The sequence below is a fragment of the Sinohyriopsis cumingii genome, chromosome 15 (genome assembly GCF_028554795.1).
Source record: "Sinohyriopsis cumingii isolate HCF-2022 chromosome 15, ASM2855479v2, whole genome shotgun sequence".
NCBI classification, from domain to species: Eukaryota; Metazoa; Mollusca; class Bivalvia; order Unionida; family Unionidae; genus Sinohyriopsis; species Sinohyriopsis cumingii.
The window spans coordinates 61,908,413-61,980,501 of record NC_142975.1 but is presented as its reverse complement, the minus strand read 5'-3'; the positions used below and the strand labels follow the sequence as shown (position 1 = coordinate 61,980,501).

The 72,089-nt window shown below is 35.5% G+C and overlaps 4 protein-coding genes across 5 annotated transcripts; 2 read left to right on the top strand and 2 right to left on the bottom strand.

The window, feature by feature from the left end:
* The first annotated feature begins 19,103 nt into the window (after nt 1-19,103).
* LOC149781926 (uncharacterized) lies at nt 19,104-36,292 on the top strand. Its single transcript, XM_089936127.1, has 6 exons — nt 19,104-19,272; nt 30,848-31,036; nt 33,336-33,461; nt 34,217-34,324; nt 34,955-35,072; nt 35,262-36,292. The coding sequence occupies exons 2-6, from the start codon at nt 30,848-30,850 to the stop codon at nt 35,387-35,389; spliced, it is 669 nt and encodes a 222-aa protein (XP_089792253.1). The 5' UTR covers nt 19,104-19,272; the 3' UTR covers nt 35,390-36,292.
* Nucleotides 24,040-27,272, top strand: LOC149781928 (uncharacterized). Its single transcript, XM_089935031.1, has 2 exons — nt 24,040-24,093; nt 25,566-27,272. Exons 1-2 carry the CDS (start codon nt 24,040-24,042, stop codon nt 27,270-27,272), a joined length of 1,761 nt encoding a protein of 586 aa, XP_089791157.1.
* LOC149781927 (uncharacterized) lies at nt 27,279-30,211 on the bottom strand. The gene is made up of 3 exons (XM_089935030.1): nt 29,554-30,211; nt 28,019-28,195; nt 27,279-27,316 (listed from the first exon to the last, which is right to left on the bottom strand). The coding sequence occupies exons 1-3, from the start codon at nt 30,209-30,211 to the stop codon at nt 27,279-27,281; spliced, it is 873 nt and encodes a 290-aa protein (XP_089791156.1).
* LOC149781925 (uncharacterized) lies at nt 31,411-52,219 on the bottom strand. Of its 2 annotated transcripts, none has more exons than XM_089936128.1 (5): nt 52,075-52,219; nt 51,305-51,484; nt 49,137-49,271; nt 48,242-48,357; nt 31,411-31,729 (listed from the first exon to the last, which is right to left on the bottom strand). In XM_089936128.1, exons 2-5 carry the CDS (start codon nt 51,482-51,484, stop codon nt 31,654-31,656), a joined length of 507 nt encoding a protein of 168 aa, XP_089792254.1. In that variant the 5' UTR covers nt 52,075-52,219; the 3' UTR covers nt 31,411-31,653. The 2 variants fall into 2 exon arrangements, with proteins under 2 accessions (XP_089792254.1, XP_089792255.1); XM_089936129.1 differs by having other exon boundaries at nt 52,091-52,196.
* Between the last annotated feature and the right edge of the window lie 19,870 nt (nt 52,220-72,089).

The window sequence follows — 72,089 nt, the reverse complement described above, 5'->3', positions numbered from 1 at the left end:
AGGAATACAAACAAACACTCAGTTTTAAACATTAATGTATTGACTAGGTTGAAATCGTTGTGGAGTCAAACTTGACTTCCAATGATCAAAGATACTGTCATTTCGCCATCGATGCCGACTTCGTTTCTGAGCTGAAGACAAGAGAAACCTTGGTTCAAAATACCACCTTTCTATTGTATCATCATGTCTAGAGTACACACGAACAAACAAGGTCACAGCTCATCAGATTATGTTAAAGAAGTTGAACGTCAATTAAATGATGAAAAATGCTACAAACATAATAACGAAGACCCTCTAAAAGAAATAAAATAAAAAATTTCATTATGCATTAATGAGATCGCTAAAAATAATAATTCCCTATATGAGGAATTTTACATTTTCCCTCTTAACATACGTACACCTTAATTCTACACAATACCCAAAACTCATAAAAATCCTCACCATAATTTACCTTTAAATTAACCAGGACGACCCATTATATCAGGTTGTAATTCAAATAATGAAAACCTATCCAAATTTATTGATAGTGTTTTACAACCTTTAATGAAATCACTTCCTTCATACATTAAAGATACTACTGATTTCATTAAAAAGTTGAAGTGTATTCCACAACTATCTGATAACTCAATCATTGTATCATTAGATGTAACATCACTATATACCAACATTCCGCATGCAGATGGAATTGAAGCGCGTAAACATTTTCTTGATAACAATCATAATAATAGCACACTATCTAGTGAAGATATTTGTAAAATAATAAAACTTATCTTGGAAAATAATTATTTTCAATTTAAAAATACGAATTACATCTCAATAATGTGTACGACAATGGGTAGTCCTGCGGCTCCTTCATACGCTTCCCTTTTCATGGGTAAATTAGAAAATGATTTTCTTCAAAACGAAAAGTTTAATTCATCTGTTTGGTTCAGATTTTTAGATGACATATTTATGATCTGGAACCATTCAACTGTAAAACTGAAGAAAAAAAAGTATTGATCGCCTAAATCATTTTTACCCGACGATTAAATTTACTTATACTGCATCAAGTACGCATGTTTCATTTTTAAATGTAAATGCAATAATAAAAATTGATAACACTATCTCTAAAAATATTCATATCAAGGAAACTAATATCCACCGATAATTGGAATATTCTTCATGTTATCCCATGTCATGTAAAAACGGTATACCATATAGCCAGGCCAAAAGATACCAAAGCATTATTTCAGATGATTGTCAATTACAAAATTAGTTGACTAAATTACAAACATATTTCCAAAAAAGAAATTATCCTATACATGTAATTGATTCTGCGCTGAACAAAGCTCTTAATCTTACTCAACATGAGGCTTTAAACACAGCAGAATGTAAAATAGAGAAAAATATAATTCCTTTCACAATACAATATAATCCTTCATTACCTAATATGGGCCGCATAATTAATAAATATCGGAGTCTCCTAAATTTATCAAATAAAACCAGCGTAAAATCACTTTACAAAAATAAACCAATTCTCACTTATAGAAAACCCAATAATTTGCAAGATTTTATAACTAGAACTAAACAGACAAAAAATAAGAAAAATATAATTTTTGTCATCTAAATGTAACAGACACCGGTGCTCTCAATGTGCAAACATAAGAGAAAGTACTTCTTTCAGTGGCGCTAATGCAAAATAAGTATTTTCTCTACGTTAGAACACTAACTGCATATCAGCTGATGAGATTTTCTGATAACCTGTAAAAAACGCAGCATGCAATATGTTGTGCAAACACTTCAACAAGTTTCTAAGAGAATGAATAATAATCGCTTTCATATAAAACAGTATAGAGATACTCAGTTTTCCTCTAATATTTCAACACACTTTAACACCAATAATCACTCTCTAATTGATTTTTCTTTCATGCCAATATATTTTGTGCATGGTGACATGAATAGACTCATAAAAGAAACTTATTAGATTCATAAGTTAGATACTTTTTATCCTAACGGCCTTAACACCAATGCACTATATAAAATTGTATATTTTTTTTAAATTGATGTATTGTATATCCTTTATAACAATATAATTATATGTATGACCGTTTGTCTTTATTTTCTTAATTATTTTTCCCTTTTAGTGAATATATTTCCAAATTCTTCTTCATTATAATATTTTTGGTTGAATCATCTCTCTCTCTCTCTCTCTCTCTCTCTCTCTCTCTATATATATATATATATATATAGAGAGAGAGAGAGAGAGAGAGAGAGAGAGAGAGAACTTTTAAATTTGACTACCATTTTTATCACATATGAATGCCGATAATGACACGAATGCAGATGAAATGATATCGTATCCAAATCCACTAAAAGAGTTTTCCCAAATTTGAAACAGCACATTCCGGCACCAAACCATTTCAAATATAAGAATGACAGTGTTCGCCTATCGAGAATCGCCACAGCTAGAAAAGAAAATAAAAAACATTAAATATATAAACGACGTTTGAAACATCTTTGCTCAAAACTAGGTGAAAAAATTGTAACAAAATTAACATAAATAATGTTAGTAAAGGTTACATCATTATGCAAATATAATGCCGCTAAGCCATTGCAAGAAAGTTGTTATACAACTTTTCAACACTAGTACAACATAATTTGGCATTTGTTCCATACATTATTTAAGAATCATGAAGTATGTAGGCACATGGTCGTAATTGCTATTCTCCGCATTTCGAAATAAATTTTCAAGTGGCTGCAATCTCTCTCTCTCTCTCTCTCTCTCTCTGCACTTGTGTGTATTCATTGGTGCTACGTTTTACGATCTGATTTTCAGCACAGGCCAAAGTTTGTGTAGTTTCTACATTTCACCATTTTAGAGCCTCTATATACCTCTGTCTGTTAAATTCATACGGCAGAATTCTACTTAGGTGACGCATTATTACCCGAAAAATTTGTGATTCTACCTTTTGCCCAGCCTAGACTTTGCAAGATATCTCATGCCTATTTTAAGCGCGATAATCTCCCCTTTCCATATAAATAGTAACCATCTTATGCTTATCCTCTACAACTTATTCACAAATGAAATAACAGGTTGGACTTGGACGCAAATTTATATTTTCAGTGTTCACATATTGCTAAGAACGATATAAGACATGAATTTGTGATCAACTGGTAGATAATTCCTTATTTTTTGAAAATATTTCCCACATTTAGCATTCAAAATTTATCCGCCTTCGAGATTGTTAATTCCCAAAGATTTACAAAACAATAAATATCATGAACATATATTAGCTGGGCATAGTTCAATCACGATATCAATGCAAATATATTCGTGTGAAGATTTTCTTAATACCAATGTGTGTGTCATATAAAAATATTAAAGACAGTTATCGTAAAACATAAATCATCAGAAAAACAGAATAAATGTATGCCCCTCCCCATATATTCAAACACTCAGGGGTTGATGGTAGAATCCTGTAGAAAGCCGGTAAAAGTCTATAACAATGATCTTGAAAGTGACAAGAGATGTAATGAGATGCGACACAGCTTTTAAGCGTTAAGTTACAGGCCAATAATTCACACGAAGTTGATAAAGTTCCTCGACAATGGCGGCAAAGACATACATACTCAAAACAGAACTATTGTAACTTTAATATCTTATGCGTTGATGTTTAAAGCCTGTATAAAGCCCCTTGTTATGTATATCTATAATTGCTGTAATTTTTTTCATGACTGTAAATCTTTAGTTGAAATTTCATACGTGCATATGTTCTATTTTGAGATATTAAGAACGTCTAATTGCCTTGAATCTATAACAAGATGCTTACGTACGTGTTTACACTTACCAATAATAAAATTATTAGTAAATATGATGACATGTTTGGGGTTGTTTCCAATCGGACAGGTCATTGAAGCTGGTTCTTAGAAGAATTAAGTTATTTCCTATTGGATGGGTTAGATCATGTGAGTTGTTTGCAATGTTGGAGATTTGCAATTTGTCACGTAGAAGTAGTGACTGTATGAGATTTTTGACTTCATGCCTGTGTATAAGCAGCAAGGACTGGGCAGTTTTCTCATTCTTATTTCTTGCTTTCTTGTTGCAACATCAAGCCTACACACGTAGTTTATGTTGTATTTACATATTATTTGAAAGGAAAACACTTGTTTGAATTATTCATTTTAATTGGCAAGTGCTCATTGGACTATAATCTTATTCCTGGATTATTATGAATTATTCAAAAGAGTTTTGAACAATGCCACTTTGCCACGTCAGGACTGTTGGCGGACCAGTATATTCGTGAATCTGAAATGTATAAGGAACTTTCCATTCTTTTGTACTTTAATAGAACCCTCTTAAATTTTCATTTTATAATACTCATAATCAAATCATTTGTTAATGTTTATAACACTTGCTGCGTTTCCTTTTTTATGTTACTTAATTAATGACCATATGGTCGTAACACTCTACATGTCGATAACATTGACGTTGAAGGCATCACAAAATGCAGTGAGATGTGGCACAGCCTTGAAGCTTTACATAACACGAGTAAACACATTATATGCTCGTCTCGTGACCTTTTCTAACAAATGAAATTGACATTCGAGCTATAAGCCTGACAGCTACACGATACGCTGTGGAGATGGCTACAATAATACCAAAATCTCTTAAGTGGTTAAATAGTGACATCCGAAACGGAAAACAAGCTACTACCTGTCTCTTTTTTATTCAACCTAGGCAACGGAGCGTATGACCATGAATACGTAAGATACTGTCAAGTCCAGATATATAACCCGTTGCATAAAGTAAATTTCAATGGTTCAAATGTTGTACCTGTACATTGACAGAGGTGGCTAATTTGTATTTTCCCGGGATGTGATCTTAGCCTTGAGACTGGCGTCATAACTATTTTACGTGACTGGGTCATGGCTATGGTATATGACACACCCATTGGTAATGCAAAATCGCTGGTTAAAATTTTATTAAAATATATCCAGTAGTTCAAGAGTTATCCTGAAGACAGTTCATAGTCACATAAGTATATTTTCTTCTGTCTTGTTGTGAACGTAGCCATGAGGCATATTGCTGGGCTGTTATACGCGACACACCGTCTGGTTACATTATATATGTGCAGAGCTTCATGAAAGTTTGGTAAGCTGCTACAAAAGTATAGCCTATACAAGCAACTGTTAAATGAAACATGGAATGATAGATGGATAGATAAGAAGTTAGCACGTAATGGCTGGTTCAAGACGAACGTATAAAAATCCATCAACATGCATATTATAATTTGACATGACATCAGAGATAATGTCGCTAGATGTGTTTATGACGTGATCTTGGCCTTGCAAAATGGTATGCAACACATTTTTCAGTCATTATATATCAGTATACAAGTACTCTTCCCAATATCTTAAGAAATGTCCGATCTACAACCTGGATACAAACATTAAGTACCTTGACCATAGAAGCAATGTCATGTAATCACGGATATAAATACATTGAGTTTAATCTATATGCATATAAGTTCTGAGCTCAAGAAGTGGCAAGACAAAATAAGTATACTAGGCTAAGATTATGAAAGTCACTAAAACGTTAACATGCGAAATTGCACAATTTTAATATAACTACTGTCATGTTGTGTGAGAAAATTTGCTAACAATTCCTGCTTCATGTTTACAATGTCTTCTGGTAGAATTCGCAATCCAAAGTACTTTGGGTAATGTCAATACGTGTTATATAATATTAAGACTTTAGACCGAGTCTGAAACAAAGGAACTACCTGTCCATGAATTAGCTATTGCGTTACGGTCAAATTCATGGTTACTTCCTTTGAAGACCTAGCCGCGGGGCGAGAAAGAATGTTTCTTTTCATTTGGCAATGTGAATAGGCAGATGTGCGAAGGCGCAAGACCGGGAGAATAGGCACCTGTGCGAAGCGCAGGGCCGGAGAACGGAAACAAGGATACCAGAAGTACTGAATCGGGACACAAACGGAAGTTGCAGATGAGTAACGTAGAAAGTACACGGGAAGTAAACGCTCTCACCTTTAATTTCGCCTGATGACATAACTGGTAATTTGAAGAGGTTTTTGTATTGAATGAAAGAAACTGTGTTGAGAATTTGTCCTGTAATTGTTGAATACTGTGATATAGTTATTAAATTGTTATACCTTTCACCTTAGTATTTTCTATATTTTATACACCTAGACCGTCGACCTTGCTAATCAGAGGTTATTTAATCTTTTCACTGTCCGTCCTTCTCCGGTGTTAGTAATAATTCCGTATGGCGCACGTGACAACTACTTTTAACACTTTAAAGTTACAGCCAGAACATTACAAGCAAGTCACCCTGAGACGATTGTGACATTAACTTTGTTGAGTTTGTGGATAGAATCTTGATAGTGGTGCAATACACAACAGCCAAACTATTTCATTTTCTTACTGAAACATATTCTGAGCTGTAAACCGCCATGAAAGATGACTATGACTTTGAACGTGTGTGGTATGTTACATCACCTTAGGTCATGATGCATAAATATAGTTTCACCAGACTATTTTTATGATTCAAAATTATTAAGATAAAGCCCTGATACAAAAATAAATCATATTGATGAAAATACGTAAAAAGTTAATGATACATTAAAAGGTCATGATTTAAATATTAGGTTAATTACACTACCTTCAATGACTTTTGAATTTCAAAATGAGTAGGCCTTACTTTAATCATACTGATGGGACAACGTTATAAAAACAAAACATGAAATGTACAAAATACACCATCCAGTCTATGATTTTAGGGTGAAATCTTGTATTCTATTATCTGTTACAACTTAGCAGCTACTAGTTAACGGTACGTACACATAACAATGATATTGACCGGACATCTGACCTTACAGATAGGTCCTTGACAGTGCTAAGTGACAACGTCAAAGGATGATGTATAGCTATAACAGGTATTTTGTCTACAACTTTCTCTGAAAAATGTAAATGTTACAGCTCCAAACAAAGATAGTAGTGTATACCTTTGTCCATGAAGTGTAAACCATGAAATTGGTAATTTTGACACCTTCCCTAACATGTAAGGAAAGGTTTATAAACGTTTATGCCACTGATCGTATCAGTTTCAGAGTTAAAACTAATAAACAAACGGTAAATGTAACCTTGATCATTGACCTTGACCTTCAGGAAGGGACTGCAGCACTCCCATTACCATTTGTCTTTAGATTTTCAGGTTATCATAAAAAAAAACAGGCTGGTTACAATAAAACATGCAAGCAGAATAATTTTGTACAAAATTACACACACACACACACACACACACACACATATATATATATATATATATATATATATATATATATATATATATATATATAGATAGATACATAGATAGATACATAGATAGATAGATAGATAGATAATCATTGCAATATCAGAACAATTACAACTAACCAAGATATATTAACAGCACTGAAATTTAAATTTCGCCTACAGATACGCCAAATCAGCGACATCGGACCCCATTATTTTTCTGATTCTTTCTACCTGATTCTCCTAGCACTCATTTTATCTTGACAGATACATATCGATCGTGATATTCTGTTTTACTCAAATACTAGATTTGTCGCCATCACTATGTTTCTTGCAGCGTAAATTGAATGCTAATCTAACTGAAGCACCAGCACAGCGACTCTTCAAATTTATAGTCGGAAAGTGAATTATTCTTTGTTTGGTTTAATGTATCTATATTATCTATGTTATAACACATAAAACGAAACAAATCTGAACGAGCTTCCAAATTAAACGCCTCTTTTTACAGGTGCTCTGCACTGCGTTCAATGCATGATCTATGAATTAATTTTTGGTTTTAAGTCACTTTGCAAACTATTAATATCGCTACAACCGGCAATCATGTGTTCAAGTGGGAAAACAAAAACTAATTTTTCTTTTATTACACCTGCTTGGTCAAATGTTACGCTTGTTGAAAGATTAGAATATGCACATTCATCGACTGGAGATAAATCACGTGTCTTTGACGAGATAATTTTCTTCAGATGGAGTTGATATTGTTAAGAATAATATCAACCTACACGGTGCATTGTAAGAGCGGTCCTTTTCAATGTTTTGCGGTAGCATAACAAACCGACAGATCTAAAAATAGTAACATCTTTTTTTAATGTTTTTATTCTTTGTTTGTTTTGGCTAAACAAATGTATCGTGTTGTGTAAAACTAGAGGTAGGTAAAGATTAGAGTTGTCTAGTAACGATAACATTCTGTAAGAATGCACAGATGTAACCAAACGTAATCTTAGTAATGTTGATATCCAAACAGCATTCCTGAATAATAAACTATGTACTCATATGGTTTAAATTGCTATTTTTCGCAGTTTATATATGATTCTAACTGAAACAACCTCTATCTATCTATCTGATTGACTATCGAACTATATATATATATATATATATATATATATATATATATATATATATATATATATATATATATATATTTGTGTGTCTTTTCCAAGTGTGTGTGTGTGTGTGTGTGAAATTCTGCCACAGCAATATTTTTAGCTCTGGTCAAAGTTGGCACTAAATGTCATCATTAAATTAGCCCATATAGCCATTAGATGTTTGAATCTTAGTAGACTTTTGTTTGGGTCATACATAATTACGCGATCTAACTAAATATGACTGCAGCAATACTTGTTAAAGCTGATGTTATACAAGAACGTCTAGAAATCATGCAAATTAGCCGTATCATGAATATATGTTCTTATGGATGTAAATCATAAATTTTGATTTATGTTAAACTATCTCGGTCTTACTAAAGTGGTTTTGGCATATATTATGTTTCCGTCATCTGGAAATAAGGTAATGTGACCATATCACATAGTGCTGTGCCTGGTGGGCATCACGTTTCGTCCGCAAGTAATTGCTTTTTTAAAACCTATCCAAAAACGCTGTAACAGTTTCAACCAAAGATGAGAACATGTATTTACGCTAGAAAAACTAGAATGCCGGCAACACGGTTGAACAGATGTCTTCTCCGAATCCGCTGAAAGGAGTTTGCTCAAATGTGAAACAGCACATTCTGGCATAAAACCATTTCAAATGTTTACGAATTATAGATTTCCACTATCAAATATGACCGCCGTTACAAAAAAGCAAACTAAATAATTCAAATATTTAAACGATCGTTTAAACATCTCAAAAATAGTCGCCAACAAATTTGGGAAAAGTTAGCATGAATGTTAGTAAATGGTACATAAATGCGATAAACCGTTACAAAAGAATCTTTATGATTCTTCTCAACAACATTTGACCTTTGTTACTGATATTATTAAACCGCCTTCCTATAATCCACTGAAGACACTGCTTTCAAATTTGACAATGAGTATTCAGACATTAAGACTTTTGCACGTTTATACAAATGATACAAATGTATCAGCAAATATGGCTGAATGAACCACAATAGATCAACGTTTAATTCATTTTTCGTAAAGATTTGAACCAAATCAAACCATGTCACGAATACATTACAACTTTATGTAAATAATGCCAATCTGTCATCAAAATATTCCCGCCGTTACGATGACAGAATTTGTTATCCCTGCTTCTCAAAAACCGCTGACGAAATTTAAGAAAACGCATCCTCGCATTAGGGCCCTTTGTGTGTTTAATAATTATGTATATTTGTTATTCTTGTAAAATTAATGCAAATAACTGATCAGAGTTTGCTGTAAACAATTTTACCTAATTTGCCAGAATAATGAGAAATGTCATTGTTACTAAATATTAAAAATAATAAAAGGATTCGTCTCTGCAGCGGGTACAAAATTCACAAAATACATCCTGAGATAGTACTGTAAAATTTGCATTTTCATCCTGCTTTATCTTTACATGATATTTTCTGATCTCTCTCTCTTTCTCTCTCTCTCTCTCTCTCTCTCTCTCTCTCTCTCTCTCTCTCTCTCTATATATATATATATATATATATATATATATATATATATATATATATATATACAGAGAGAGAGAAAGAGAGAGAGAGAGATATGCTTCAACCAAAAATATTATAATGAAGAAGAATTTGGAAATATATTCACTAAAAGGGAAAAATAATTAAAAAAAATAAGACAAACGGTCATACATATAATTATATTGTTATAAAGGATATACAATATATCAATTTAAAAAAAATATACAATTTTATATAGTGCATTGGTATTAAGGCAATTAGGATACAAAGTATCTAACTTATGAATCTAATAAGTTTCTTTTATGAGTCTATTCATGTCACCATGCACAAAATATATTGGCATGAAAGAAAAATCAATTAGAGAGTGATTATTGGTGTTAAAGTGTGTTGAAATATTAGAGGAAAGCTGAGTATCTCTATACTGTTTTATATGAAAGCGATTATTATTCATTCTCTTAGAAACTTGTTGAAGTGTTTGCACAACATATTGCATGCTGCGTTTTTTACAGGTTATCAGAAAATCTCATCAGCTGATATGCAGTTAGTGTTCTAACGTAGAGAAAATACTTATTTTGTATTAGCGCCACTGAAAGAAGTACTTTCTCTTATGTTTGTACATTGAGAGCACCGGTGTCTGTTACATTTAGATGACAAAAATTATATTTTTCTTATTTTTTGTCTGTTTAGTTCTAGTTATAAAATCTTGCAAATTATTGGGTTTTCTATAAGTGAGAATTGGTTTATTTTTGTAAAGTGATTTTACGCTGGTTTTATTTGATAAATTTAGGAGACTCCGATATTTATTAATTATGTGGCCCATATTAGGTAATGAAGGATTATATTGTATTGTGAAAGGAATTATATTTTTCTCTATTTTACATTCTGCTGTGTTTAAAGCCTCATGTTGAGTAAGATTAAGAGCTTTGTTCAGCGCAGAATCAATTACATGTATAAGATAATTTCTTTTTTGGAAATATGTTTGTAATTTAGTCAACTAAGTTTGTAATTGACAATCATCTGAAATAATGCTTTGGTATCTTTTGGCCTGGCTATATGGTATACCGTTTTTACATGACATGGGATAACATGAAGAATATTCCAATTATCGGTGGATATTAGTTTCCTTGATATGAATATTTTTAGAGATAGTGTTATCAATTTTTATTATTGCATTTACATTTAAAAATGAAACATGCGTACTTGATGCAGTATAAGTAAATTTAATCGTCGGGTAAAAATGATTTAGGCGATCAATACTTTTTTTTCTTCAGTTTTACAGTTGAATGGTTCCAGATCATAAATATGTCATCTAAAAATCTGAACCAAACAGATGAATTAAACTTTTCGTTTTGAAGAAAATCATTTTCTAATTTACCCATGAAAAGGGAAGCGTATGAAGGAGCCGCAGGACTACCCATTGTCGTACACATTATTGAGATGTAATTCGTATTTTTAAATTGAAAATAATTATTTTCCAAGATAAGTTTTATTATTTTACAAATATCTTCACTAGATAGTGTGCTATTATTATGATTGTTATCAAGAAAATGTTTACGCGCTTCAATTCCATCTGCATGCGGAATGTTGGTATATAGTGATGTTACATCTAATGATACAATGATTGAGTTATCAGATAGTTGTGGAATACACTTCAACTTTTTAATGAAATCAGTAGTATCTTTAATGTATGAAGGAAGTGATTTCATTAAAGGTTGTAAAACACTATCAATAAATTTGGATAGGTTTTCATTATTTGAATTACAACCTGATATAATGGGTCGTCCTGGTTAATTTAAAGGTAAATTATGGTGAGGATTTTTATGAGTTTTGGGTATTGTGTAGAATTAAGGTGTACGTATGTTAAGAGGGAAAATGTAAAATTCCTCATATAGGGAATTATTATTTTTAGCGATCTCATTAATGCATAATGAAATTTTTTATTTTATTTCTTTTAGAGGGTCTTCGTTATTATGTTTGTAGCATTTTTCATCATTTAATTGACGTTCAACTTCTTTAACATAATCTGATGAGCTGTGACCTTGTTTGTTCGTGTGTACTCTAGACATGATGATACAATAGAAAGGTGGTATTTTGAACCAAGGTTTCTCTTGTCTTCAGCTCAGAAACGAAGTCGGCATCGATGGCGAAATGACAGTATCTTTGATCATTGGAAGTCAAGTTTGACTCCACAACGATTTCAACCTAGTCAATACATTAATGTTTAAAACTGAGTGTTTGTTTGTATTCCTATTTTGCTTTAGAAAGGCTTCGTCGTATGATTATTATTAAACATGCTTTTTTTTAAAATGATATTATCTTGTGTTTGTATTGAAAACAAAATCGCATGGATATCCTCTTTCAAATTTGCTCTCAATCGATCGAGTTCATGTTTTCCTTTACTTCCACACACTGAATAGGAGAGATGTTTTCCTTCACGTCCCACCTTTCCCAAATAAAATATTCAACAGTCTGACCACATTGTCAACTTGACAAGGAAAAAAAAAAGAATGATCAAAAATACTACCGGAAAGCTTAGTGAGCTCTTAGTACACTTTGAGTATGTTTGTCGCCTCCTGAATCATCTTAAGGAACTCGATCCAGGCAGGAAACAGTTCCAGCGGATAATAGTATATTTAAAAATGTCCAATCAACTAGTCTTTCTTACACTGGCGGAAGACGTGATAGAGGACAAGAAATGATGGAAATAAAATGTGCCTAGCTGTGCTGCCAAGTCCACATTTAGAAAAGGAGGAAAACTAAACAGAAAGAGGGGGTCAGTATGTGACCAGAAGATAAGAGGTAGCTCATCGACCTTGCGGCATCAATATTCAAGAACCTTTATTATATCACTGTCAGTGTTCTCTCGGGCAGAGGAGGAAAAACAGTTTGTTGACCAAACACACTTTCCTATTTTCAAAACGGGTTTTAGACCCCACCAGCCTCCAGGACAAAGACAAATTATAGCCAAAGGTAACTTTTATTAGTATACTGGGATCGTTCACATTTTCTCAAGATACTACAGCCAATGTCTTTGGAAACATTTGAGGAAAGAGGAACTGAGTTGCCCCAAGCCACTACGAGCCAAGCGAAAATCGTTTGCATGAAAATAGGAGCAAATACAGTTTACATTATCCAAAAGTGATTTTGCTGTGCTGTTAAATAAACGGTCCAAATATCTGGAATGAATGAGATGTTTACAAAATAGTTTCGGTCATTTTATCTGCATTGCGGAAAATCATCACGTCGTGCTACTGCATTAGCCACATGAACGATAATATCACAAATACGGTATGCGAACTAAACAGTGAAATGTTTTCTACACGTGCTGGTTAACTCACTGTTTTCACACGTTTTATTTTTAAGAATATGTGCTCAAGTATTATTGCTTCGATGTTGAAGTTACGTGATTTTTTTTTGTTGAATACTTCGACAGTTGTTTATAAAATACTGTAGTATCGACCCTTTCAGAGAAGCATCTGCCATGGTCGAAGCTGGCTTGTGGATTGTTGTGCCGAAAGACTTTCTGGCTCTAAAACACGTTAGCGTTTATATCACCTTAAACCAGCTTTAAAGTATCAATCAGGAAGTCATCGGTATTCGGAGACGGCAATGTGTTGGTCGCATTGCGAATGCAAGACACAATACAAACGGATGCAACATGCCAGAAAAGGCGGAGAGAAGATAATAGGCCCTTACTCGCTGGGTTTATGGGAATTGGAAGATCTACAGCTCGTGTGCAAATTTCATGGGTCCCCTCTGGCACGGATACCACACTTGTTATCCTCACCAAAAACTGAGACATTCAAATACGTTTTCAACTAAGGAAGAGCTAAATGACAGAACTTAATCAAGACGCCATTTTTTTAACGCTCAAAATACTGTATGGTAGAAACGTGGGAGCTGGAATACAATAATACGACTGAAGTGTAAATATTCTCGATTTCAAAAGAGCACCAAAAAAAGAGAGAGAACATTCGAGCGAAATTGAACGTGAAAGGACAAGTGGTGGATTTTAGCGGACTTATAGAAGACCTAAAGTCAGGCAAAGACAAAGACTGTCTTGTCAAATCTCACGAGCCACACAAAAATAAATGTTTTCTTTTTCTTTTCTGATCGCCTAATTGTCAGTAAACAGTTGGAGAAAGTGCAACCCATCCTCTAAGAGACATAGGTGGACTCTTCTTAAATAAAGCACTGTACTGTAAAGGTACCACCGTTCAGTATAATACGGTAGAATTGAATGATGGATAAAATTCTTAATTTACGTGTTTAGCCTTGAAAAATATAACAATTAATTTCCCTGGAAAAATTATGTAAAAATGAAGAAATATGAACTTACGGTTTTAAGAATCAAATCCAAAACAAATCCAAGAATAACCCACGAATAAAATTTTTGAACTCCTAATATTGAAATGTTCTAATGATTCAAAGTTCGAGTCCCGACCAAGAATCCAAGATGGAAGGCGATGACGTACGGTGTAACCTGCACTGTGCTGAAGTCTACAGTTCCTTGTAGAAACACAATAATTAATCCTCCGGTTTTGGAAATCCAAATAAAATTTTTAAGAAAGGTCTTTGTTCAAGAATTATGTATGAGCACATCCGAAAAATTAAAATAAAACTAAAAAACTCAGCACTAGTCACAACGGAAGAAAACAACTCGACATCAAGTGTTTAAAAGCCCTAAATCTCTCTCTCTCTCTCTCTCTCTACACATCACTATTAATACTAAATATTTCGCAATTTTAGAAATGCCTAATTGCGAAATATAGGATGACGTGATCATGTTTACATATAAAAATCACGTAGCTCCTGTATGTCCTTGATAAGAACCAATCATTTTACTCCGAGAATAAAACTTGTTCACTTGACCTTCAATCAAGGATAGGAACTTGGTCAAAAATAGAAACATTTTTTCTATTATTTGGTATTTAAGGAAAGATTCAGGTCAAACTGAATTTTCTGGAAAATATAAAATTTCTAGTAAACAAAATTGCATTACATTGACATGTAAAGAAAATTTTAAAAAATTCCAAAACCCACAAGCAATCAAATCAAATCAAACACAAATTAAATCAAATATAAATTAAATCAAATATGCGTAACACAATTTTCGCCAAATACGTAAACAAAAGCAGACGTTCCCTGCAGAGAAGATAGCAAAATATTACGTACCCTACCAAAATCTGGATGAAGACGAGTGTGATACTGTGCCCTGCAACAAGCACGATGCATAGAAAGTGACGAATTCCCCATGCAAAACGCTGGATGTTACCATCAGTATATCTGATACAACCTGTACGTTACACCATTTGCTAAAGTGAAACCGATAGTTCCAGAATCACACTAGCTTTATTACAGAGAAACATGGATGAAATCCGAAAACATTATTTCACATGACTCAACGCGATTATTGTAAATTTGTCTGTCGATTGAACATATTCAAAGATAAATGGTTAAAATGTTTGGTAGAAGAGCGCTTTAGCTAGAACAGGATATGTGTATTTGGGAGAAGAGGAGGTAGCACTGTACAGTGATCGTTTCTTGCCTGAAAGTTTAAGAATGGGAACCTACCGATACAGCCTGCCAAAATGGTCTCCGCGCTGTAACTACCTTTGCCTAGTCGGCCCAAAAACACACCGTTATTATTAATAATTTTGCGTTTTCATTGATTTGCATCAACTGTCTTAAAACTTCGATGCGAAGACTGGATACAAGAAGCAGCTCCCAATTTATATATCCCGTGTGAATGTTTTCACTGTCACAACCAAGATGGATCGTGCAGTGACAACATAATGAAGAAAAGAAAGATGCTGCAGCTGTGATATTGTGTTCATGTCTTGCGTATTATTAAAAGAATTAAACCAAATTCTTATTCTGTATTACGTGTCTTGTGTAATCTGCACCTCTTCATAATTCCATAACTGTTGTCTTTGGCGCTTCCTCTCTTGTCAGTGTTAATTAAGAAAGTCAGATCATCAAAGTCACGAAGCATTGTTTCTTAGACATCCTTTCAACGTTCAACTGATAGACCTAGGTGGTTTATATGTTCCCCTCATCATATTCGCCTGTCTAAAGGAATACAAAGAATCACATTCACTCCATCCATGACTTTAAGCCGCATGACCTCACTCAAATAGCACTGTCAATAACATTGACATTGGTGCTGTTTGCCACCAACCCAGGAAAAGCTACGCTTTCTCAGTGGAAGTGTTGCGAAGGTTTAATATCAAAGACTGCAAGGAATTATTAAAATTCTTCATTTTTCTCGTACGGTGGGATTGACACCTCAGATTCAAGAATCTATACCAGAACCAAAAAACAAATTATCACGAAACTTGTTGAAAATGAATTTCTTTTAGGAGCAATAATGCACTTCTAGGACGTGATCCCAATACAGCTGTGAATACACACACACACACACACAACAACAACAACAAAACAACACCAACAAAGGCAATGAGGAAGACAAGAAGAGAGTTGCTGCAAACACACAGACAAAAATCTTCCAAAATGGCAAATAAGAAGACAAACAAAAAGGATGAAGACCCGACCACTGCTCTAGAAAGAGACAGACAGACAGATAGATAGATAGATAGACAGATAGATAGATAGATAGATAGATAGATAGATATAACGCACACGTTCCAACGTAAGATGTGGAATCTGTGAAATTTAAAATAGAAAACTTAAAAACCACGATACAATACATTTCTTATGAACAATATTGAATAAAGATATACATTGAAGTTCTATTTTATTTAAAGATAAGATTTTAAAAGGTGGTGCATTTTTTATTATTTGCTTTGTTTTTTGTTGGAAGTTTAAGTTGTGATGCGTAGGTATTTTTGGTTTTTGTGTTAGTTTAAACTGTGCCTGAAACTGACTTTCAGAATAGTCAGACACGTAATGACCAGTATCTTGCCTATTTAGAGGTATGTTTACTACCATGTAGGTAAAATTATGGAGCTCCGTTAATCCACAACACTGTCTTTGAGAGTTAACGAATAGAGCGAAACTCTCAATTTCATGGACATATTTTGCTCCAGATACCGTGCATCACTCGAAGTATCTGTATGCATATAAAGGGATACAACTCTTTCCTGTCTTGGAACAGTCACAAAGGAAGTTGTCTATCCCAATAATTTTCAGCAGCAGAGAGGTTTTTTTTTTTTTTTTTTTTTTTTTGTAAAGAAAGAACAGATATAGCTGTAGCTTCTGCCTTGGTAGGTCAGCTCCAACTATTTTGCAACATCATCAATCAAGCTGAAGCTATCTAAGTGAAAGAAAGAAACGAATTCATACTTAATTTGCATTAGAAAGTCGTGTAAACATTTGTGATTTCAACGCTTTGTCTGTTTATTGTTTGTCTTGTCTCTGTTTTGTGTTTACATTTGACTAAGTCTCAGTGAGGTCGAAATCGTTTGGCTAAAAACTAGTTTTGTACTATTCTTTGCCAGTTTGTTGCCCTAATGATCTTTGACACGCAATCCCTTGCTGGATCAACGCACTGTAACGGAATGGTACTTGCCATATAAGTGAGAGAGAAAGAGAGAGAGAGAGAGAATATTATCATACTGTTTAGATAATTATAATTCATGCCACACGTAGAATTTGACAGGGGTCCGCAGTATATGGTACCGATTTCCCTACCTTGAAGGACTTACTCCCATACCTCCTCGACTATGTGTACATAGCCCAAAAATCAAGGGTACATAGTCGCCAATACAGGTAGCCATGAATAGTAGGCAACCTCACATCTGCATGGTTTCTCCTTATTACATTTCTGTAACGTAGCGCCAGTACTTCACGCTGAAAAATTATAAATATAACTCAAACACCAAATACACGGAACTATTTTTCCTGTTCGATCCCTAGATTTTGTCTGTAAGTCTACACCATATTTACGATCATATCAGCTATAAGAGGCGTCTCCGGATAATGAAAAAATCATTTCTCAATTATTTCATTGTGCAAAATATCAGTCTCTATCACAAATAGTCCACATGGTGATACACAGTCAATCAACAGTTATATTTTAACAGGAACTAGTTGGCTAAGACCCATTTATGCGGCTCTGACCTGAACTCAGTACGAAAATAAACCATGCCATCATGAAATCGCATCAACGATGCATCCTGTGGCGTTTACTCCTGTCAATTGGCTAATTACTCGAGCTGAGGAATATTTCCCCAATACCGTCTTCCCATAATCAAGCATCTAATCACAAAAACCTCATAAATATTTAGAAACGGAGACGCAAATACTAATGGCACATACCCTAGATTGATTAGAATATGTATGTATATATGTATATATGTATGTATGTAGGTAGGTAAGTATATGTCGCCTACATGATGCAGGTTCCAGTCTTATTTATTCTAATCTTCCGTTACAGTGTGCCTGAGCAATGTTGTAGTTTATAAACAGTTTCCAGACGTGACTTGTTGTTTAAGCATACACCACAAGTACCTTGAGTTTAGGATAGTTGATAATGCTCAGTCCTTGCACCAACTATTCGGGCAGATGGGAATTAAATTAAAAACAACTTAAAGTTATATGATCACATTGATACATTTCTACACCTAGATATGTATTTTTTCCAGGATGGTGAGGTAAAATCAAGTGTCATTTCTGATGTTCACTGTATTCCTTGTCACGAGCGGGAGCTGTTGGAGGCAAATTGGTATATTTGAAAGCTATCTTGAAAATACATATTGTTAAATGTGGCCCACAGGAACAAATGCGGGTTTCAGCTGGGTCTATTCTTCCGGTATATATATATATATATATATATATATATATATATATATATATATATATATATAACATTTATTATTTTACATTTGATTCTCTTTGAGAATGTACTTGACAAAATATCTTAGGTATGTCAACAGGAAATTTATTTATATTCAGCGAGGGGGACATATTTGACACCACCTGGTTTCTCCTCGGCATACTAATGGAAGATAGTTTGTCTAGTACGTTGCTGAATCCTATCAGATATAAAAACAAAAAATGATAGATATTCTGGTAGATTAGCCTCCCCTTATTAGTTTCCTTATTTTAACGCTCTTTGTGGATATTTATCTTCCGCTTGCTTCCCAGCAATGAATGCCTGAAATTTGGAAATCTTTTATGTAATCACATGAATTACTCTGCAGAAATTTGATTTGACACGAGTTACCACACAGGATGTAAAACAGCTATCCAAGGATATTATACAAATATGAAAATTGAGAAGGTTCTCTAATCTTTCAAAACAAAGAAGTAGAGACGATTCTAGATCAAGATTAGAAACTTCTAAGGTAGGATTTTGTCGTAAAATATTTTAGATGCTACTTACTGTTCAAGAGGTTGGAGATGAAAGAAATCACCTCTTAGTAATTACATTTTGAAAGCCGTTTTTTTTTGTGTAGACGAAACCCTTTATCGACAACCTCATCATTTTTCAGGCTCCATCACTAAATCACTAATAAATTTAACATCATATGATACAAATCATATACAATATGTTGTGATTCAAAATTAAAGGTTATTTGTAAGTTCGATTATTTATATTGGTTTTCCTTGTTTGTTTATGAGAGAGTAACACAAATATGTAAAATTTATACATATAATGACAGTAATAAATCCAGTTTGTTACAAACAGGTTAGTTTCTCTCTCTCTCTCTCTCTCTCTCTCCTTATCCAAAGATGTTTTATTATCCCATTGAATCAGCTATTTGTTTAATAATAGTATGGTAATTATATACCACTGCCATATTAAATATATCCAATCATCTCTTTGATGCCTTGTCAAGTTTTGCTTGCTAACATTTTACGTATCTCTGTCTTACATTTAGATGTAAGTCAGATATATACGCATCTCTGTCTTACATCTGGATATAAGTCACATATATACGTATCTGTCTTACATTTCGATATAAATCACACATATACGTATCTCTGTCTTATATATAGATATAAGTCACATATTTACGCATCTCTGTCTTGCCTTAATATTTAAGCAACACACAATACGTTTAGATTTTGACGATTTTCTCTCCAAACACTCTTTTCCTTCCTCGGGTATTTTGTTTAACCAGGAAGGTGTAAGATACATATGCATTGGATTGCCTGCTGTGGAAATGAATCTTTGATGTGTGTGTGTGTGTGTGTGTGATTTGGATATTTAAAGTAGCTTTAGTCACGTCGCTACGATGTCTGCAGTGTGGCAGTTTATCGTAATGTCTAGCTCTGGGGCATCATGCCGCAGACATGTAGCATCATGTCCCACCCAGTCACATTATCCTGACACCAGACCGACCAGTCCTAACACTAACCTCTTAATGATTAGCGCCAAGCGAGTCAGCTGTTAGTACCATTTTTATAAAACTTTGGTATGACTTGGCCGGGGTTTCAAACCCGCGACCTCCCGCATCCAGTGCGGACGCACTAACCACTTAGGCCACTAGAACGGAAAATTTCTTATTACAATCACAGGGGCTCGTATCGTTGCTTACAATCGACCGGTCATACATATACTATATAATAAATACAAGCTAGGACACTTGTCTCCTTTCTCGCGCGACCCATTTAAGAATAAACGCTGTTATTTCAAGCCATGTTTCGCGTAACGTAATAAATTTGGTACCGATATTTAGCTCAGGCATTCGACTGTGTATCCCTGTCAAAAGTTTGACTAAATATCATACCTTTAAGGAATGCCAAATCATTTTCCCACGGTCCCGCTCGACATGTACCTGATCGCGCCCGCTTAATATTCAAGAACAACGCGCTGAATGGAATACTGCACTCTCATTGGCCAACCGAAAATGACGTACGCGCCTATTTATAAGTTATTCCGGGAAATTTAAATTGCTCGAGTGTCCAGCAGAAGCAGACGGGAAAAAAAAATGACGGAATCACACATTGTTTCATGGTAACAATGATCAAAATGTGAAGATCATCTTTTGTTTTAAATTTGTTAAAAAGTAAAAATCATAACTGTTTGCAAATATATATATATATATATATATATATATATATATATATATATATATATATATATAATCCTCATGAAAGTGATTTGTCATAAATATCTGTCAATAATAGAAAATGTAAATAAAAGAAAACCTCTCCATTTCTGAAAAATCTCTGCAGCTTGCCTAAAGCACCCTTTCAGACTTGAGATTTAAAGCATGCATTGATACATGTATCATTGTATATGAAAATTCATCATGAGAATACCCTTCCTTTCCTCTAAATACAGTGACATGCATCAGTTTAGTCCTAATCATTTCTGTTATAAATTATGTGAATGTTTTCAGCATTTGCCTGCAGAATGCAACAAAAATATTCATGCATTCTGAAACAGATACTGCAGTGTTAGGCTTCAATATATCATTAACTAATTATATGAGAAGATTTACAACATGTATTTTACATATTTCTAAGATTGTAATTATTTGGTACCATATGTAGGGTGGTTAATCTGATTTGAGAAATTTAGCATTTCCTATAGGTATTCCAGCTTGACTGGGGCAGTGTTAGAAGTGCTTTCCTACTAACTGCATGTCTAAAATGTTAGGATTTTAAGCATAATATCTTTACATTGTTCATTGTTGATAAATTATTTTCTTAGTACACTAGATTGCCAAAGTTTAATTGTCACTGAGGCATTTCATGAGGGTCTTGGGTGCATGATCACAACTCAGTCTCTGTTTTGAAGAAAATATATTATTATAGGTTTTTTAAAGATTACACAGGGGGAGAAGATATTGTCGCAGCCCATGTACCATTCTGTCAATCCATCATTCTATTAATAAGTGTACTGAATATCCTCTAACACTGCTGAATATAATGGCATGACACTATGGAATATGATTGATGTTCATCAGAAATGTTCATAAAAGTTTTAGAATTTGATATTATCTCTTATGTGGAGAAAAGTGGATAAGACACTGTTTTTCAGTATCTTCAAATTTGTATGCATCATAATTGAGAGCCATTATATTACCTATATAATGGATTTTAGGATAAATCGTATGGACCATGAACAATGTGTAAATACATTTTTCTCCTACATTCATAATGTTGCAAGTTCTAATTAACTCCATGTTGTAATATACTGAATGCATGTAGGTCATAAATATAACACTGATCCAAACACTATATACATATTTCCATAGCATGAAGTTACTCCCATTGACATAGCTGGGAAGCACAGGGATTTGCAATTATGAGAAATTTTGAAAATTCTAGTGCACTTATTGGTAGTACTCGAACTAGTAAATAATGACATTGCCAATATTATTCCTTTATGACGTCACCTGAAAGTCTACAGTCTGGATATATCCATTCCTCCTCCTGAAGCTCCTGTTCATCTCCGAGCAAACCAATGCACTCATAATGATGCCATGTATCACACATGTCACAACAAACACTATAAACTATACAGCCCTCCTGACATCTTCCACATGGCCACTTAGCTGTCTTTGATCGTTTCCCTTTTCCCGTCTTTTTCTTTACTGCCTTCCTTTTTACTAGTTTATTCAGGCTTCCTTGCGGTTCTGAGGTGGAAGAATCATCTGGTGTGTCTTTCCTCAACCGACTTTGCTTAGAGCTTACTTGTGCTTCTGAAGAAGACGCTTTTACTTTACTGTCTCTTCTCATTTGAATTTGCTTCCTGTGTGCTTCTTCCTTCCTAGCCTTAACTTTTCTCTTGAATTCTCGTCTAAACTGTGCAGATGACATTAACAAATACTTACTCACTACCTCCTCTTTTAACTTCTGAACTTGTACAGAGAAATATTTATCATCTTTAATGTTAAAGATCTGTGACCACTGTTGGTTCAGTGTCTCATTTAACAGAACCCTTGACGTTACAAAGTCATAAAAGCTTTTGCCATACAAATTTACATTTTCTACTGTTTCAAGTTTTCTGATGACTTTGTCTAACTCTTGGAAGAAATGAAAGGTTTTATCACTTACACAGCACAGACCACTCCTTACATTTTGCTTTCTCTGTATCTCAATCATGGAAACCTTATCTTCTGATGTTTCCATTAGGTCACTTTCATATTGAATGAGTGTATCTAACATTGTTGCTTGGTAGTACAACTGGTTCACATAATCTCTGGAATTATTGTTGTACAAGTTTTTTCTCACAGGACTTCTTTTTCTATGTCTGAGTGATGCAACACACCAACCCGCTATATATCTCAATTTTGCTCTTCCACTGCTTGTATCTTCAAAGACTTTTCCTTCTTTCTGTGACTGTTCTATTGCTTTTGCTTTTAATGGATCAGAGATATCAGCCACAAGTTTTGCTCTCAGCTTCATTAATATCTTAAAAGCAACTCTATAATGGATACATCTGAGATCTGTGCACAAAAAAAGCTGCCTTACATAACTTCTGTACTCTTCTGTACTAATAAACTTTGTGACTGCAGCATAAAATGAAGTCAGTGCTTGGTTCCTGATGTTTCCTTCTGACACAGTGTCTTGAAACAAGCATTTGAGATTGAAGTAAATATTTCTGGCAAAAGACTCAGAGACATGCTTGTAAGCTTTAATACCATGTATTTCTGTATTCAAGTCATTCTGTTCCTGAGTATGTGGGATCTTATAAGTAATCACATCTAGCAGTTCATCTATATTTATAGCTGCAGGCATTGGACTATCAGAAGTTTGTTTGAAAGTACTTTCAAGTATATCCATTGTTTTTATCACCTCTTCATCTTCATCACTGTCATTTTCAATATCTTTCTCTTCCACATCATCTGTATCATTACTGTTGTCAGCATCTCTGGTACACCCCTGTTTATTCTCAGGACAGTTTGAATGGTCTACAGAAATAAGCTTCCTACAGCATGTTTCATCAACTGGACAACATTGAGACTCATAAAATTTCTTGATAAACTGAGGTTGACTTCTGACTAGATAGAATCTGAAGTTCTTCACTCTTAGTCCCTTCGTTGATTTTGCCCTGCCAACAGCCACCCCAATTTGTCTAGGCCTTGTCATGTTTCTGCAATCGATTTCAAGTCTGTCTATTGTCATTCCTTATGCTTTATGCACTGTTAATGCAAATGCAAGCTGAAGAGGCAACTGTTTCCTACAGGCAACAGTTTTTCCTTCCTAAGGTTTATAGACTGTAAAAATGTATCTTTTTATTTCAGTTGTCTTATCAATTCTATGAAACTTCACTGTAGCACTGTCCTTATGCATCTCAACAACAATCACTGTGAGTCCATTTACTAGTTCATCTGACAAATTCACATTCAGAATTATAGGAGCTCCTACTTTAAGGTACAAATGCTTCACAGCTCGACAAGACAATAATGCTGCTGTATCACCTTCATCTGTGCTGTGATATACCTTGACTTCACCTGGATAAAAGAAGAAAAGTTTTGACATACACACATTTTGATTTTATGTACTTACTTTAAAGAATGTTTTACTGTATCTGAAAAGACATTTTCCACTTGCACTATATGAAGGCTGAATGTATATAAATATATATTTAACAACAGTGTTATGTACAAGTCATGCTTAAATTTTTTTGGAAAACATGCCTAACTTTTATCCATAACTATAATTTGTAACTGTATACATGTAGTTTACATACAATTGGATGTCAGGGTTGCTTTTATTTACAATTAGATTGGTTCTTCCATTAGAATTACTGACGTGTCAAGCATGCATTTTCTTTTTAGAATATTATCAGGTGATTGTGTTTATATATAGGTAGTTCGTTAAATGGTAAACACCAACTCATTCTTTTCTAACAATCAGTATATAAAGGAATTTATTTTAATAATCCGATTTTACAGTTGTGTTGTTCTAATCAAATAATATAGTCAGAGAGGAATTATTTATCAGAAATATTCATTGGAATTATTCAAGTGTTCCATTATTTTTGGGGTAATACACAATTTTTGGATGTATGTCCACTTATTTAAAGATACTCTGGTTTATATCATTCATGTATGTCAGGACATTCTTCTTACTGCAGGTTGATAGAAAGACTCCAAGAAGATCAAGAGGGGACTATAATATTTAGTGACCTAATGAAAGTCTGTAAAGGTGCAACATCAAAGGCACTTTCAATACTTTTATTAAAACTTTTCCCTCATACAAAGAAGGTCAGACGACGCAATTCAGGCAAGAAGGAAGTATTTTATGAGGGACTTTCTTACATCTCAAAAGAGAATTATCCGAATGATGTAAAGATAACTTTTGATGAACTAAGAACCTGTATTCCTAGAGATGTGACAATTCTACCCTCATTGAAAGATTTGATAATTGATGTCGTATCTTTAGTTAATGTCAGTGGCAGTATTATCATGAAAACAATCAATATGTCAGAAACAAGGTGGACACTTACTGTAAGAAACAAAACTGTTGACCTGAGTAAATTATGTATTAGCAATGAATTTTCATGTACACAAAGATGTCTGCAGAGGATCATAGACATTGTCAAGAAGATGTCTGTATGCAGTGGTGTGTCAAAACTGGACTCTGTACCGGAAACTTCACTGACAGTAACTGAAAAGGTGAAACAGCACAATTCAGATAATTATTATGGGTGCTGCGTTCCAAATTTTGTCATCAGATTGTTCCGTGGGGATTAACCAATTATTGTCGACGCTGTCAGAGTCACAGCACATTGAAAGAGCCAAGCACACATGATAATGACAAAGGGGAGACAGTTGAACTAAGTGATGAAGATAGCAAAGACCTCGAGAAATGTTTAGAACAGTGCTTTCCCAATGCACCTGAGGATATGAAACTTTTACTTAAGTCTCAATCTGCTGCTCTAAAGGCAAATAGTCCAAATGGAAGACGATGGAATAAGAGAGTGATTAGCATTTGCCTGGCACTATGGGTAAGGAGCCCACGAACATACCAGGATATAGTAGACAGTACAATGATGATCCTTCCAACAGGTCGGCATTTAAGAAGGTACAAAAACAGAGTTCCACAAGAAGCAGGACCACAGGATGAAGTTTTTATGTGGATGTACCAGGCTGCAAAAGATGCAAATGTTCCTGAGGAGGGATGGGCTGGTGGTTTGATTCATGATGAAACAAAAATTCAACAGGATCTTGTACTGGATATGGGAGGTGGCAAGCCTCATTTAGTTGGATGGGTTGAAACTGGGGATGAGGGCAATGATCTGAGAACTGTAGAACAGGGAAAAGTTGAACAAAAGCTAGCAACAGAAGTAATACAGATATATTTCTTGGGATACACTGGCTTCAGATTCCCAATTTGCCATTATCCAACATGTAGGATGAAAGCTTCTGAACTGCACATCATGATATGGGATGTCATTGCTAGGTTGCAGGATTGGGGATTTTCTGTAGATTACATTTTACAGGATGGTGGTGAAGAAAACAGGCAATTTATAAAATCTCATTTCAATGGGAATCCATTAGATAGTAAATACATGGCTGTAAACTTAGTGAATCCAACTAAATCAGTTGCAATCTCCCAGGACTTTTCGCATAATATGAAAAAAATCAGAAATGGTGTAATGAAAAGTGGTGACTTAAAGGGTCTTCATACAAGGAAGCTGAAACTGAATGGAAAGTACATTTTGTGGAAACACTGGATCAGTGCAATTCACTGGGATCGGGAGGTGCACAGCAGACCAATACATCACAAAGTTTCAGATGCTCACTTGTACCCAAATTCAGCAGAGAAGATGCGAAATCATCTGGCAGAAGAAACGTTGGATTCTAATGCTCTGTTCCTGATGAAGAATTATCAGGCAAGCTTACCAGATGGATCACACCTTAACAGTACAATAGAACTGCTAGAAAATACCAGTAAAATGATATCTATTTTCAGAGATCATAGGTCTGTCAAGATTGTTGATGATGAGCGTCTGCAGTATTTGTACCATATTTTGCAATGGTTTACAAATTGGCATATTTCAGCCAAGAATGATGAAAGCATAGCCAAGGGTGAAAGATTAAAAAGTTTACTATCGATTCAATGCTGTGATGATGTGGAATCTCTGTTAGTAACATTTCCTGAGATATGCAAGAGACGTCTTGAGGGCTTCTCTCATGGTGGGGTAGTGCCATCAAGATTTAATACTGACATATTGGAAAATCACTTCTGTCAAGAACGTGGCCTGCACAATGGGAATGCTACACATCCTTCTTACTCAACGTATTGTTCAACGGTCAATTCTGTCATACTGGGACAGTCACTGAAATCTAGAGGCAGAAAATCAAATAGTGGTATTGCTGCAGCTAAACCATTTACTTTTTATGTGAATGAACCTTTAACAAAGAGGAGAAAAAAGTAGGAGTATCTAAAAGTTTAAGTTTGCTGCTTTCATACAGTATGCACCTAATAGAATATTTATGTATGCTGTTAAATGTAACCTTGTTTGTGAAAAGAAAATGGGTTTAATCAGGGCTGCTATGGTGTGTGTCATGTGTGTCTGTGTGATTTGGATTTTTAACGTAACTTTAAAAACATTTCAATCACATCACCATGATGTCTGAAGTATGGCAGTTTATAGTGATATCTAGCACTGGGGCATCACACCGCAGACATGTAGTATTAGGTCTCACCCAGTCACATTATCCTGACACCAGGTTGACTAGTCCTAACACTGATCTCTTAATGCAGAGCGCTGAGTGAGAAAGATGTAAGTAGAATTTTTATAAGTCTTTGGTATGACTCAGTCAGGGTTTGAACCAGCAACCTACTACATCTGAGGCAGATGCTGTAACCACTAGGCCACTGGAGCAGTCAGGACTGATGTAGAAAACATTTTCAAGAAATTATTCTTGATGCTACAGCGATAGGATAACAGCAGTGGTCTGACTTTAATTGAGAACTTAACGAAGAATTTAATGTGACTCAGACCTGATTTCAGTGGCATATGGAAAGTTGGAGTCCATAAATTTATAGAGAAAAAAGCATATTTACGGAACAGTCCCTGTATGGCAGCAGTCTTCCCGAAAAGTTGAAATTTATGACAGGGACGATAAAAAGCTACTGCAAGCAACTGACATTGTAAGTTAATAAGGGATCTGCATTTACCTTCCATGTCCAGTAAACTGTCTGAGTTGCACTTTTCAACATCATAATTTAGGGCAAACAATTTGATGGGATGATCACCAGGTGGTAGTGGATGTTCCAATCTTTGTAGCAGACTTTCTGTGTCTTTAGATAATGGTACACCCTCACTTAGTTCATGTACAGCTTTGATTAAGTCTCCTGTAAGGTGTTTAGACAACAAGTATGTGTGAGCTCTGGATTTTGTTTGTTTATTTATTTCACCAATATTTTGTGTATTTATTTCACAGGCAAATTTAAACATGTCGCCTGTGTAAAAATGGCAATGTGAAAATTTTGCTGCAAAAGTATTTAGAAAAAGCTGTGTTTGTGTGCATGTGTTCCCATGTTTACCTGCTCTGACCTTCATCCCAAAGTCCCAAGTTTGAGCCTATTGCCTCTTGAGCAGGTCCTTAAAGGATAAAGAGCTGGATGTGTGACTTCATCTTTGCGTGCCCATATATATGTGTGAGTGTGTGTGTGATCTTAACAGTTATTGAGATATTATGGGGGGTAGAATAAGAATGTACCCCCTTGGTCAATTTCATTTGCATGCATACATTTTTTCTCAATGATCAGTCATTTTATATATGGTAACATAGAGTGAATCTCAATAGTTTATAAGTTCTGACATAAGGGATATGATCCTTGGGTATAGACACTGACCTATTCGTACAAGTCATCTGCATGTTTGTATTTGTCTCTAAATAGCCATAAATTTTATATATGGTTATATGATGGGGATTTCATTATCATGATGTGGTTTGCATAATAAGCATTATATATGACACCTCTTATGCAAATCTGTACTACCCCATTTTGATCATATCTGTAACCAACTACATAAATCATAATATGTGTGAATGTTTATGCATATATATTAATTTGCATCCATCCCCTCTCTCTGTCTCTCGCACATTCACACACATGTATAAGTTCTCTTTTGAATTGTGTCTGAGTTGTTGTGGATAACTTGGTGTAAGACACTGAATTCCTGGTGTGAAAATCAGAGAAAGTAAAAGCATGGTATGAAATGAAGATGAAATTACTGATTGAAACATGTGTTGTCTGTTCCAAGTATCTTTAAACAGGAGTGTGCATATAATTTTTTGTAATAGTTTATTGTTAAAAATGTGTTCAAAGAAAAATGGTATTGTCACTGGTGATAAACTGATAATATCATTCCTATGGATGGTATCTTAAAGAAAAACTGAGTGATCATGTCTATTCATTGACTGCCCAACATGATGCAAAATGTTACAAATTTAGGGATTTCAGGACTACATGTATTACTGTCTGAGAACTTAGTATGTTTAGGTAGCTCCTCTCTCCGTCTCTCTCTCTATATATGTGTGTGTGTGTTGAAGTTTTTACACATATAGATCCAAATATTTGTGAAAATGATAGAAAGAACAGAAATAAAAGACTTTCAAAGAGAAGGAAGATTTTTTGTTTTGTTTTATCTTTTCGTCTTTTTTCACCTGAGGTCTGTTGTTATTAAAATATAATGTTTAAATTACCTTCTGTTTGTCTGTGTACTTGTGACAGTCTGTGTACTTGTGACAGTCTGTGTACTTGTGACAGTCTGTGTACTTGTGACAGAACATAATGATGTGGAATCAGGCCGTGAATCTTCTCATAACTGATAATGAGTTCTCCTCTATCATGGTACACATTATTTGGCACAGGCTTCAGTTGAAAGAAATCACCAGAAACAATGATCTGAATGCCACCAAATGGGAAATTGCTTTCCTTTACTGTTCTGAACACCTTCTCTATTTGCATGAAGAATTTCAGAGATAGCATGGAGATTTCATCAATAAAAAGAGTGTCAACATTCAAAATCCTTCTTTTAATATCTATCATATCATCATCATTTTTAATCTTATCTATCAAAAAATCATCGGAGAAACGACCGTCCTGAATGCCCGAAAACTTGTGTATTGTCATTCCGTGCAACTGAGAGGCAGCTATACCTGTACTGGCTGTCAAGCAAACTGTTTTTCCCATTTCTTTCAGTCTTTTGCTTAAATTGTTAATTAGGAAGCTTTTACCAGTGCCAGCCTGCCCTAATATCATGATACTGTGACCTGAAATTGCGGCGTTTACTATATCTTCCATCATGCAAACACGTGCCAGCATCTGCAACACTACGATCCCAGTGAAAACACCCGCCATATGTCAATGTATTTCAGCCAATCAAAAAATTAAAATTAAAAATCTAAGCCATCATGCGTTACTTTCTGTTGGCCAATGAGAGTGCAGTATTCCATTCAGCGCGTTGTTCTTGAATATTAAGCGGGCGCGATCAGGTACATGTCGATCGGTACCGTGGGAAAATGATTTGAATTCCTTAAAGGTATGATATTTAGTCAAACTTTTGACAGGGATACACAGTCGAATGCCTGAGCTAAATATCGGTACCAAATTTGTTACGTTACGCGAAATATGGCTTGAAATAACAGCGTTTATTCTTAAATGGGCCGCGCGAGAAAGGAGAGAAGTGTCCTTCCATGTATTTATTATATAGTACATGTATGACCGGTCGATTGTAAGCAACGATACGAGCCCCTGTGATTACAATAGGCTTGAAAAACTTGAACTTTCAGAGAGTAATATGAAGGCTGATGTATGCATGCTGAAGTGTACTAGATGTTCGATTCGTTCTTTATGGACGAGGTTAATGAAGGAACATTACTTAAGCGCAGGCAACTCCAGCTGTAAAATATTCCCAACACTAAAGATTTTCAGCAACATTCAGAACCACACTAACCTATTCTGATCGAATATAAACACTTTATTTACTCTACACAGATGCTAGCAACGCTCCCATTATTCCTGCTAGGCACCTGCTTGTTTACCATACCGACAAGCCTTGAATTGCCGGCCACAAAAGCAAATGCTGAAGAAAGTCTAGACAGGACTCTTGAACAGCTGTTGACAGCAGTCTCGAGCTTGGAAAGGGAAAGAGGACTTGTGATGGATATGGACATGCCAGGAAACGTATGTATTTAGCAATTTCATAAATGTAACAAATAGTTACCCTTTTCATAATCATATACAAATAACTGGTCATGACGAAAAATACAGTAATAGGGTCTCAATGTATATCTAGACAACCTGTAAGTCTGTGTGTCCGTGATTATGTATATATGTATGTATTTACATCAATATGTTAATTAATATATATATATATATATATATATATATATATATATATATATATATATATATATATATATATATATATATATATATATATATATATATATATATATATATATATATATATATATATATATATATATATATATTCCTATGTTACGTGTTTAGGCTCGAATAAACAGGAACACAAGAAAAGAGTGAAAACAACAAGCTTTGAAATATATACCATATAATTTATTTCCCTGATAAAAGACTGCAAAAATAATAAAAAACAGAACTTACGGTTTCCAGAATCAAATCCAAAATTAATACAGAAATAATCCACGAATAAAGTTTTTGCAGTCCTAATATTGAAATGTTCTAACGATTTCAAGTTTGAGTCCCGACGAAGAATCCAAGATTGAAGGCAATGACGTATGATGTAGCCTGTACTGTGTTGACGTCAACAGTTCCATTTACAAACACAATGATTTATCCTCCGGTCTTGGAAACCCAAGCAGAAGTTTCCATAAATGTCCTTGTTCAAGAATTCTGTATGAATACAATAATATTTCCAGAGAAACTAATTAATCTTGTAGTGTCCAAATAATTTGGAGAAAAATTAACTAATAACTAAAAAACTCAAAGGTTCATTTCTGGTCACAACAGAAGAAAACAACTTGACATCGCGTGTTTAAAAGCCCTGGACTCTGATCTCTCTCTCTCTCTCTCTCTCTCTCTCTCTCTCTCTCTCTCTCTCTCAACATCACTATTGATACTAAGTATTTTGCAATTTCGGAAATGCCTAATTGCCAAATATATTGCGAAATGGAGGATGATTGATCGTATTTACATGTAAAAGTCACATAGCTCCTGTATGTCCTTGATATGAACCAATCATTTTATTCATAGAAAAAGAATTTTTTACTTGACCCTCAATCAAGGCCAGGATCTGAGCCTAAAACAGTTGTTTTTGTTGTTGTAAGGTTTAACGCCATTTTTCAGCACACGATAGGCTATACTACATGGCGGCCAGTATTAATGGAGGAAGAACCTGGGAAAACCCTGGAAAGAACCACCGACCCACGAGAAGCTACTGGCAAGCTTTCTCATATACCCATATTAGCCAAATCCGAGACTCTAACCCACTCAGACAGAGTTGAGATAGCAGTAATCCGTAACGGAGAGCGCTTTAGACCACTCGGCCACTCGGGGCCCTGCCTAAAACAGAAACAATTGTTTCTGTTTTTAGGTATCTAAGGAAAACTCAGGTCAAACTGAATTTTCTGGAAAATATTAAATCCCTAGTAAAGAAAACAACATTACATTGACATATAAAGAAAATAAAAAGATTCAAAAACCCACAAACAAACAATCAAATCAAATCAAACAGAACTTAAATCAAATATAAATGAACCATATATATATATATATATATATATATATATATATATATATATATATATATATATATATATATATATATATATATATATGATTGGCTCACAGACTAAATTACCTAGCTATTTTCACTTTCTGTATGAATATGGTTATCCGCAGTCAAATATATAAGTGTATTATCCAGACAATATAAATAACACTGCGGAAAGGATACAAAAGGATGCGATGAAAATTTTAACGTGAGGATTCTTACTTAGATAAGTGATAGGAAAAGATAGTAAGCGATTATCGCATGTAATTGTAGTACAAACTAACCAAATGCATGGCAATCCTAATGCATTCAGTTCAGGTATACAGAAATTAAAATATTTTACAATTAAAAATATTCATTCAATGTATTTACATGTTTTGCATATTAGCTTGTTTTGTATATAAATAATACATCATTTCTCCCTTTATACATAATACATAAGATAGACACAAATAGATTTACAGCATGACATCAATGACAACAAGTCCGTGCAATTACTAGAGACAACACATACTATTTAGTAGCAGGTCACACAAAATATTTCAAATTATGAATTAAAATAAATAGACTGAAATATTGTACGGAACGTTTTTCATTGCATTACATGTTTAAAAATTTGGATTTCACAATAATGAATCAGTTCATAGCAATGTCTGTTTCTTAGGTAAAGTAGAGAAGAATACAAAGGGAGTTTTTGTATAAAAATATTTCTTAATTATGTATCAGACGCTAAAAAGCATCTCTGACAACGAAGACACAAAGGAAAAGGTTGGGGACGGTAGCATCATCAGAGAAGACCTAACCGATGAGAAAGGACAGATTTTAGAACAGCACTACCGAGACTGTGATAACGTTTGTTTTCAAATCACCAATTCTCATTTTTGTTTATAGTTAAGTTTTTTTTATATTGATATTAAGCGTAGTTAATAACATGCTAATTTATACTATTTGTAAATAAGTATTTAACGCGTTAATTTATACGATTAGTAAATCAGGCTTAACTTCGAACATACAGCAAGGTAAATTATTAATATAAATTTTTTGTAATTGTATGTTCGATGTCATTGTGTTGTTTAGCAGACACATTATATATATATATATATATATATATATATATATATATATATATATATATATATATATATATATATATATGTTGGACCGTTAAGCGGAAAAAAACACCAAGGTTAATAGAGAAACAAAGAACAGCTTTTATTAATTAATTAATTCAATAATAATTTTGATTCATGTATAAGAAAATTTATGTTCTGTCTTCGTATACTTTATCAAAGTTAGGTTGCGTTCGTCTTGGTAAGTGATTGCCGTGTATTGGCTGATATGCGCTGACTGAAATTAACATTGAGCTGTGCTTATGGTTACAGTCAGTAAAGGTTATAAGGTGTAATTACAGCTACGTATCGTACATGTATACTCATTTATCTTACAGTAATTTTAGAAAGAAAAAATATCAATTTATGTAAAATAAATAAACTTATTTTGAAACACGAACATACTGATATTCAAATTTTCAAAAAGTTAATTTATGGAAAGTATGCATGCAATGATACTTATTCACAATTATTAATGTATTTCGTTCTCTCATTCAGAGAAATGAACTGATTGTGATGAAACCAGGAACCAAACGTGAGGAATGCTTTATTTTTGACCTGGACAATCAGCAGTATGCATACGAGTGCGAGAATACGGGGAACAGAGTGAACTTGACTAAGTTTTTTATTTTAATTATTCATATTGCATTTTTTTAATCAAATTCATTATGTACTTCCATGTAAAGGAGGTTCAATTTAATTTTAACAACCAGAAATATGTATATGATTTTAAGCAGTAAATGTTTCAGTGACTGAAACAAATGTAAATGAAACAAAGACTACGGATATGATTCCCCTAATTTTCAAGTTCGACAAGGACTGACAGAAAATTGTCAATACATTTACAACATAGGGTGTCTTATTTACGTCTGTAGGTCTGTTATTCCTTGATAGGTTAGTATACATCTTTGTATACATGCTTGTATTCAATGTATGTGCGAAAGTATTTCTGACTATCCATGTGCCGATCGATCCAGCTATATGCCGGCTCATATTAGGCATTTTTGGTAGTTCCTGCGTTTCACACATATATGTATACTACAAATAAGATGGAATTGATACATTTTTATAAAAATTAAGTTCCAAAGTGCAACGTCATCAACTGAATTATATTTGAAAATGTATTTAAAAACGTTATAAACAATAGGCTTTTAATGCAATTTTCTAATAACAATGTCGGACATTGTCTCTGTGATTTTTGTTCATATTATTCAGCCTGTTTTGTTTATATTGAAGACAGAGTATGTGTATCAAATAACGCACAAGATCAAAGACAAGATGATCCTGATAAAGGAATTCGGAAGCTCTGTCTGCCAAAATGTGTCGTTGAGCAGAATTGACCACTTGACTCCAGGTTAGGGTAAAATATTCTTCTTTTAGTGTTACGACTCTTTGTTCTTAAACTAAGTAACAGAAAAAGCAACACATTTTGTTAAACGTAACATATAAATCAATAGTTTAAAAAAGCAACAGAGCTGATCAAGTACGATATTTCCCTCCACCATAGAAATCTACCTTATTATATGCTTTTTTATTTATATAGCTGACGTTGGCGAAAAAAAAATTGCAGTTCCTGTTGGGAGCAAGAGGATGCATGAAATACTGCTGTATGGCTGGATCGTGGAGTTCATGCGCACAAATATGCGTTACTTGCAACTAAATTTTGCCTAACGATTCTTTCTGAGCATGTCCATATTTCAACTGTTTTTTAAATGTTTATTTTATTGACGTATTTGGTTTTATAATTTTAGAATCATAGTGGCTTCATTTATCTCTATCAACAGAATAAACTAACGAAAAATAAACAATTCATTTGACGGAGGAAATAATATATATGCAGATAAAAGCCATCCTTCTGAATTCATATATCTGGTTCGCCAATTCGAAATAATTGAGGCACACAAACATCCATTTACAATCTATCTCTTGATATATATATATATATATATATATATATATATATATATATATATATATATATATGTATGCCTTGGTGGAAACACTTTTAGACTTAAAATCTCAAAGTATTATTAAAATCTTCGAAACTGAAGGCTAGATACGTGTATAAACTATATTTTGATGACGCAGCATACCATGGATTCTAGAAATAAAATAATGTGCTGTTTTAATACCCACTGTAACACGACAAAGAAATCAATTATAGCCAGATCTAATTATAGCCAGTTTTCTAATTTGAATTTGGACGACGTCCAGTATACGAAATTCAAAATATAAAGCCTGTTTTATGACTGGCTATTGTTTTTGTGTTTTGATTAAATTTTTGATCAGTAATATAAGTGTTAAATGACAGTGAACTTCTCTCTATTTTTGTGGAAGCAATATCCAGGAAAATTCACGACAAGTGTCATGATTGGCCGATTGCTGATTGGGCCTATATATGTATATATATATATATATATATATATATATATATATATATATATATATATATATATATATATATATATATATATATATATATAGTTTTATTAATATTATATTTATTTTTATTATGTATCATGCGCATTTAAAAAAAGATATAATAAAATCAAATACATAAATCTGAAAATTAAAAAAAAATCAACATAAAATATAATAATATATTATATCTTTATATATTATTGACAACTGTTCAATATTTCATCAGAACTCAATTAATATAAAAAATTATGGTGTGCATAATAATTATAATCAAGCATTTTTTAAAATAAATAATTAATCATAATTTGTTGAGAATTAATTAAAAAATGCACTTTCATTTCTAAAGAATTAGTTAACTTATTTTTACGATATTAGTTTATACTTTCACTAAGTAAGTTATTCTGTAAATTATAATAATATAAAAATATTCTTAACTAATTGTAAAAAGGGAACATAATTAAAAACTATTGATGAATGTCGAATAGTGTTTGGGAATTTAGACCTTTTGGATATACCGTATTAAGACGGTAAATCCAATAGGTTTCCTTTAACAGACGTTCCATCTCAGAATCAGCTATAACAATGGGTTGAAAGGAGAAATCTTGCAGTGCATGGGAACTCTTGTTAAAATATGCGGCAATATGAGATGAGACTGATTGTTCGATATCAATTTTGTATGTCTGATTTATGTTGGTTCATGCATTTAGATATTTGTTTACTGGTTTGTCCAATATATTGAATGCCACAGTTGTTGCATGTGATCAAATAAATAACATTTGATGTTGCTCAATTAGTATCACAACGCATATTAAAAGTTTCTTTCGTATTATTACTATTGAAAAAAGTATTTTCATTAATAAAAGAACAGTAAAAAAACGGAATCTAAATATAAGAACTATTATCAAGTAAACTTAAAAATGTACAGAATTTACACAGAGAGAAAAACAATTTTCCAGGACAACGAGAAAAATCAGCATCGAAAATTACTAGGGATAATGAGATAATCAACAACAGAATAAATCAGCAGAGAAAATTAGCTTCATCAGTGTCACAAAAAAAACGAACAGTAACTAAAAATCACACACAGAATTAAAAAAAAACACAACAAGAAATGAAAATGAAATGGACAAAACATCGCCAATAGCAAAAATTACCGATCAACCAAATCACAGAAAAATAATAGACCCATTCAAAACAATTCCAAAAATGATCAAGCGAAACACTTAATAGCCCCAGGCACACAAAAGGCAACCTATGATGATGCAGCAAAAAATGGGGCGAAGAAGATTACACAGGAATCCAACATAACGAAAGCAGCAACAATACAAAGACTAATGGAAACCTTCAAGGACCTGTTGCAGAGAGCACAAACAGAATAAAGATTAGGAGATTTATTAGAACATAAAGCAAAAACAGATGAAGTAAAGAAAAGAAAAGACAACAGAAAATCAAAGGAGGAAAAGAAACCGTGTTAAACCTCTCTAAGCGAATTCTAACTAAGAGTGATGACATTCTTCTGGGTAAGGGGTTATCATATTGTCCGAGAATAAAAGTCCATGATAAAATTAAGTTAGCAGAAGTATTTTACAAATACACAAGATCATTAAAATTAAAAGATTTTTTCTCACAATCATGTACATATTCACAATATGAAAGTAATTTTCATCTACAAAATAGACCCTTTTTAAATAAATAAGAATCATCGTTTGCACCTCCTCGTGGACGAGATATTGATCTCGATTTTTATGTTGAAGCAAATAAACAATAAATTTTAAATAGCAGTCCTAAAAGAAAACATTTTGCAAACATATTTAAAGAAGAACCAAAATTCTTTACGTACCTTATCACAAGACGAAATTATTATTATTAAACAGGTGTTAAGTCTAGCACCATAGTAATAATGAATAAGGAGGATTATATTAAAGAAGTAGAAAGACAATTAAATGATGAAAAATATCATACAAAACTTTCCTTTAATTCTTCTGAAGAAACTAAAGAGAAAAAAAGCAAATGTATTAATCAAATCTCCATACACAGTTGTTCCATATATGATGAACTAGATATCTTCCCAAATAAAATACGCACACTTCAGTTTTATATTTTAGCCAAAATACATACAACGGTTAATAATGCATTACCTTTAGGATATCCAGGTAGACCAATTATTTCTACATGTAACTCAATTACAAATAATGTATCGCAATATATTGATCATATTTTACAACCACGGATGCAATCGCTACCTTCATATATCAAAAATACTTTTAATTTCCTTACCAAATTGAAATCTGTGCCGAAGCTAACTGATACTTCATTCCTAGTTACACTTCATTTGGTTTCAGTCTACAAGAATATATCCTATGTTACGTGTTTAGGCTCGAATAAAAAGTAACACAAGAGAGAGTGAAAACAACAAGCTTTGAAAAATGTAACAAATAATTTATTTTCCTGGAGAAATACTGTAATAATGAAAACATAAGAACTTACGGTTTTAAGAATCAAATCCAAGAATAATCCACGAATAAACTTTTAGAAGTCCTAATAATAAAATGTTCAAATGAATTCAAGTTCGAGTCCCGACGAAATAACGAAGATGGAAGGCGATGACGCATACTGTATTCTGTTCAATGTTGTTGTTTACAGTTCCTTGTAGAAACTCGATAAATGATCCGGTGTTTGAAATACGAATAAGATTTTTAAGAAATGACGCGTACTCGCCATGTACCATTGCCCTATTTATAACGTGAGTTGCTACGACAGCGACTATCATAGGGACGCCGCTGGGCTTTACCTTCCGGCTATATTAATTTTAACCGGCTACAGGATGGGCAGGTAAAACAACTTTCGTTACGGTTACATCAACAAGTACGTGTTAATTCACAAATTCCCACGGACGCCCAAAGCAGTTTCAATACAGTTAGAAAATGATACTTGGTGGCCATCGAAAATAAAAATTTTACCACGGTCGCGTATGATGGTATTGATGGAAATGGAAAAACTTTCAGACCACTTAATGCACAGATACAGAACCAGACGTTAGCACGTTTGAATCAGAACCAAAACAAGTAATTGATTTGCATGAGGTAAAACCGGAGTCAACAGTCTTGCTCGGTACTGTGTTGGTACCTGCGTGTGAAGGATCCTTGTTTGCATGCCCTGGAAAAATGTTTAGAGCTATGGGGCAACGAAGGCATGGTCCCAGATCGCTAACCACAGTCTCAGTCGCCTAGTAAATGACTACTCCATTTCTGGTGGGATTTTACTTTATTCATGCCATGAATACAAAATGGTGAGCTAGTTTCAAAGAGTCAAAATATTCCACAATGAAAACTATAATTGCTCCTCCACCCATATAGATTTCTATTCATAAGGTTTATCTTATTCGATCATTTTTATTTTCAAGTTACTGCTTTAGCTATCTTGTAATTTGTTTAGCAAGTTTCGTTCTTCAATGAAATTTCATATATGGTGAGGTTACATCTATGATTTTGTCTTCCCCATTCCCATTCAAAGTTACAAAATAATGACATAAAAGCAAATGTAAAATGAAATGTACGTAGAAGAAGCCTTGAAACAAAAGCAAGTTTATGTTAACATTATGTGTATATAAATTCTAAAGGTTGAATAAATGGATACAATGAGAACATTCAAAGCGAAAATAAGAGAAAAGAGTGACAAGGTTTTACAAAACCTGTAGGTATTGTAACGCTGGTGTAAAAGTATATGCTAATTATCAAGCTGGAAAATGGAACACGGAGCATATATGTCACAACAATGATTACCAGAAACCTTACAAAATAAACAAAGGGTACCACAACCATGGAAACTTTACACTTACTCAGTTGTCAGTGTATTAAATCTTTATCAGTTTCCATCAGTTTCACACGAAAAATAAATGTAGCCTTGATTAGTATATATGACCTTCAACAAAGTATAACAAAATTCCTTCTACTTCCGAGGTGTAAATGTAAACAATATCATCCAATCAATAGGCTGGTTTCGGTACAAATTACAGGCAGAATATTATTGGGAAGAATTTGTTTTACAATATTACACCACTTCTGTGCACACTGATTACCCATTTAATACAGGAAGCACACTTGTTTGATTTGGTTTGATTTTGTGCTTAACGTCACAGCAACACTAATAGGTTATTGATCCCCGAGGATGACCTTACGCGAGATGATATATCATTCCGCCTACCAAATCACGCGACATGACGTCCTTTTAACCTCCGAGAAACATGCAGTATTTGGCAAAGAAATATATTTCAGCTTAAGTGATATGTTCATTGAACATGATTTTTATTATTCTTAAAAACGTAAAATCAAAGTTGCATCAATTATAGTGCATTAGAAAATACTTATATTTGTGTTTTATATCATTAAATTATAACAATAAATTTTAAGATGCTTGATAACTTATTCATGTACAAGAATATTGTCTCCATAAGATGTTAATGCATTTAGTATATAATGACATCCTTATTAATTTTATCTGGCTTATGTTCATGCTGCATTGGAAGTAAATGAATTAAAATTAATAACAAAATCATAAATAATTACTATTTAGAATTATACTGTTGTACATAATACTTTTAAAGTTCTAATGTTCGTCAGATAGAATTTTGATCAGTTATGTCTGTTAATTTAAACATATAATTGTATGCCTAATATATCGGACGATAATTATCTGAAACCGATGTTTTTGTACTTCTTTATGATTACATTTTTGTATTCCCACCTCTCCTTCAGCCCAGTGAAAAGTAAATAGTCACTCAAGTGTCTGAAATATTGAGGCGACACATCATTGTTTTTGGGACAAGCCAACATTAAACGGTACATTGTCAAACTTTAAAATAATGCTGTCTGGGATTCAGTACTTTCTATACAAGAAAAATAATAAACGCCAAAGCCGAAAATTCGGTGGTTCTCCACCCATATTCTAGAAACTTTTATTTTTACATATATATTTCAATTCTTTGTTCCCTTCAAGCCATCGACCGGACATGCTTTTCTCCATACATTTTTGCAAACAAACATGTTGTAATTGCCATAATTTTTTCCATATTTAGTTTGTCGTACACGAGACCACAAAATGAGTCTTTATCCATCAAGCTGTAGGATCTGCACCTATGAATGAAGTGGTCTTACATCCAAATTGACCAGCATTTTATCTTTCAACAGAAGTTATTTCTCATTCGATATCAATATAACTTGAAACAGTAGGCCTATTTTGGAACTTATGTGGAATATTATTTGCACCTCTCGTGCCTTTGGGATAATTTTGGTTGATTTACTCTCCGATAAACCGACTAAAGTATTTGCTAACTGTTAATATATTGGCTCAGCGTCTGACAGTGTTGTGTCTTACTTAACGGATGAACACAAGGTTTCTATCGACCATATATACAAGCCTTTGAAGGGATTAGCAGCTAAAATACATGTCCAGTTTGGAAGTGAGTCACGGTTTTATTGCATTTATTTCACTGTACACTTAAACTTTCCGATCGACATCGGGTTTCGCCTTTCAGAGTAGAGTGGCTTCAGTTTACTTAAGAAAAAAATGATGTTATTAAAGTAGGAAACTTCGGGACCATGTGCAAAATTTCCATCTTGAAAGCATTTCGGTATTCCGACTGTTTAGTTTTGAGGAGCTTCATTGTATGTATGTATGTATGTATGTATGTCTCACTCTCTTCATATATATATATATATATATATATATATATATATATATATATATATATATATATATATATATATATCCTGTGCTTACAATTACTCTTTGGCTAATCCAGTAACCAACATGCTGGCTGAGCGCAGTTTTCAGTGCACAAAATCGAATTAAATAAAAGAAGCCGTTTGGAGGAAGATACAGTAACCGGAATAATACTGTTCGTAACAGAAACACCTGATATTGCCAATTTCCATTTCGATTATTACTTATTTGAGCTTGCATGTGTCAGGGCTGACTCAAAATCATTGATAATCGGACTTGAAAATCCTCACTAATTGTGACATAAGTGACAATATCAGACAGTATACTTTCTGCTTTGTTCAGACATAAATGAATGAAAACATGAGATATTTTGTCACTGAAATTATGTCCTCTGATAACCACTTGGACCCTTCTTCAAAATAAATTAATCGCATAGTTAAGATGAAACGGGTTGTTTGCAATTTTGCAGCTTTCTTTATCAGATGACTATACAGTCATTTGATATGTAAGACATGCTAAAGTAAAAGACTTTCACTCAAGCCAAGCCACTAAAACTAAACTCTGTGTGCCATGCTTGTAAACACCTGCAGATATTTGCTTTATATGTGAACTCTTAATTACAATTGTTGCTCTGCTAGACAGTAAGGACAATGAAATGGAATTATACCACTACGGCAGTGTTGAAACAGGACTCCAGTTATCAACAAAGCTCACATAAAGGTTGAAAACTCTTTAATTTACTCTGCTTTTTCTCAAGTGCTGTTTACAACATTACTTTCTCTTCGTTTTTACAACTGGTGCAACACGTTAGATTATATTCGTTGAACGGGAATGTACCAGTAAAATGTTTCTGTTCAGGTTAGAACAAATGAATTGCTTTTGAGTTCCATGATTCGCTGACAGTGAATTTGCATATATAATGACTACATATGCTACCGTAGAAACTGATGACGTCATGTATGCATTAGAATGTTAGAATGACGAAGACCTGAATCCAAAAAGAACTCTGCCATTTGGATAACCGCCTGTGACTGTGGATCATGACTGGTCAAATAGATATAGACGGAAAAGAATAAATAATAAACAAATATAACGGAATTAGACGTGTTGACGTGAATAATATTGCTACAAGTAAGTTGATATGATATACATGGAGGGGCGAGGATGGGTGAGGGCAGAGTCATTATTGGCGGATTAAAACTTAGTAAGGAGGAATATTGGAGAGTAAGTGTGGAATAATAGAATATCGTTTTAATATTTTTCACCGCTTCGACCTTTCATTTTGTGCCTTACCGTATCTTATCCCACTGTTTAATATCACTATTAATGCTAAATGAGCCAGCAGTGTGCATTTATTATAATGTGCTATTATTCTGGTCCCTTTCACCTCTTGTACATACTTCACCGTCGTTCCTTCTACAGTTTAAGGGTAAAGAGTGATTTGTACTTAATTAAATCGTTTAAGGTAGTTAGAATCTCATAATATTATTGCAAATGGAAAATGATATTATAACCGCAAGATCTATAGTCTGTAGCTGTAATAGAAACATAATTTATATTTAAAATTAATAAGGGTCTTGTCAATATAGATTTGTGTACTTATCAGTTATATCTGTAAGTTGAAATACATGTAAATTTATGTGCTGTGGTTTCAGTACCATGGACAAGGTGCTCCATGCAAGGTATACTTTGTACATCAATCAAAACATTGAAACTAAGTACTGAAAAATGGGAAATTAACTTTATAACTTGCATCCCTTCGAAAAAAGTTGGGGATTATGTCTTTCTGCATGTCGGTCAAACCATCGATTATCCTGTCCATTAGCAACGTGGTTTATCTCCTGCACCTTTGTAGATAGAGACTTCAGACTTTGAGATATGACTCAAAGTAGTACGTGGACAGTACTTTCAAAAGTTTATACGATGTTTAAGAGTGTGATCAATGATGGGGATGGTTTCCTTTTTCTTCAAATCTCAATATGTTAATAACCGTAGGTAGAGTTCTGAATTTGTGTTTGTGTTATTGTCAACGCTAAGGCTTGAACATATTAAAATGTTTCTGTATTACATCCTATGATCTTGTCCCAGGGATGTGTCCTCTCGGGATGCTGCAGCGGGTCATAAATTGGAAATTGTTGAGATCCGAAACGTGGGGAATAGTACTTGCTGCTCGGTCATAACTTTGAAACTGTTTATGTAACCAAACACAGCACCATATATAGGCGGACGAAATTAGAAATATATCCAATACAGACCCTGTGTTATGTCCCTTTGGTTGTTCCTATCTCATCACTTGAAACTGTTTAAATCCCTAACCTACAACCGTGTATACATGTTATGGGTAAGCAAAAACAAAACGTGTCCTGGGTCATTGTTTTGGCGTTTAAAACATGCTTGTCATTCATAACGTGAACACTGTCAAGATTCTTACTTTATAACCATATATACTGTAAATGGATATGGAAAGGAGAATAAACATTGGCAGTATTGCAACATGTGCTACAGGGTCAGCGTATGTGATATGTGACATAATTTGAACTTGTTGGGATATGCAGTAATGAACGATAGTCTAATTCTATTTTTTCGCTATTTAAGCTTCAAACGATATGCTTCATCATGCTTTCGATTGCACTGAATTTGATGCTTATCATAGCAATTATCCTAGATGTAACCTACAAGTATCACGAACCACGTGCTTTGTCGTATAAATGTGGAATCAGTATGCACAGAGACTTTTGTGGTCTTGTACAAAATCTTCCAAACAGTATTCTGCCAGCAATTTTACCGGCATATTGTTTGGATGATATATTGTACATTTACATATCCGAAATAGACTTGCTTTTACGTCCTTTGTTCAAGTTCAGAGATACATATCAATGCTACAGTTACGTTTAGTCTGATGGCTATTGCTCTAAAATTGATAAAAATAATGGCATCTAAACTAGTAAAGATTTTACTGCACTGTCAATTCTCCTCCTTGCAAATTGAATTAGTCTTAAGATTCTAGCGTGTTGGTACGGTTGTTTTGGTAATTGTTCTGGTATTCATTGGGGTGACCTATATTCTCCATGTTCCATTTATTAAGTTAATAATTATCATATAACTTGTTGGTAAACGATTACAAAAGTACCTATGTTTTGTAAAACCTAGTCACTTTTTTCTTTGCATTTTGATCATTTCATTGTATTCATTTATTCGACCTGTTAAAGTTACATAGAAAATAATGATAACACAAATTTAAATTTATTTCAAAGCTACAAGTATGTAAACTTCGTAATATATTGGTCTTTATATGCCATTATTTTGTAAATTTAAATTAGGGGTGGAGAAGACAAAATCGAAGATCTAGCCTCGCCAAAAGCGAAAGACACTTGTAGACTACAACTTGGTAGACAAAATGACAAGCGTTTGCAAGAATACAAGAAATATAAAGCAGACAAATTGAAGATGGAATCGATCAAGCAAGATAAGGCTTATGAAGAGAAAAGTACATGGATGGTGGAGAATTATAGTTAGCATTGTGGTGTATGCTATGATAAGAGGTTTTGACTATTTGAAACTAGCTACACCACATTGTACACAACGTGTGAAAAAGCAACATTCCTTACCAGAAATGTAGCAACCCTATAATAAGTGTTTGCGTCCGACGTTACAGGACCGAGTTCGCGCCCTCTTTATCCCATTTCTTAAATTTTTTTACCCGGAACGTGCAAACACGGATATGGCCCGCACTCACGTACAAACACGGATCCGCGCTAGATCGTTTACTCTATTTTTATGCATGCAAATCAATTGCCTGTTTCGGTTCTGCCTCGAACGCTGTATGTTCCCGTTTCCGTATCTGTGCAAAAAGTGGTCCTAACTTTTCCGTTTCAACCAACACCGTGTTGAACTAGGTCGCGGTAGTAATTTCACTTTCGACGGAACTCACTTTTTGATTGAATCGGAATAAAATTATTTTACTAGCACTGCCCGTGTTCTGGTTACAATTGATATAGCGCCGACGACAAATCCGAGCGAGGTGCCTATGATAGTCGCCATCGTCGCAATTCCTACCATGCCTAGGCCAACGGTTGTTGCCGTGTTGAGTCCACAGGTTGTACGTCGATGCTTAGCTCGTACTATAACATAATGACGATTTCAAAGGTGAAATTTAAAATGTCCGCCTTTCGAGTATACGTTCATACTAAAGAATTACAACTAACCATATACTACATTTCGAACGTTTCCCTTGATGATTCGCGTGCATCCATTTTAAACATATGTACAATCTATAATGTCATCAGCAACGTCAACTCATTAAATTTGGTAAAAATTTTCATGGCTCTAAAATCTCAAAATCATACCAAAGGAGGAAAATAATAAGTTGACACGTTTAGTGTCATTGCTCCCGGGCCTTCTGTGCAGTAAGAATGGAAGAAAATTTGCTTTTCAACCCGTACGACAAAAGCATGCGTGTCGCTCGTCAATGTTTATATTTTATGTGATCTGATTGATAAAAAAGAAGAAAGAGTACAAAGAAAATATGGCTGCATTTGTAGAGTTACCTTTCTTAATGGCAATGTGTTGTCGTTTAGCATTATATGGGTTATGGTACCATTTTAAACATGTATAATGCCCCCGTCAGCCGTTAAGTAAGACTATTTCAAATTTCAATTCGGCCGGCATGTTCAGTATGGGAATCCATCCCCGGTAAATTGTTTTAACATGTTTGATCCTTTTAATAATTTTCTCAAACGGGCTTTCATAGCACATTTCAGTACGTCGCTCTCACAATTTAGATGGGAACAATACCCAAGAAATGTGAATGCTAATGTTTTGATTTGGTACTAGTAAAATATTATGACTTATATTCGTATGCTGATTTGTATGTATTATTTTCATAGTGAATGGTACATAGATTGTGTGTCCGACTTGTCACAAATCCTCAAATTAATCTGTTGAAAATCAGATGGGTCAAGATTCTTTATTTTATTTTTAAAACATGCATAGACGCTGAATTGTGATAATTGTTTAAGATATAGGTTTAAATACCCTTTAATGCGGTGAGATGGGTGGATGACATATATGATTGAAACTATGAAAATACCCTTCTGTACGTCTTTAACTAGTGAAATTTTCTGTAAAAGTAATATTGTTGCAAACGTTTGAAATATATATTCTTCGTGATATCGTTCATTATGTGCTAAACACCATCATCAATGTGAGATGGTATTACTACCAGTCGACAATATAAGATGTACGTGCCAGTGTATAATCCGATGAATATAACCACAGTATCACATTAAATTTCCTGATAGCTATCCAGTCAACAATCTGATAGTTTTAACATTTGCCGTGAAATTTATAGATATTGCTTCCACAAGAACTGAGGTAGAAGTTCAGTGAAATTTAATATTTAGACTACTGAACGAAAAATTATTCAAAACATAAAAAGAATAACCACCCATAAAGTCTTTACGTTTTGAAGTTGGTCACTGAACACAGTCACAAATCCAAATATAAGTCTTTGATTTAACTTCAAATGTATTTCTTTTTTGTGTTAAAGTGGTTATTAAAAACACTGCATGTCACCTAATTTCTAGAATCCATGGTATGCTGCGACAAGAAAATATGTGCTTATAATCTCGTATCTATTCTTCAGTTTCCAAAATATTGATTTTTTAGTGTAGCACATTTTCCATTGGATATATATATATATATATATATATATATATATATATATATATATATATATATATATATAGAGAGAGAGAGAGAGAGAGAGAGAGAGAGAGAGAGAGACAGACAGACAGACAGAGACATAGAGACAGACAGAGACAGAGAGACATAGAGAGGAGAGATGGTAAATGAATGATCATATATGTATATATATATATATATATATATATATATATATATATATATATATATATATATATATATATATATATATATATATATAACTCTAAGTGCATAGATACGACAAACGCTCAAATATACCAAATATGCATGTTACTTATGTAACCTGGCATATATCGTTCTTAAACGTGAAACTATTCTGATCCACTCATTATATGCCTCTCGAGTTTCGAATCGATTATATATATATATATATATATATATATATATATATATATATATATATATATATATATATATATATATATATCATCTTCTTCCTTTAAGTATATGGAAATTTTCTCATTGGGTTATCTTGTTGATAGAAACAATTGAAATTACTATGGTTATAAAAAAAAGTAAAACCAATACGTGCATAAAATAAACATGCTCATACAGGTATGAACCAAAACATTCCAAATTGCTTTAAATCGTAGTAACCAAAGAAAAATTTAAATACTGAAATATGAATCGTTAAAAGCAAAGCAGAGAAATGCTCACTCTGTTTCCCTTGTTCTCGCACTCATATGAATATTGATTGTCGTCCATGTCATGAAGTAAGCCTTGCTCAGCTTGGGTTCCTGGCTTCCTGGCTTCATCACAATCAATTCATTTCTCTAAATAATAAGGACAAAATCAAACGAAGAAAAATTAGCATTGCTAGATTATTCTGCATACATTTTCGTTTAGTATTGTCTTCCTGACAAGAATGACAATCTGAATATTAGTATTTCTGTATTTTAACATAATTTCATCTGTTTTACAGAAATACATGTTTTTAGTTTCTTCCTGAAGCTATTTTCATTTATAATATCCTTTCATTGTTAGTTTGTCATTGTAAAATGAATATACATATAAGAAACGTAACACAGAGTACACTTTATGACATACCAAGAACCCTGAGTACAAATTATTTGACCGTTGATAACCAATACGTTTTGTAACCAGAACAAAATGGTACAGCTCAACGTTGGAAAGACAATTCAGGTTAATGTTTCTCATTTGCGTCCAGTAATATCAGCAAATGCACATCAATTACTTACGACGACGAACGCTGCGTAACTTTTGCAAATAGTGCAAACGAAGACAGAACGTGCATCTCGATAAAAGTGGATATATAATATTATTAACTTAATTGCTGAAAGCTTGTCTTTATTACTACTTTGAACTTTATGTTTTCTGATCTAATTATCCATTACGAGTTATGAGCATGGAAACCAACAGAATACTATCAGAAAAATGGATAATAATAATAATGTACATTGCTATATATATTTCAAAGGAATGCTGAACTGTCTCATCGTGTAAGTTAACATGATAGCAACTTCGATTTACAGTGCTATGAATCAAACTTAAATATAAATAAAAATGGGCATTATAGATTTTGGCCACAAACGTTATCAGAGTCTCGGTAGCGTTGCTCTTTAATCTGTCCTTTCTCATCAGACAAGTCCACTCTGGTTATTTCACCGTCCCCAATCTTTTGAACAGTTTCTCTTCTGTTTTCGTTCTCGCGGATGCCTTTTCCCGGCTAATAAAAATTGAGAAACATTATGAAACCGCATGTGTATTCTTTACTTTTCACACTCCTAAAAAACGAGAAACAAAATTACATCAAAGCCGTCGTGAGAAAGAATGTTTCCAGTTCGATGTTATCTACAATATCCTACTAATTTTAAAATAGTCAAATTTTGTTAGTGAAACGTTAGATCAGATGGATCGATCTTTAGATATATCATCAAAGTTTTCACTGGCAAGATGTTAATGTTTTCTTGGTCGTCAGCAAAAATTGATATTCGAAGTGTTATATATTTCACACATGCTATTAAAAGGACACTCAGTGTCTACTCAATTTCAATTTCATTTTCGCCAAATACAAATAAAATGGTATGCAATTTCTATTCAAATTCAATTTAATTTTCTCAAACTAAAAAACACTCAAATGTTTTCGCAATTATAGCACTACCACAACGACCACTTTCAACTATCAATGAGTTTGAAAAGACCTTTGGCTGCTCCTGAGTTAATCATTGCTTCATATTCAAACACTGCTTCAAGTAATTTTGATTATCAAGATATTGTAAGGCTGCCATTTAACAAGTATTCCAACGACCACCCCCCTTCAGATTCCACTTTATTTAACATTCTTAACTCTCTGCCTCAATAAGCCAAGAAGCGTTAACGTCCATTTATTCTAGAAAGTTACAATTATTTGCAAAGTCGTACATGATGAAACAAAGTTTGAAACTTGATTTTGGAGCCAATACTTTACCATGCTATCAAATGCTACAAAATTCATGACGAGCAATGAAATTCACAGCACATGGTGACCTTAGAAAAATTAATTTTAATTTATTCATCATTCAGGAATTAAAAGATTCACGACCGTAACAAGAAATAATTCCGTATAAAAGTTCACTTTATTTGTTGTAAATTATAATTTGAAACATTTACTAATTTTAAACCAGAAACTACAAGCTTATATTTGATTCTTTAAAAATAATTTAAGCATTCAACTCTCTACAACGCTCTTTCATATAACACAACTTTTTTGCAATTGAACAAATTTCTTCTTTTCCTTACGACAATAACTTTTATGCACTTTCACTCTCCAGCTTTACTGTATTTTAAAAAGATCTGCCCACGATCGCAACCCTTCTGCATACCATCGACATTCATGTAAATGATATTAACTTCGACAAAAACAGAACATTAAAAGTACCCTGTTCTAATCGAAAGACGCAATGTGCGGTATAAATTCATTTTTAAAATATTGACAACGATAGCATACATATGTCTGAGTCATATTTAAAAGATTTGCACATTACATTATGACCCACTCAATCCTTACACACATTCGTCCAAATCATTTAGTGTCAGCTATTAATGAATAAAATATGTTGTCTTTAGTAATTGCTCTGATTTGTTTGTATTCAATTCATGTTGTTGTTTTCGTCATTTTTACTTTATTCAAAAGGAGGGAAAATATGTATCTAAAAACTACAATATGCAAATATTTGAATACATTTCAGAGGTTTTAATTGCTAAATGTTTTTTACTGTCTTCTTGAATTATATTCATTCGAATTATCGTATATTTGTATTATTTATACCACATTTATATGTGACAACGGAGTTACTACCCGCTTATATAATTTATCTAGATAACATGTGCACAAAAATCGACCAGAATATGACTTAAAATTTATATCATAGCGTATAATGTCCTTTATATATATATATATATATATATATATATATATATATATATATATATATATATATATAGTATTGATTATTTACTGAAAAATTGCTCTGTGGATAACCACGTTCATAGAGAAACTGGTGATAACTAGACGGCAATTCAGCGAATGAGTTGTATACACATATACACGGATGCACGCATACAATACATACATACATATAAACATCAGCATAGGCGGATGGCCTCACCGGTTGCCTCGATAAAACGGCTTAATTAGTTTTGTCGTCATGGCCAGTTTTCTGTGTATCTGTATGAAAAAAAAATGAATATTCGTTAACATTGAAGTTATTAAATACAAACGTTTTCTGCCATTTCCCTCATAAGTCCCCTCTCCCTTTCAGCAGCCGAGACTTTCGCTATCAGCTGCTCAAGGGTTTCATCGAGACCGTCTACATTATCGGCTCGTGTGTCCGGTAATGCATGACTCAGCGGTATGGTAAACAGCCATATGCCCAGCAGGAAATAGACCTTTGACATCATCTATGTAGATTAAATAAAGTGCTTGAAGTCGATGCAAATGGCTTAGTGTTATTCTCTATAACGCTAAAAAGCTTTAGTGCTTTGAATAATTTAATTTAGGTTTTGCCTGCGCTCAAATCAGATTCTGAACAAGGAACCGACAGAATATCTAGTTCAATTTAGCTTACACAATACCATATTCAAAGCACTTCCTAAAGCTTCACGAATTTCAGGCATGTTGTAATAAGATTCATTTGACCGGTTTTTATCAAACTGGATTCATTGTTGTCTTTATTTGCTTAGATCAAATGTGGTAAATTATATAATTTAACATATCAGTGTTACCCTCTCATCAACCAAGAGAAACCAGTATAATAATGGATACTTAGAAATTACTTTTAATGTTAAATCAAACCAGATTAAAGACTATTTGATCTCTATGACCTAAAAAAAGTGATGAAAGTCTAGAAATGATGAATTGTCGCTAAATGGTTTTATCTACAAAATAAATGGCTTTCAGAATATATTAAACAAAGCGTCATTTATTTTTTTCTCCAACTTGTTGAACAGTCAAAATACTATCAGACGTATTTTACAACGAATAATCTTACCTTCGAAATTTCTTACCCCTGATCAAGAATTGTCACTGCCTCTATTTGTTTTGAAGGATTCGACAAACTTCTGAATTTTCACATTTGTGTATTCTCCATATATACTTGCAGTTTATTTCCTGTTAGGTAACTCGAGTCTAATGAAATTTCGGCAAAGGAAATTGTTATTGACCAGTAGATTACCGAATTTCTGGCATTCTTTGTTTTGAAGCAGGCTTAAAATAAATATTACATAAAGACGTTTACAGTAAGAAAACTGATAAGGAGACTAATCTACCAGTGAACATGTCTTGATTGTATCTATATCTGATAGGATTCATCAACGAACTAAACAAAATATCTTCGATCGGTATGCCATGGGGAAAACTGTCGTTGGCAAATATTTCCCCATCGTTGAATACAAATAAATTTCCGCATATCTTACATATTGTTTAGCATATTCTCCAATAGTATGAGACGAAAATTAACAAAAGTTATATGTTCAGATAAATAGACTGCTGAAATCTACATTTATTAATGTAGGCTATATTTAACAATATGTTTTTGCAGATACTTTAAAAATATACCGGTGTCTCCTACCGTTCCCACTGGAGACAACGAATATCATGAACATCCTGAAATGATACATAATTTTACCCTATCAATATAGAAACGTTGCATACATAACGGTACAATTTAGAAATATTATTATATCAATTTAAGCTGAATTTAATTTTCTTGTCGTTTGATTTTATGAGGTCTAAGACATAAACCACCCTATAAACCACTCGACGTGCTTATTATATATGATTCCACATCTGTTCACATCCTGTCTGAACTTGCAAATTTTAAGTAAACTGCAGAATTACTCAGATACATTAATACAGTTGAATATCTTAGAAATGTGTGAAGCGGGAAGGGAATAGAAGTGACTTTACATAGACTGTATTTTATTCCAGCTTACGGATTAAAGAACCAACTGGTATAGTGCCTTGTGTGGTACGGCATCTGTAGTATAGACGTAATCTGATCTGGACATAGATAATCTTGCTAACACAAACACACACACATACATCAACATGAGTGTAGGTCTTTAATATAAAAATCAAAACCAAGAGACAAGGTTTTCTTCCTGATATATTTTCTGGTACAAATTTACAATCCAATTTCACAACACATCCCTTTAAAAAGTTAATTTACTTATTTCTCGCTCTCTCCTTTCTTTAATTTATTAACTGTCACAGGTTTTTCATCTTCAACCTCACTTTTTTCTCGTCTAATTTTCTTCTCTTCTCTTTTTCTCCGTTTGGGTTCTTACTTTTCGGAGGGTACCTCTTCTTCCTGTTCTGAACCCATCTCTACCATCTGCTCCTGTTGTTTCTTAGGGCAGTCTGAAGACCAATATCCTTTCTCTTGACAATGATAACATGTATCTTCAACTTTGTCTAATTTGATGTTTGTCTTGCTTTGACGTGGTGGGCATTCTGAAGACCAATGAGATTTCGTCTGATAGATATTGCAAGTATCTTGACTTTTATTTCAAAAGAAGGGGGAATAGTCCGTCGGCATCTCTAAAGAAAACCTTCTTATGACACCTCGCAAAGCTCTGATCAGAAGTTCGATATGTGGTTGGCTCTTCCATCTTACTGGTAGGATTGAGAGTGAAATGAATAATTTGAGGAAGACACTAATCCTTAATATAGGGAAGATACCGGTCTTACATTGACGTATAGAGTACCGTGATGTTTAAAATGTAGTCATTTGACTTTTGGCAATCAATATGAAACGATCGCGTCATTTTTTGAAAAAGAAGAAGAAATTAAGAGGCAGAAACATGACCTATCGCCTCGCACAGTAGCTGAAGTCTTGGCTCAAATTCATGCCAGCGATTTTGAAGATGACATGAGTGAGCCAGAATCCAGACCCAGAGAGTCTACGTCAAAAACCAATGTCCACGACAAGTAACCCCTGAAAACTACTACCACATTCGAAAGACGGATAAACGCTCCTCTAGAAAATTAAGAACCACACCCTACACGTACACAGGGAAGTTTAAAGATTTCAAGTTTGACGTACTGTTGGAGAAAGCAGAAGAGTTCATCACCGATTTGTGGGATTGTTTGATAACCACACTGAAACAGCAATGTGAAACTAAAGAAGACGATCACTTGACACTTTCCATCTATCATGACAGTCTGAATTCCCTTGTTTTGATATAGTTTAGCAGGCCATCATAATTGACACCTTATAAAGTCATTGACAAGATTCAACACGTTCAGCAGTCCAACAATAAGTTTCAAATCACTGATGGACAAGCGATACAGTACATAGGCCCACGGACCTCTGTAGTTTCGAGACAAAGATTTCAAAGACGGAAAATACATTCACGTCTATCATCACGATGAAAATTTCGATGCTATTACCAGTATCGACGGATTCCTGGGATACAGTTCTTATTGTGCAAACTGTGACTATGGTGTAACAATCTAAAGCAATACAGCCATTGTTGATCGAAATGTCAAGGATTGTTGGCCTCTAAACCCTGCCTTGACAAAGAACAAAAACGAGTACGTTGCTCATCTTGTCAGTGTACTTTTTCTAGCCCTTCCTGTTACCAACAACATCTCAAGACGCACGGTTCACAGCAGAAACGTGCTTGTCAACTCCTGAAATGTTGTTCTACTTGCGGACAAGTCATATATACCATACATACCAATAGTGCCAAGGCACACTTATGTCCAGAAAAAATACGATGTCACATTTGTCACCAAATCGTGGACTTGGAACAAGAATCCTACATCAAAAATGTCAAACCCAACAGGAAGAGGATGAAGAAGATGACCAGAAGAAGAAAGGAAATTTCATCTTTTTCGATTTCGAATGCATGCAAAAGACTGTCATTCACATTCCTAACGTCTATAAGGCTCATCGAGTGTACGAGAAGTGCATCAAGAAACCTATATGTTGCCATTTCCCTCACTGTAGAAAGATTCCTGGAGGACGTGAAAAATTATTTCCAGGCTCTAGCACGCAACCCATTTTGCCCAATGGATCTCAGACCCTATTGACGGGACGTGGAGTCAAGAGGACATCGATCGTTACGGAGATTGCCATCGCTATGTCAATGGGATGGTTCACAATATTTCGGGATACGATGGACAATTTCTTCTGAAATGCTATACGCAACAAAGTACTGAACACCCTAAAGTCACCTCGAACGGAGCCAAAATCATCTCCATGCAAGTGAGACAAGTGCAGTTTAAAGATTCAGTGAATTACTTGACCATACATTTGAGTCGAATGCCTAAAACATTTGGAATGACAGAAATCGCCAAAGGATATTTTTCCGCACTTTTTCAATACTGATGCCAATCAACACGCTGCTCACTACTACGACCCCGACAACATGTGCACCGAACAAAGAGAAGCTTTCTACGTTTGGTACCACATCCACGCCTCGGACCCCTTTGACTTTCAGGAAGAAATGTTAAAGTATTCTCGTTCCGACGTTTACATTTTACGGCGATGCTGTGGAAAAGTTCGAGAATGGTTCATGGAGCACGGAAGGATTGATCCTTTGAAAACGCCTGCACCATTACTAAATCGTGTTCCTTGGTGTACCGCAAATGATTTATGCCCAAGAAGACCCTGGCTGTGATGCTCCCTCAAACGACCAATACCCGGTCAAAGCCCTACGCTGGCTACATTACTTGTGCGACAAGGAATGCAACATGCCAGAAACGGTGGATGGCTGAGACTTAGAAAACCCTAAGATCGTGTACGAGTTTAACGGTTGTTTATCTTAGGGATGTCCAATCTGCTACCCTCAACGGTACAATAAAAATGAATGTTTACAACGGACCATGTAAGACTTGTACAAGACCACTTGTCAGCGGCGCTTAAAGTTATAACAACGATACCAAGTGGTAGAAATGTGGAAACACGAGTACGGTCAACCTTTGAAAACCGAGCCCGAGTTTAAATTCATCATGAAAAGTTACAACATGGTGGACCCTGTGTACCCGCGGGACAGCTTGTACGGAGGACGTACGAATTCCACATGTTTCATGCTCCACGCCGACGACGGAAAAGGAGCAGAAACCAAATACTTGGACGTGTGTTCGCTGTATCCTTACGTGTGCAAATATTTTCAATTTTCTGCAGGGTACCTACAAGTGCTGACGGAACACATAGGCCAGGACAACATTCGACAATACGAAGGATTAATTGAATATAAAGTCTTGCCTCCACGGACTTGAACCATCCCGTTTTACCTCACCATTGCCATCGAAAACTGATGTTTCCCTTGTGTCTTACATGTCAGCATACCCAGGAAGAACGCGCCTTGACAGGAACGTGGTCAGCGTGGAATTGTTTAAAGCTCTAGACCTAGGATACCAACTGTTAGAAGCGTACGAAAGTTTCCACTTTCCCAAGACAGAACAGTACCAAAAGGACGAAGAGACTCTGAAAGGCATTTTCGCGGACTACGTGGTACCTTTTTGGATTGACACAATAAATCAGTGGCTATCCTTCCTGGTGCCACATTCCCGAAGACCAAAAGAAATTCAAAGAGAAATACTTTGAACAGGAAAGCATCACTTCAGAACACGTAGAGAAAAACGAAGGTCGACGGTAGTTTGCCAGAATGATATTAAATTGCTTGTCGGTCAAAATGGCACAACGTCCGTGTTTACCCAAGATGGAGTATTGACAGAACCTTCCCGCTACTTCCAGATGATTCACGACAAAACCAAAACATGAAACACGCGGACGTCATTCTTGAAGACTTGATCTTAGTCAGTTGCAATGGAGAACTGGACATTTTATAGGCCGACAAATTTGGAAATGTCATCATTGCAGCCTACGTGATAGCCCATACTGGATAAAAATTGTACGAAGCTTTACACGAATTAGGAGATCGTGTGCTGTATTTTGACACGGACGGTTGCATCTACATCGATCGACTAGGTCACCGACACCCTGACATCTAAGGATACCATTTAGGAGCAGGGAAAACAAGATTCTAAATTGTGCCAGTGGCGGTCCCAAACATTACGGTTACGAAAACCGGGACCAAAAAGGAGAAGTGCACACAGAGTTTAAAGTGAAAGGATTGACTCTCAATTTACGTACCTGTCAAGTGGTTAACTTGGGGGTATTGAAAGAATCCCTGCAGTTTGGAAAGGATCAAAATTTTAAAGAGACTTGTATATTTAGCAGCACACCAAATGGTCAGTCGGCCTTTCGAAAACGTGTGTCAAATCGTGTACCACAAGCGAATACTTCTTCCCAACCACTTTTTTTTTACCGTACGGACACGTCGATATTGGTCAGTATATAAAAAGACCGATAGTTCATTGTGAATATCATTGCCAAACAAGAACGATGAATCCCAGCAAACAGACACAATTCAAATTCGGTGATTCTCAAGTGGAGTCCCATGCTGTGCCTTGCGATTGCGGTGATACTTTACGCTGTGACCTCAGTGATTCAGTACCACATCATGGGAACTTTGCTATGGCTACTACTACTACAATACCTACGTCAAAAGTGATGCGTGTCAAACCTGACGAATGCAAAAGCGATGCCAGTCGTTATCGTGGACTCTTTGCTGGTTTTTGTCCTCAATTTGAAACCACCCTACGGATGTAATCCATGCCTGAGCAAACTACCGCGAGTTTCACTGTACCCTCATTAAAAGGAACATGTGAAAAAAGATTATTTGTTCTCTGTGCGTTTGTCTGAATACTGCGACTTTGAAAGTCGATTCCAGGCTTCCAAGGACAATGGGCTAAATATTTGGGAGGACCTACCCCCGAAGACGTAGACAGAGCTGGATTTATCTACTTGGGTAAAGGTGATAAAGTCAATTGCTTCATTTGCTGTGTGCCACTTCACGAGTGAGAGCGGAAAGATTCCGCTTACCTGGAACATGATCGAAGGTCTCCACACTGTCACTACTTACCTTTAGTGGGACGACCTGAGTAATATCTTAATGGATATTTTACAAGATAGCATTTGTGATTTGTCTTTGGAGTAGAGAGAACGCATTTACCGAGAATTTGTCAAACTACAAGTCCAACGCAAAGGACAATCCGTTACTTCACCAATGTTGAAACCACTTGCACCTGAATGCCATACGAGGACTGATTCATTTTAAAGCGTTATATTGGTCAGATATTGATCACGTACATAAGGGTCAGAAGACCTTGGCTGCCACTCCTCCTACTTACATAGTGTCCATACTATAAAAATTTCCAGAGGAAGACTTAGAGGATTATCAAAATCATTTACGCGATTAAATTTTGTCAGTAGAGGAAAATTATGTGGGTGTGTGGTGTGTGAACTAGTGACTAAACTATTTGGATATGTCAAGGGAGTACGATCAGTTCTATGCAAAAAGTATTATTATGACCTCCAACAAAAAGAGGTATAAAAACTTGCTACACTTTATAAGAGAACTGTATCCAATTAATTTTGGTTGTCGTGTAGTGTGTGTCTTAGTGCCTCCCTTTCTGGGATTTCGTTTTCCATGCGATTCCTGTGAGGTACTATCAAAGCCATGAAGGTGCTACTTTTAAATGTACACGAGAGACTTATTCTGTTAAAAGCGTTGAGCTTTCATCTCGATTCTTCTCGACCTCTACAGAAAGAAAGATTCGTCAACTTTTAGTCACTGAAGATGTTTACGACGATGTGTATGTAGCTTGTGACTTACACCCTCACTGGACAGATGTAAGTGACTGGAAACGTTTGGATTTCGAGGCTTGGACTAAAGAAGCTGCAAACTATGCCCAGGATTTGTGATCATAAATTCAAACTTTCAATGAAAAGTAACTTTTAAACCAGTGTTAGCCACAGTGTCAGAAGAAGAAGAAAGGGACACGACGAAAACCACTCCATTCAGGACAAGGAAAATCATTGCCATGGAAATCCCCTGTGTCAGTTGTAGAGCCTCTAAGAACATTACAAACTGTCCTTATGACACCACACTTCGTCAATAAAAATTTTATACAGTGACTTGTTTATATTCCACTATGATCGTTTTGATGTGTATTTTATCGATGGACTTAACCATGTGGCTTTTATGTATTTTTGTCTTTCGTGTTCAATTTTTAAAATGTTTTGAAATGAACGTGTCCTGAAAAAGGTATAAAAACTCTGTCTTTGTTTCAATAGTGATACTCCCTTCACTATGGCTATCTCAACTGTCTCTGCTCCCTCTTCCACCACTTTCAAAGTCATCGACGAAAACTTAGATCGTGCTAGTTGGGAGACCTTGTATCTTCGCTATCCTTTTGACATGTTAATTGCTGAAAAACCGAACTTGTCACATGTTTGATCGAACGTAAACATCATTTCATTGATCGTCCACCTCAATGTATCGTGTGGTGTTACGAAGAGTGGCAATCGCTGTACAAGCTCCTTCGAGAAAGTCAAGGCGATTTAATCGTGTTTGTGAAAGGCATTCCTGACGAAGACGACGGGATCGTGTCTGACCCCAGTCAAACGCATCTGGTCATCTTCGACGAGATGTTACGAGAAGACGACGACGAAATTATACTTTGGTTTATGCGCAAATGGCATCGTCGTAATGCAGTGTCATTTACATCACCACCGGAGTTGTTTCAACAAAGTAAACCCCATCACACCATCAGTAATCTTGTTTAAAGGCCCTAGAGATAAATTGCATGTGCAAGTCTTAGCCAAACAGTTAGGAACACCTTGGCTGACCCATGCCACTCAAACCCATCACGCATACTTACTCGTGGATATAAAACACACTACTCCCGATTATTTGGGATTTAGTACCGATCTGTTTCACAACTGGTGACAAGACGGAGGGTCTGTCATGCACACGTCCCCGTCGGTTTAAAAAAAGTCTATAAAAACTTCGGACACTTTTGATCTGTCTCACACATCGTCAACATTACGTCTCTTCAGTCTCATCATCCCGTTAAATTGTTTCGTGCCTTGTATGGTATCAGTCGCGAAAAAAATCATCAAATACGTGCTCGTGTCTTATACGCCAATCTCAGAGAAGGCATACGGTGACAGCACGTAATTACTGCAAGGCATCATTCACATACCACATCAAAACAAACGCTTTTTGAGAGAGAAAAAAGTAGCCTTGACGCAACTGGCAGAACTCAGTGTAGTCACTCAAACCAAAAAGCAAGTAATTTTGAAACGTGGAGGTAGTGGTTCTCTAGTGTCATCATTCGCTCCCTCAGACAATGGGATTGCAATGCCCACAAAGTCACACCAAGAAAAATGTCAATCTCTGACCCAAACGTACGTAGACGAAAACAAACAGTTGTGTAAGACCAGGTCACAGCCGCAGAAAAAGAAAAGTGCCAAGAAAAAGAAAAGACCCTGGAAACAGCTTCTACCCGAAAGAGAGGCACTTCGGTCAGGATGCAACCTTACATCCCCAAACCTAGAACTACAGTTTCGGTGACTGCGTATACAGTAGCCTCAGGTTCTTCCACATCCCCGTTGCTAGTGATGCCAGCCACACCTAACTTACTTAACACACCTTCTATCCCATTTGATTATAAAATGGACACCCGTGTCTCCAGCAACATATCTTGCATCGGTGATACCCAGAACCTCTTTACTGCTGCGGCAGCTGCTAACAAAGTACCCTCCCCCAAAATCAAAGCCCAAGAGAGATCGGGCATGTTACAGAGTTTACTGGATTTATCCAAGCAGGAACTGTCACGATTTAGTTCGTTGCGAACCCCTCCACGACGCTTGATGCCTGCTATGAAAATGATACGAGGACCGACAATCAGTGGTGACGCATTCCACTATAGAAAGACCTTGGGAAAACGATGGGTATCAGTGTTTTTGTGCTCATGAACGCCAAAAGATGTCACCTAAAAGATGTGCAAACAACTACTATCGTCGTTCTCCTGTCCCGAAAGGAAACGGAAAAAGAAATGGACAGTCTCGTCATTTGCCACCGCATCCGAAAAAACGCTTAGCCAAGCTTCGACGTCTACATCAGGAAAGACCCCATCTTCCAAAGAAAACGAGGAGCAACTCAAGGGGAGGGATTTTTGGCGCTGGCATGGAAGAGGATATATTCAAACAGTCTGGTCTATTAAACGTTATACAAAAACACATCGCCCAAAATAAAATAAAAGGACGCATGTGAAGCAATGGACTTCAGTGCATTTGTTGATCCTGAACCAAAAAGATATCCCCGAAAAGAAATGCACACCAACACCATTGTCGTTCTCCTGTCAAAAAAGAAATGAAAAAGAAAAGGAGTCTTGTCGTTTGACCCCGCATCCAAAAACACAACGCTTAAACAAGCATCGACGTAAACCAAATAAAAGCAACGTCCAAAGAAAAAGAGGTGCAAACAAAGGGAAGGATTGTTTGTCGATATAAAAAAAGTTTGTTACATTTTTGACGAAGCTATAGTCAAAGAGTTCTTCAAAAACACTGGTTACAAACCCTTCGACCTGCTTAATAAAAAAAATAAGATAAAAGGGTGTGTTCCAAGTCATAGGCGTCAGCTTAATGTTTTTGTCTGACCAGGAACAAACAAATATATCAACCCGCAGAAGCCATCCCTCTTCTACCCTCAAAGGAAATACAGGGAAAAGACAGCCTAACATTGGGACGTGTTGTCCTGTCCTGTCCAAAGCCCCACCACCCGTTCGAAAACAAATCATTAAAACAGTCTCCAAATACGTCATCAATACCATGTGCGAATGTTGTCTGAATGTCTTGAAAGGGACGATACCTTTGTCTCGACATCTGAAAGAATGCATAGCTAAGGATCGACGCGTTCTTCGAATAATGGTCCAAAAGAAAATACCCATCCGCCAATAGAAAAAGATGTTGGTACAACACGGAGGATTGGTGCTTCTATTGTTAGCACCCATACTAAAATCTACGTTGCCACCACTGATAACATGCCTCGTGGGTGCTATTGGTTTACAAATTTCTCAAAGATAAAAAGGATCAAGAAGAAAGAAGGGGTCTCTGGGGTGAAAAGATCTCAGACGTGACTTTTGGAATCTGATGGAAGGACGAAAACTGAATTTAGTGCCTTACAAACGCTGGATGGAATTCCATCGTTGGCAAGAACAATGGACCCCGCATTTACCACCCAGAACGTATTTGACCGAGATGTTCCAGTTACAACACGAATTGTAATCGTTAATGGATCTCAGAGATTTGTCAGAAACGGAAAAATCGCAACGAGACGGTCCAATGTTGCAACGACTTCAACTCTTTCAACATAAGCCTTTAGTGGAAACAGCTCGACCGTCTCTGAAAGGTTTTAAGGCCCTTATGAAAAGTCCATCACCACCACTACCCCCAGTGACCAAAACAGAACAAGGAGAAGAGGAGTTTCAAATTTCACCAGAACAACTATACAAGTTAACACCAACAACATCCAGATTTGGTTGGATTAAAAAAAAGAGAAAAGGAAGGTGAAGACAAAAGTTAATCGAGAACCCCTGTTCAGACATCCTCTTCGACAGTTATTGCTCGTCGGACACGTAAAGCTTTGCAATCCAAGGAAATACCACACGAAGAAAAGAGTAGAATCCGTGAACAGTGGGTGACTTATTAAAAAAACTTCCTGATGGAGAAATTTGTTAGCCAGCATTTACTGCGGGTCGTCTCATCCTGCGGATTACGGAGGAGTTCAGAAATTGTATTGTGCTGCCGAAACCCGAATGGAAAGTGTCCGTTTATCTCAAAAATCAACGATGATTACAAGAACAAGCTACGAACAACTTACACAAACCCATTTTACGAAAATGTTCTAAAAATCGCACCCGAGTGGAGGGCACCGATCATCACTGGCAAGCCGATTTAGCCGATGCCTCTGATTTGGCCACCTACAATCGTGGATGCAAATATTTGTTTTGTGTCATCGACGTCTTTTCCAAATTTACTGGGTCGTACCATTGACATCAAAATCGAGCACTGAGTTAGTGAGAACCCTAAAACTGGTGTTGAAACAATGTGGTCGTCACCCTTTTCGATGGCAAACCAATAGAGGCACCGAATTTTGGAACCAAGCTTTCCAAAAAGAATGAAAAAGACGAGACATTCATTTTGTACCACCAAGAATCCAGAAACCAAAGTCAGCATTGTGGATCGCTTTCAAAGTACCTCGAAAGAACGCATCAACACATCCTCAAGTACATCGACTTCTTTCCGCACCTGGTCAAAGCGTACAAACAATCTTAAAATCGGAAAATCAGGATGTGACTCCCGACAACTATTTGACTGTCTTTAAGCGCCTGTTTCGGACCTCCCCGACTGTGACTGTCCACAAGAAAGGTGGAGTGTTGACGACGGGTTATTAGGTGGTGCGCACTGGCAAAACCAAACGCACTTTCGACAAAGGTTTACTTAACCAAGTGGACCACCAAAATATTTTGTGTCACTGGACGAGGGCATGGCCGTCATCCTACCGTCTATAAATTGGAAGAAATGAACGGGAAGTGTTAAGAGGACCGTTCTATTTGCCCGCGTTACAATGCATGATCAAAAATTGAAGACGAAGTGTGCGATATCGAAATCATTGTCGATCGGAGAACCCGTAAAGTGGGAAAACGTCGTTTCAAAGAAGTCAAGGTACATTGGAAAGGACATCCGCCGAGTTTTGACTCTTGGATCATTGGATCAACGCTTCGCGTGTCATCCAGTAAAAAAAAAGTGACTTGCATGCCCTTCAACACAGCCTCAACCACCACAGTGACCACTCCTTCACCGATTTTTTCTCTTCAAGATCTACAAAAGCAACCCGTGTGGATGATGTGGTGTGTAGAACGTGTGCCTAAAACGCAAACCGTCTTTTTCTGCCAGATCTTTGTGACGTATTGTGTCATTGGTGCCGCCATTGCCAATTTGAGTTTTCAATTAGGAAACAAATAAATGTGGACCGCTTTAATGAGCAGTTGGATCGGCTACCTTCTCCCCCAATCCTTCCCTGAAATACTCTAACGGTAAGAACAGGAGTCTTGGGCCCAACGTCAGTCACCCTCCCCACAGTCACAATAACAACAACAATCCTCTTTCAGACACTCCTCTGACCTCCAGTGACCCCCTCGGACAGCAGAACGCTCGAATTATGAATAACTAATTTTACTTAACTTTACTCAGTAATAGTTCCATGTATGTGTTTCCCAACAATACTTTGTGCTGCTTCACGGCCAAATTACCTCAGACTATCCAATTAGATCACGAAGCCCATTGGGAAGTGGCTTTAAACGAAATGATTCACCCTACACAAATCAAAAGCATCACTGAAAATCAAAACACTTTTGATGTCGAAGTTCTGAACGACTAAGTGCAATAATACTTGAATGAAAACGAACCTGTATATGCCTCTATGAAACGACCAGTGTCCCCCGATACTCCACGGTACATATCTATGTGGAAAATTCCTGCAGGCTATTATTTTAGTGGTCAACATCTGGTGGACACTATTGGTTCTTAATTAAATGCGCTGTTATGCAAAATCAAACGATGTGTCACCCTCGAGTACCATAAAGTGCCTCGTCGCCTGTTGATGAAATTTTCGGATACCTAAACACTGGCCATCAGATTTTGTCCTAAATTGTTTGACATTTTGGGTGGAGACCTCAAGATGATCAAGAGTATCAACATACCACCCATCGCCAACATCTTGACTTTTGCGTTACCCAGTAGAAATAAACCAAGGATTAAATTTGATCTTTGTGTACTCTGTTATGGTGGAAAACAGCCTAGTGGGACACACATCCTCACCGTTAATGATAGTCATTCCTTTCAAAGTGGATTCTGTCACGACCAATGACGAGGAACGTGGAAACATCTATCATGTTCACCGCTATATTGCTATAAAAAATACCTGGGACAAAATACTCCATTCTCCAAATGGAAAGTTACGTTGAAACTCCATTTTCGAAAACGATTATCCATCGACTTATAAATCATGCATTCTGCGTACCGAGAAGTCGCTGAAATTGGCCTTACGTTCGGTGGCCCCCGTTTTTGAAACCGATGGTGACACGATGATTGCACATATTGAAAGATACCACTTTGACGCAAGGCAAAGAATTTCTCCAAAATGTCATCATCGACAAACAAAACCCCAAACAACCCTTCTTGAATGCAAGCAAAATGTCTTGCTTCAAACTGGCAAACACATTTTGGGCCGACAAGAAACTCCTATAAATACCCTGGCCGCTGCCCAGTCAGGCATTCCTGCTTCCCTGCCGCCACAGCAAGGACAAGGCAGAGAGAGATGACCAAGACATCCCTCTAAAAGTATTCACACAGAATTGGAGAAAATCAGAAAAGAAGAACCGTCCGAGGATTAGAAGTTTTGATTATTAAATAACAGAGAGAAGAAATGATGCTCTGAAAGTCTTGCGAATGTTTCAAGTCGGAACTGGACCTGATTGCCATGCCACCCACTATAATAATGATGCAAGCATCCCAATGGGTAGAATTTCATCCCATTTCCTCTCTGACAACAGCAGCCTCCATCGAATTTAAAATCAAAGGACAGCTTGAAGATTACATCGATCTGAATAGCAGTTACTTGTACCTGAATGTCAAAGCAATTAAAGAGGACGAAACCGCTCCAACAGCCGAGGCTAGTGTAGCTCCCGTCAAATATTTCTTGCATCCTTGTTCAGCGAAGTGGATTTGTACTTGAATAACATATTAGTTAGCAGCAGCATGTATACTTTCCCTTACCGGGCCTACCTGTAAAATCTCTTGACGTACGGAAAAGATGCAAAGAAGACTTATCAGGATGATTACGTGGTATGGAAACCTGACACATCAGGCGAGGACAAGTTTAACGACACAGTCCTGACATCAGCTGACGATCCTCACAATGCGGGCTTTAACGAGCTTCGAAACAAAATCCTGCAAGGACGTTGTTTAAAACTCAGGGACCGTTTGCATTTGGACATGTGGATATACGATTGAGATTGAATCGTTGCAGTACCGTTTTCCATTTGATCGCCAATACCAACTAGTACAAATCATCATCGAAGAAGCCAGACTCTACGTGCGACGCGTAGCGATGTTACATAAGGTGGGGAACGATATTAGCCACACTTTGAGTAGAACGACCGCCAAGTATCCGATACAATGAGTGGAAGTGAAAACTTTCACCAAACGCCGCTGGAATCCGATCTAAGACTGAAGATTTTCTGTTCCAATGACAGTTACCCAAACGTTTAATCGTCAAAATGGATGTGGAAATGATCGTTCCAGTCAAATTCAACACAATAAATGTCTGATGATGAGTCAAGAAGAAAACTGGACAACTATCTGGATGACGCTTGGGGGTCTCATCTCGGAAGAAGTAGAGTTGCATTAGTTTTATAAAGACTTGCGTGATCATTCCTCCCTTCATTTGAATGTTCTAGAGATACATCTCATCGAATCTCTCTTGACCCAGAGTATGGAGACGAAGCGAAGAGACATTTACTTGGCAGAGATTTTCAAGCAAAGAGTTTGAATTGAATTTATGAATTATCATTTTCTGTGAAACAAGAAAAAAGAAAAATAACATGGATACCTGGAAACTTTATTACCTTTTGAAAAACAGTTCGTACACCTTTTCTTGGAATCCTGCCGTGTGCACTAAAGATGAACTTCCTCATCTTAAACCTAAAGACCATCATCAACACGGACGATAGACACCTCCTAGAAACCCACTGTGTCGCCGTCTACTTTCTCTACGATGCATGTGTGGAGTATTTTGATTTGTATGGATTATCATCTTTGGAAGACGACATCATCGACTTTATGAGAGGAAATGCCCAGATGACTCGCTTCAATAATGTGAAAAACAAGGCACAGATTCCATGGTGTGTTGGCAATATTGTGTGTATTTTCTTAATCAACGCATTCATGGATATCCATTAGAACATTTAGTGACTTATTTTGGCCGTAACTCTTTTTGAAACGATGAAAATTAGATAGATGGTTTTGAGACCATTATGGAGATCTCTTGTCTTTAACTAGGAAAGGTAGTGTATTCCATCAGTGGAAGTCTAACGTGACTTCACAACCTTGCCAAAAAAGTGTTATTTGTAAGCAATGTATTGATGTTATATTATGTGTTGGTTGTTTGTTCGTTAAATAAAATGATATGAAAAAAGGCTGGTTGGTGGTTTGTTTTAAACAAATGTATCACTATACATGCTCTTCACATTTCTCTATCCCTCGCCATGAGATGAGCTATAGCGTTCCTACCCAACAATATCGTAGCGTTGTTTTCTATCGTGTCCTCGCTTGAGCCGTATAAAGCGCGGCGGTCTCCAATCTGACCATCCATCGTAAAATCTTCAACCTATGAAAATGTCTTCAAGACTAGCAAAGCTGGACAAAGCCCACGTGAATTTCCATCGTGTCAGGCTAAACCTTATACCCAAGCCTGATGTGATTGAAAATGTCAGGATGTTAGAAGTGCCCCAAGACTTGACAGAAGCGTTGTTTAAAGCCGAAGTGAAGAAGGAGCAAGACGAATTGACTGAGACGTACAGAAACAGCAGAGAGAACAGCAACAGCAGCAGCAACAACAACTGCAGGAGCCAGACAGAGGTTTTGTGGACTGCCGTGTGGATACAAAAGAGTTCTCATTCTCCTTCCAAAGAAGCAGACTCTATCCTGTGCGAAGCCTGCAGCCAGACTGGGACGCAATCTTAGACGATAAGAGATTGCCATATCCCACAACAAATAGTCTTTTTCAGGGCTAACCCAAACAATTTAGAAGCGATATAATATTTTGCTGCCTAATTTCTCTGTCTTTGTGTGTTGGCAGGTTAGAAAATAGAAGGGTTCCAATAACGAATTCGTCTCTCTGGCTTCTAAGATAGTGTGTGTGTGTGTGTGTGTGTGTGTTCGTAAGTAACAAATATAAGTGTGCCTATAAACGATTCGTTTCTCTGACTTGCTAGATAGTGTTTTTATATGTATGAGTGATAATAAAGTGTTTAAGAAAAAAGTGAACATGAGTGTTTCTCGTAGGTCAGATCGTTCCATGTTATTGATGGTGGAATGAGTATTGTTAGTTTTTGTGTAAGGTTCTTTTTTCCTTCTTGTCCGTGTTACAGGTATATAAAGTGTAGCGTTGGTCAGTCGGGCTACGCATCGTTGACTAGTCAACATTCAAAAATGAGCAGAATGAGTAAACTGATGAGCTTCAGATGCCCCTGGAGTATACTAGGCGAATCCTGGATGAGCTTGCTATGGAGGCGATCCAGGTGAAAGCCAGAATGTAAGAAGAAGAGGAGGAGAACAGAAAAGAAGAGTTCAATCTTACCTCACCTAATGCAAAGGTAGAGCTGTGATATGAAACCCATGGTGAGGACACCTCCACAGTGCCAAGCACCATTGCTACAAATACTATCAGCACCAAGACATGTGGTTCCCCAGACAGAAAATTAGGAAGAATAACTGGAGAGGCAGAGACAAGAACGGGAGCCTCAGCGACCATAGCATCGACGGGTGCAGAATAGTAGAAGGAGGCAAGAACCAGTCTAAACTATCACTCAAACGAAGGAACCGGATAGTGAAGCCACTCAAGCTGCTACTGCATTCCCAACCACATGCGTCAACTGGGAACAAGATTGGAGTTGGTGATGTGTTTGTGGTACCAGGCCTGGAAGGTCTCTCCATTAACCAGGTGCATCTGAAGTTTAACAATAAATGCCCTTCTCAGGGCTAGCCAGGTCTCTAAACAAGAGAAACTAATCAAGTTGTCAAACATTATTAGTGTTTGTGTGTGTGTGTACGCGTACGTGTGTGTGTATTTTTTGTTTGTGTGCGTTGGCGTACGTGTGTGTATTTTTGTTTGTGATTGTGTGTGTTTGCGTACGTATGTGTGCGTGTGTTTGTGTGTGTGTGTCTGTTTTTCCTTAACAAAGCCCTAGTTCCTACACTCATGAGTGTTTGTTTTGTGTGAATATGAAGTAGTGTCACTACAAACACTAACTCCTTTCCTGATGTGATTGTGTGTAATGGTGTTTTGTACATAAACAATTTCCATCTACAATTATATATGGATAGAAAGTATAGTGGTTTTGTTAGCATTCGTGTGTTGTTTTGTATAAAAAATTTATTTTAGGTTAGCGCTCTCATCCTTGTGGATTTGTTTGTATGTGATATGGATAGTTGGTAAGATCGGATGTTTTCCTTCACGTCCGTGTTTGAGGTATATAAAGCATAGCATTCGTCTATCGTGCCGTTCATTTAATTCCATTTCATGCAGAGCAGAGACGTCGACCAGAGAACATCGTGGCAGCTTCATAGAGACAAGGATGGAGGCCGAAAGCAGGATTCACGTGCTTCCATGTGCAGCCAATGAACTACCAACAAAAACAATGAAGCGTGGCAGCAATACGTGGACAGCTTACTACGGACTAAGCAGACCAACCGACCTCACAAATAAACAGGCAAGTGCTACGCGACCACTTTCGGTTAGGAATACCACTAGTTTGAACTGGGGGCGAAACTTCGAGTGACGACCACGTTATTCTATGAGAAGATATGAGAAAAGACAGCCACCGTAGAAACTTTGGAATAGAGCCGACCCTGAAATGTCACCCAGATGTAAAGCCGACGACCGAGGAAAACAAAGATCCATTATGGAGTGAAAAGGCCCGATATACTACTAAGATTGCCTGAACAAAATGATATCAGGCTCTTTTTTTTGGGGGGGGGGATTCTGAAAACCCCTTTCGATAATTACTCTTTTGTAACCTGAGTTTATCCTTTCTTACAGCCATCAAAACTATATACTGTTTAAGTTTTTTTTTTAAATGAAGAATGCGTGATACAAAATACTTAAGTCATTTTGACTTAACTGATTTGTATTATTTCGGAAATCGAAGTACACTTTGTACACAAAATTCTAACTTATGAATGTATCTTTTAATGAAATTTATTTACTTATTTGATTTAGATAATTGCATAGGTGGCTTACACATTTTTGGCATTTATTAATTGTCCACAAAATTTAATTAAAAGTACGAAGTGGAGTTTCAAGTACTCTGGCGGGAAAAAGAACAAGAAGAGGATAAAAAGGAGAAGAAAAAGAAGAATCTAGTGGAACAAATAAGATGTTGGTGGAGGAGAAGAAGAGAGGATACAAAATAACGCGTATTCAGGTCATCCCCTTGCCACACTGGTCCGCCCGATTCAGCCACTTTCAACAGTGTTGCCAGTGTCCAGTATCATGACGTCAATAACCATTAACCCTAGAGTGGCCATTTTAAAGTCCAATTTGACCCCATAGTGCAAACGACCAAATTTAACATAGAAGTCTACGTGACCCAATAAAGTTTGACCTCATACAGCAAACGACCAAATTTAAAATTAGACACTAATGTGGCCCTATATCGCCCCCCTAACTACTTCTGTAGCCTTCATTGTGTCAGAGAAACTGAAAAGCTACACAAAAGGATCACCTCTCACAGATCTGATTGGATTACAAAAAAGCTGTACAGATCTCCAGTCGCAGAACACTTTTCCTCCCGTGGCCACACTTTCAGTGATATAATACTCATAGCAATTGCTCACAACCCAACTGGAGTTCCGAAACCAGGAAAGGAAAGGAATATTACTGGATACGCCGCCTTTGAACATTGCAGCCAAGCGGTTCGAACCAAGAAGACTAGGAAAAGATAGTCACGCACAAGCAAAATCATCTTTTTGCAGCCAGCACATTTTCTCTTAAATAAGTCTCTAAATTATCTTATTAGACACCCAATAACCTATAATTACTACTATAATAATGCAATATCCGGGATATATTTTGCGGTTATATACAATTACATAAAATAACAGATGGCGATATGGCTCATCAATATCTAGGTCAATATAAAATATTTTTCAGCATCAACATCAAGGTAAAGTAAAGTGGTTGAAACATTAAAAAAATTCACGCTTATATTCCCAGAGAAAAAGGCATGTCATGTACATTTGTGTAACCTCAACGAATTTGCTCCTTTTCATTCTTCTTTGTTTTTTTTTTCTTGTCTCAGTATTGTAATTGCCTTTGAAAAAGACTCATTTAGAGTCAAAGTTCTTAGGTTAGTTAGAAACTAATTTTGCTGTGTTAGTTGTCAGTTTGCTACATGGTCGAGAGGTATAATTTTGTGCCTGGTGTTAAGGCGATTGGTGCTGTAGATAGCGAATGCGGGATAGATTTTCAGCAGCGAACTAATTATACCTTTCTATCATGTATTATAATGTTATTTCCCCATGTCAGTTCACATCTTTTTATTACGCATCATCCTGTAGGACTAAGGGATAGTACTTTCTGATTTCAGCTTTAGGAATCCCGAGTGATAATATTCTTCCAGAGGAGTTAATTACTTGGTCGCCAAGCGAGTGAGACTGCGACTCATTGCTGCATATATCGAGGACTATGTTCCATCCTTTTCTGGACTATATGTGTTTTCGTTTTAAACAGGCATTAATTAACAAATTTCAAAATTTGAATTATTATATGTACATGCTAAATTTGTAAATAGTCGCTGTTCTAAAAGTAATGAACGTTTTGGAACGTCTTTTCATTGGCGTAGTAATGCAACAGTTAAAAATATTGATTCAGAATTGCAAATCGACTGTTTTTGCCCTAAAATAGATAATCTACGTGTTTACTTTAAGGAGATATAAGGAAATATTTTCCTAGTCAAGTGGAAACGTATTGCATTGTCAATAGCGGTTTTTTAAAGTTCTTAATATGATCACTTAATACAATTAAGCTGCGGACATAAAAAGATAATGCTTTTACAAACTCTTAGTATAAACATCATGGAAAGGAATTCTATTTCTATACGTTGAGTACTAAATATATATATATATGGGAATGAAGATCTAACAAAGTAGGGACTCGATGTAGTACCCTCACCAAAGTAGACAATTGTAGACAAGCTTGTCAAAGATCTCTGTTATCGCGGGCTATTGATATTCAAAGATTAAAATATGCAACGACAAATATCAAAAATATATTACCAATGGTACGAACATCAGATTCC

Excerpts from the sequence above, each read along its gene's own strand:
- LOC149781928 (XM_089935031.1), top strand. The coding sequence starts at position 24,040 with ATGCAAGCTGAAGAGGCAACTGTTTCCTACAGGCAACAGTTTTTCCTT. Across the intron at positions 24,094-25,565 it reads AACAGTTTTTCCTTCCTAAG|ATTGTTCCGTGGGGATTAAC; the intron begins GTTTATAGACTG and ends TTTTGTCATCAG.
- LOC149781927 (XM_089935030.1), bottom strand. The coding sequence starts at position 30,211 with ATGGCGGGTGTTTTCACTGGGATCGTAGTGTTGCAGATGCTGGCACGT. Across the intron at positions 28,196-29,553 it reads AGTACACAGACAAACAGAAG|GAGACTTAATCAAAGCTGTA; the intron begins GTAATTTAAACA and ends AACACCTTACAG. Across the intron at positions 27,317-28,018 it reads CAGTTTACTGGACATGGAAG|GTGCATACTGTATGAAAGCA; the intron begins GTAAATGCAGAT and ends ATATTCTATTAG.
- LOC149781926 (XM_089936127.1), top strand. The coding sequence starts at position 30,848 with ATGCTAGCAACGCTCCCATTATTCCTGCTAGGCACCTGCTTGTTTACC. Across the intron at positions 33,462-34,216 it reads ACTACCGAGACTGTGATAAC|AGAAATGAACTGATTGTGAT; the intron begins GTTTGTTTTCAA and ends TCTCTCATTCAG. Across the intron at positions 35,073-35,261 it reads AATTGACCACTTGACTCCAG|CTGACGTTGGCGAAAAAAAA; the intron begins GTTAGGGTAAAA and ends TTATTTATATAG.
- LOC149781925 (XM_089936128.1), bottom strand. The coding sequence starts at position 51,484 with ATGATGTCAAAGGTCTATTTCCTGCTGGGCATATGGCTGTTTACCATA. Across the intron at positions 49,272-51,304 it reads TGAGGGAAATGGCAGAAAAC|CCGGGAAAAGGCATCCGCGA; the intron begins GTTTGTATTTAA and ends AATTTTTATTAG. Across the intron at positions 31,730-48,241 it reads GCGAGAACAAGGGAAACAGA|AATTCTTGAACAAGGACATT; the intron begins GTGAGCATTTCT and ends GTATTCATACAG.